A 72089-nucleotide genomic window follows, 5' to 3' on the forward strand; every position below is an offset into this window, starting at 1 on the left:
CATAAAATATACAGCAGCAACATTATACAGGAAAGTCTAAAGATATGGAATACATAAAGTGCACAATAATAGAACGAATTACAAAGCTCAACAAAATAAAATGACCGAGAGTTTGTGCGTCACAAGAAGCGTCATACAATCTGAAAATGGTGCATTCATGACAAATACCAGCACGGAAACACGAAGTTTTATACAAGCAAATGAGCTAATAACGAAAGCGCTGTGTAAAGTTTATATCTCAATAACGCAAGCAAACATAACAGACCCGACCTTACAGACAAACACATCAGCCACATGAAACTGTTCTTTTATTCTCCTTTCCTTATGGGACTCCTGCTTTTTTGTCTAGACTTCGCCTGGTCTCTGCACATATATTTACCAGGCTACTCTTTCGAGCCGTCGATGTCAACTTAATCGCGCAATTACACCTCGTGTTAATCGACCAGATTTAGGGGAAATTCCCAAAGTGGAGTAAGTTTCTGAAAAAGAAAGTTTGATGTCAAACTGTCAATTTAGGTGGATGCCAAACTTTCATTTACAATTACACCTCGTCTTACACATGCGCAAGTCGCCAGCTGTGGCAAAAGTTTCTTCAACCTGTCAAAACCGAAGGGGCTCATGGTTCAAGATGAAGTGGTTCAGCGAAGTGGTTCAATATGCTGGGCTTCGCCAAGTTAGTCCCGGGTGTTATGACTTGGCACCTGATGAAATTTGGCAGCGGAAGCGGTTGTATATAATTTATAGATTGGTGGGTGATTATGTCGAGTTTTTGAATTTTGCTATTTTTGAGAGCCACGTACGGGTTTCCTATGTGGTGCGGCTTATGAGTAGGGCTTCGGAGAGGAGTAAGAGGTCATTTTTTTTCAGCCCTTGTAGGTGACTAGCAAAGCGTCGGTAAGGTGTATGATTTGTAATAGTGTACCATGCAAATAATAGGGGACAGAAAGGAACGTGCCATCCGATAGGATACCGAGTCCAACAACGCGAATTGTAGTCGTGGTAATTATGGGAGCGTCAGGTAGACTTAATCCTGGGTCCGAAAGGGAGTCTCTTTACGGCCATACGTGCGTTTTGGTAGTGCAACAAGGGCAGATCGTTTTTTAGCATTAGAACTGACGCAATCCATCATTTTGTGCACGACAAGCGGAGTTTTTATTGATCTTTGGCTAGTATCTCTACTGGTATGTGTCACCGTGCGTGCGTAGTTTTATTTATTAACTCCAGGTCTTCTAAAGTGGCTTTTTTTCACTGGCACTAAATCACCCCAACGGGTCTAGTGACCAGCTGATCAATACGTTCTTGCCAACATCCGTATTAGTATATGCATCAAGTAGGCATTGCAGGGGCAAGTTTTGTAAATGAACTACAACTCTTTAGGTTTATCTAGTAGCGGTATTTATTTCTAGTTAGATTTGAGGCGAATCGTGGCATTTTGGGTTAATTGATTATCCGCCTTCCATATACTTCATAGCAACCTATGGAATATTTATAAAAATACACAACTGCCGTATTTCCTTATGAAGGAGAGAATGAGTGACTCTAGAGTGATGAAAACAAAACCAAAGTTGATCGTGCAAACACCTCTGTTAAACGTTCAAATCGTAGCCGTAGTCGACCTTTTAGATCAATATCGGTGCACACGTAGCTGAAAAGCATTCCATGTGTTTAATGGTGTGAGGATCAGTGATGGTGTGACTTCAGCTTGCTTCTTTCGGGTAAAGAGGGCCAGTTCGTTGTTTTACCTGAGGGTATGCTCTGTGAGAAGGATTTAAGGGCAGTACATAAGAATTTTAGGATTGCGAATGACAAGTCGGCGGACAAGAAAAAAGATACCTTTGCGCTCCTGTGGGAGTTGAATTTTTCCAAACTTGCGCAGTAAGGCCAGCAATATCTAGCTCGAGGTCTTTTATACGGCGAAAACGCATAAGTCAGATCTTCCCTTCTGTTCCATTGTCACCGAGCATCATTGGTGGCAATACTGTGTGTCTTGCTACCCCTGCAGAAGTGCTTGTCATTCTTGAGCATTGCTGACCCGTACCTTATACCAGGGTCTGATTTGGTTGTCGACTTCTTGCGCAACGGTAACCCTGCAAGTTGTGGGGCCATGAGTGTATATTTGGAAGATCTTGTCTATTTTCTTCCGCATGATCAGCTCATGAATGCTGTCGAAGACTGCGTTACTAAGGACAATGATGAATTCGCCTTCCGTACGCACTGTGGTCTGCCATTAGAGTCGTTCCTTGAGCGGCTGTTTTTTATCTGGGGTCCTTCATTATATCCTACAACAATAAGGTTTATACACAAAACTCTGGAATCTTTATAGGGTCTAAGGTCGCCCCAGTCCTAAGTGACCTCTTCTTGAGCAAAGTTGACCGGGCATTAGAAGTAGTACTCCATCCCCTGACAGTAACAGTGTACCGGTACGTCAATGACTACCTTGTTATCTTTGATACAAATGCCTATGACCCTATTTCTGTTAGTTTCTTGACTCTGTTTGAGCAGAATGGCTTCGGCCTCAAATTCACCGCTGAGAACCTGAAGGAAACATGCATCCAATTCTTCGATTTGAAACTGAAATTCTTGCCTTACCATGTTGGTTGGATGTAAGCTCCAAGGTCGGTCAAACCTTTGCTAAAGTACAGCTTGGGGCATACCAAATTATTGAAAAATGCCCTGGTGTTTTCGTGCTTTCGTTCGGCGGTGTCTAAGTCGTGCTCCCATTTGATGGAAGACAGCTTCAACGGTCAGGCGCGGAAACTAAAAGACGCTGGCTTTCCGCTGGACATGCTCTCTGTGGCATGCCAAAAGCTGGTTCAGAAAATTAACAAAGGTGGTCGAACCGAGCTTGCATCTGCTGAAACAGAACGCAAGAAAATTGCTGTACATGGTTTCACTTACGGCCTAAATAGGTTGCATCTCGCTATGATGTTTAAGTGTTAATTTCTGCGCGCAACCACCGATTGTGCGCAAAAGTACATCCCCGCATAAACAAAAAACAGGCTTCCTCCGTCTATTCAATTCCTCTGCCTTGCAAGCGTGTCTATGTAGGACAGACGGGGCGCTGCCTTAACGTGCGATTAAGATAACATTACAATTCAATCGAAGGGGCTACAAGTTCCCATTTGTCGGCACATAGTAAGCAGTGCGGGTGCACACCCCGTTTTGCCTACACCTCGATTTTGTTCTTCCGTAGGAACCATACGGCCAGGGAGCTACCTGGTCGAGGGAGCGCACCACAGGCCCTAACTCTCTTTTATTCTGATCAAAAATAAAGTTTCACTCCTCCTTCTCCTCCTCCACATTATTAATCGGTGGACGGATTTTGTCAGCCAGCCTTCTGTTCTTTTCCAAGGAAAATATATTTCTGATCTTGGCATAGGTTTAAATGTAATTTTTATATTCTGTACCGCCGGTGTCAGCAGCTAGGGTATTTCTTTCACCCTCTTCTTTTCGCGCATGCTCTGTGAGGATGCGACAAGTGTCTATAATTGTGTGTTTTTTTTTTCAAATCAAGTCATTGAATGTCAGCGCTTGTTTGTGTTCCTGCCTTTTCATGTTTTCTTCCAGTTTTCGCACTGCTACCTGCCACGGGAGGGTTAGAAATACCTTTTGGCGGAGGTAAAAAGGTATGGCTCATCCACTCTGAGGGTCGGCCAAGTCTGATTGTGGTTTCATTTTTGAAGACGCTTATCAATTCAAACTTAAGGCAATTAGATGCGGGATAATAGCGGGTACAGTGATTTTATTTCTCCTCTTCAGTTGCGGCACACATCCCGTTATTCATTGTGCGGTTAACCAACCGCACACCGCCACCCTTGGTCACAGTACATCACCACACACCTAACCCACGATCTTTCATCATCATCGTCAGAGAAAGTTGGCCTTTCTGCGGGCGTTTTCGCTTTCCAGACGCCATCACTGGGAAGACGAAAGCTTCTTTTTAATATATAAACAATTAGCAGCGCTTAAAGGAGCCAAAAATAGCCAATTCAGTATACTAAAATTTCAGCCGCCACGAGGCTGTGAACGTCGCCATTTTGGCGACTAAACAACAAACTTTGCAACTCTGACGATAGGTCGCATTAGTCAAGATGCCCGTGAGCGTAATCTTCAGAAGTAAAGAGTAAGCGAGTTGGAAATACACCGAAAAAAAGCAATGAGGAGGAATAAACATTATTCACGCAAAGTATAGCAGCAAGAAAGCTAAATTGATTCTCTGGAATACAACGCCTTAGTAACAGACCCAGAGCCATGGGAACTAAGCCACACCACCACTAGAGGAACAACAACAAACGTGGACTGAAAAGCACTCAAATTGGCACATTAAAATGAAGGTGCACTATGGAGGCAATGGCTGTGTTTATGTGCAATGCATGCAATGGACTTCTATGTTGAACTGTGGTGTGTTCTTTCGGTACTGAGTCATATTACTGCCTGAGATATCGAGTGATTCAGTCTGTTTGTGCGTATGTGCGTAACTTAGTGTGTATTCGTTCGCGTGTGCCTGCGTGCGCGTGCGTTCGTTTCTATTCCCTCAAGGGGCACCTTGAGTAATCTTAGTGACACACTCGAATACTCGAACAGGGGACACACTCGAAGATAACGCTAACACACTTGCAAAACACTTCCAACACGCTACTAGTTCAGCACACTACACAAACACTTTCATGAAACACAAAACCCCTTGTGAATAAAAGTTCCTCGGTGGCAATAACAAGTCAAAATCCGGTTACAATTCTGAATTTACACTGCATGAGTTAAAAGGCTGCCCGTAGCACATGTAAACCCTGAGCTCCAGGGCAGATAAGATTATATACACCATGATACACCACCTGCACCCAGACACGTTTGAGACACTCCTACACCTATACAACAAAATATGGCTTTCGTGGCACATTTCAGCGCCTTGGGAAGAGGCCATTGTAGTGGCTTTCCTGAAGGAGGGAAAGGACCCTTCCTCTCCGGCACCTATCGACCCATAGCCCTCACAAGCTGCCTGTGAAAGCTTCTGGAGAAGATGATCAACAGGAGGCTCGTGTAGTTTCTTGAGTACAATGGTCCTCTCGAGAGCACCAGGCAGGGTTCCGGGCAGGACGATCCACAAATGGTCAACTTGTTGCATTAGAATCCTACATTAAAGATGCCTATACACCCAAACAGTACTGTATGACCATCTTTTTGACACCGAAAGAGCGCATGATATGGCATGGCGTTACAGCATTTATGCAGACCTAAAGTCCTATGGTGTAACAGGTAACGTGTTGAAAACTCTTGATAGTTACTTGTCCAAACGAATATTTCGTGCCAAATTCGGGTCGGCACTGTCAAGAGTTCACATTCAAGAAAATGGCGTGCTTGAGGCAGAGTTTTGGGCTGCACGCTGTGTACCGTCAAGATTAATGCGCTTCGGAACGCAATGCCTTCATCCATCTCCTTTTGGGTGTGTGTGAGTGATGTACGAATATCTTTTAAATCTTTTTAACATATTCATATGTGAACTAAAGTCCAGCTTGGGGTAAAGACACTTTCTCGCTGGGCAGAAGAAAATGGTTTCTAACTTAATTCTGTAAAAAGTACCTGCATCGTACACTCAAGGAGCCGCGGAGTAAGGCCCAATCTTGAAATATCTCTCAATGGTGTCGCAAATCGTGTTAAAAAGCAACACAAGTTTTGGGTGTGGTGATGGACGAAAAACTCACATTAAATGAATTAATTAATGAATTATTTAAATATTTCATTCGTTATTTTTCCACTTATGTACATCTGTATATACAGATATTTTTATATAAAGTGGCGGGGCCAAGGGAAAAGCTGTACTAGACAGCTTGTCTAGCCCTTGGCCCCCTCGGGTACAGAGCAAAGGCAAGGTGGTCAGCACTTCAGACAACAAGTAAACGAGACAAAAAAATCAACAAAAGAAAAAAAAGGTCCGCATTACTCCACAACCAATAAAAAATTCTAATGAGTATGTAGTCAACTTCTCAGCAAACTAATAATATCTTGTAGATTGGAATACATGCTATCCACATTAAGTTTACAAAACCGGTTTAGCAAAGAGGGTACAATAAAAGACGACATCTGTGAGCCATAATTTGTTCTAAGGCACGTTACAATCCATTTGTCAGGTTGTCGTGTAGGATAAGGTAGATCTCGCTCGGTAAAGTTTGCTGATTGAAGAAAACTGCTTTGCTCATGGGAACGGGAAGCTTTTCTATAGGCCGGGAATAAACGTATTTGGTATAAAGTCAGAATATTGAATTTAAGGTATTCAAGGCCGATTCCATGGATTGGTCTTTTTGAAAATTGGAAATAGCTCTCAAAGCTCTTTTTTGCAAAACAACTATTTCTTGTTAATTTGTCTGGCCTGTCAATCCCCGGACAAGTTGACAACAATTGAGATGAGACAGAAAAAGAGAGTGGTAGACTAGTTTCTTTGCTCCAGTTGGTATTACGAATCTCAGTTTTGATGACGCGCCCACAACGGAAGATTGCTGATTTATCACATGGTTTACGTGAATGTTCCAATTAGGTGAATTAGACAAATGTACTCCTAAAATTTTAAAGTCGCTCAGGACTTGAATAGTTTGTGACTTATAGGAAGAGGTACAGTTGTCCGGTGGTTGCTTATTTTTAGCGAAAAATAACATATACTTTGCTTCTGACCCATTAACTGTTAATTTATTGTTGTCGGACCATTTCTCCAGCGCTAGCAATGTTTGATTCACAATAGTTACTACATTAGCGTAGTTTGGTTCAGAGAATAGAAGGGTGGTGTCGCCGGCATAAATAATAAGCTTGGCCTTTGGGGTGGCAGTAACTATACCATTAATGAAGATATTGAACAAGAACGGTCCCAATATACTTCTTCGCGGTACTCCGGACATGATCGGTTTTATTGCAGAAGTTGAGGAGTTAATTTGAACGTATTAGTGTGACTTTATCAGGAGTAACGCGGGTCCATGAAACCCATATGTCTCTAGCTTTTTAAACGTAATATAATGTGATAGAGAGTCGAAGGCTTTCGTAAAATCTACGAAGAGGGCAAGCGCAACGTTTTCTTTTTTAGTGATTCTAAAAGAAATTCCTTCTGTGTAATTAAGGCTAGTTCAGTAGAGCGCGAGGGTATAAATTCGTACTGCGAGTCTGTGAAGATTATGTGTTTGTTAGCAAAATTGGAGAGTCTTAACAAAATAAGTTTTTCAAATTCTTTTCCAAATACTGGGAAGTGGAGATACGACGGTAATTAGCAAATTCATTTTTTTGCCTTTCTTATGTATAGGAATAACTTTCGAAGTTTGCATTCGTAAAGGGAAAACTGCTTGTTCGATCGCAAGGTTAAAGATACACGAGAGTACTGGGGCAATCTCTATGATAACATGCTTGACAGGTCATTTCTGTATATTATCGCTCTCACAGGCATGGCTGTTATTTAGACTTTGGAAAACGTGCATTACTTCAGTGACATGAACGGGTAGTACGCTAATAGTAGAATTGATACTGGTTTCTATGTTGCCATATGAAACAGGACTTGTGGCGCCCTGAAACATGCTCACAAAATAATCATTGATTCATCTCCCACATCATTCATCTCCAAAATCAAACAACCTAAACAAAAATGTACACAAACAATGAATATTCTGAAAGTCCTATTTCATCAATCATACGGTGCAGATATACAACTCCTGCTGCGCCTTTATACCGCTTTGGTAAGGTGTCGTTTGGATTGCGGAAGTGTTGTCTACGGGTCGGCCACAAAAACAGCGCTCAAAATGCTCGACCCAGTGCTGCACTTTTTTGTAATTGCGATAGTATGCCCTTTGGCATAAGGTCCCACAGGTACAAGTTGGCACCCGTTTCCCGGAGGAAGTCCAGAAGACAGCGGTGGCGGGGCCCTCGCAACCATCGCTGAAGATCGGGGGGTCTCCCAGGATGCAGGCCTGTACTATTCAATGCAAGGCACTTGACTCAAACGACGCAAACTCTTCCCAAAACTATACACACGACATGTTTCACTACACCCGTCATACTTGTTAGGAGACGAGCCCAAGGTTTCAACCAAACGCGTTTTTTTACTTTCTTACCGACATATCATTTTTAGAGCTCACTTATTATCGTGCATCATGACAAGCTGGCCGTTTACACCAGTCATCTTCATTACCCTGTGTTTTACTTCGTTTTTTTTTACTAAAATACTTTACTACTGTCATGTCACTCTCATGAAATTACTTTCGTTTGTCGTTGCCCATAGTTCGCCTTGCGCCATTAAAATCTGAATATAATATTCATCATCATCATCGTCGTCGTCGTCAGCTGTTTCTGTGTGCGTGCGTACGTTCATGTGCACGTGCATGTGTCTGGGTGTCCTTGTGTGTGTGTGTGTGTGTGTACACGCGTTTGTGGGCGTGTGCACGCGTCTGTGTGTGCGGGTTATCTGTGTACGTGCTTTGCATTAGTCCATGCATACGTGTAGGTGTGCGTGTGTCTGTGAGTGCGTGCGAATGCGTGTTGTGCGTCTGTGTGCGTGTTAGTGTGCGTGTCCCATAGAGTTTCATATCAATATATACTAGAGGGAAATCTTACGTTGCAGTCTCAGGCCGTCGTGGGCGGCGCCATTGCCGCTAGCGACGTTCCTCACCTACTTTGCATAGCTAGCCATATGATTTCTTTTTTTTTGTCTGGAAGCCAATAAAGCTGCTACATAATCATCAACAAATTAACCTTTTTGGAGGTTCAATTTTATAATAACAAAGCAAATTTGATGAACCTTCAACAGTAATATTGCCGCTTTTTTTCAGCCAGAGCCAACTTTTCAGTCTGTTCATCAGCCATGCCAAGGACAAGTGGAACGTGCCTGCCCGGTGCATGACGGAACGCTCGCTGATGCGCGATTCCCCTAGACAGTGGCGCCAGATTTTCCTCTAGTATATATTAGTGTGAAACTCTATGGCCTGTCCATGAGAGTGTTCGTGCTATCGCGTGCGGCTGCACAAGTGCGTGCTTACTTCTGCGTTTGCACGCGTTATTACGTGGTCCTTATAAAAGAAACAGAACTGGACGTAAGCAGCACGTAAGGCTATCTTCCGACTACCAATGCAACAGCCATATCGTGATCTATGGGCGCAAAAAAAAATTCACGCATCTCCACGAAGTGAATCATGACGCGTGGGCGAAGCACTAGGGATCGTTCTTACCGTAAATCACCCGTGAGAGTAATTACTGCTGCTAAAAACATTTCCAATCAAATTCAATGCAATACAATTCAATTTAATCCAATTCAATCCAATTTAATGCAATTCAAATCGAAATCCATTTCAATCTAATCCAATCCAATCCAATTCTCTTGGGGAATGCTCAGCATGGCTCTCCAGGAGCACTCTCTCTCCCCCTCATTCTTTCTCTCTCTCTCTGTCTCTCAAACAATTTGCGAATGTTTTATTTTCTTCTTGTTAACCTTTTGGGAACCTTTTGTTCAGAGATCTTCCCATTTACAGGGTGCTTTGTGTGTCTCTCTCTCCCTCTGTCTCTCTCTCTCTCTCACCTTTAGTGAAGCTTTTAGTTTGTTCTTGTTAACCTTATGTGAACCTTTCGTTCACAGATGTTTCGATTTACACGGTGCTGTGCGTCTCTCTATTTCTCTACCTCTACCTCTCTCTATATCTCTCTCTCTCTAAGCATTTTGATGCAAAGCATCTCTTAGTCGACCCTCCGTCGTCCGGCGTTCGCATCTCTCCCCCTACACTATAAAAAAAGAAATAGTTAGCGGCGCCGGTTTCGATCCCACGCCTATCTGGCAGCAACGGCAGGTACGTGGCGCTCTTCCCACTGCGCTAAAAAACCGGGACAGGACCAAGTGCTACGAACGCGCCTTATGTCTTTGGCTCATTTAAACTACGTAAAGAAGCTACTGATACAACGAAGGCACGCGAAGCTGAACGTCAACGGAAACGACGAACTGAAAACTTTAGAGGAGGATGTTGAATTTCCCGTGGGAAAGCTGTGGCGGGAAGCGCGACGCGCCTTGCAGCTCAACCAGAGAAGAGGACGGAGAGGGTGGGCAGCAGGGTAGGAGCGTGAGCACGCAGTAAAGAAAGACGAGAACCAGGAGGTGTTCGATCAGGTAACGCCGGTGTCGGTCTCTTCGCTGTCTCTACATTTCCCTACATTTCTCTGACTCTACATGGGGGTTCACACTACGTTCCCATTCGTGCTCCGATAAATGAAACAACATAACGGCAACACAATGGAACCTACATAGAACCTCTATGATGCTTCGCATCCTCCTCATGGTTCCCCACGAGAAGATGTGCATTTTGTGAACCTTTTATTTTGCTATTGTTAAACATTTTGTGAACCTTTTGTTCACAGATATTTCTATTTACACGGTGCTGTGCCGTGAGCACGGACGCCGGACGCCGGACGGACAAGCCTAGGCCTTAAGGTGCTTGCCCCTAAAAAACGGCTATCCCACAGTTCTGCTGGCTGAGAAGTGAAATGGCGTCATTCTTTAAAGTCATTACGACAGTTGCGGCAACAGCGTGAACCCGGCCTTAGGATAAACTTCAAACATCGTAAGAAGAGGCAGATTGCTTTCGTTCGCTGCACTGAGTCTGACCCATGTCTAAAATGCGCCTTTTCTTGCGCAACATCTTTAAAATCTCTGCGACTTTCGCTGTTGTAGATACTCTACCCCTGTTTTGGAAGAAACTTCCCTAGATACATCCGTCATGCCCAACCCCATCGCTCACGCCAAGGACAAATTTGAACGACGCAGGGAAAGTCGTCATGGAGGAGCGTATTCACGTGTTTAATTCTGATAAGCCCTAAGATCTACGCACGATATATTACGCGATTAATTTGTAAAGTCGAGCAGGCGGAACCCGTTCCGCCAGGTGACATCATTATTATGAAAATTCGGTACAATCACAAGCATGTTTCGTGTGTAAATCAACGCTATCAATTTGAGCTAACTACTTCGTTCAAAGACGGACGCCCTACAATTACGCCCAGCCATCGCGTGACGAGGCTATTAGAACTCAAGGTTTCAACAGAATCCAGCAGGGCCATGAAGCATGGACGCGTTCGTCGCCGGGGAACCGAGGCGGAACGGAAGCTTTCTACCACGCTTGTACATAACCGAGGCTTTGGCTACAACGACTACGACGTCCATGCGACTTACCAGGCCATTCCGCCTCCTTGCGCGCGCGGAAGTCAGAAAATGATCGCGCTTTTTTATCGTTTCGGGGCAAATTGTTATTACAGCTGGCGATATGTGCGTACAGCACGGCACTGAGCCGCCTTCGTCGTCTAAGCTTCGATGCATGTCGTTCTGGTCGAATGGTCTGTAGGACGACGTCGAGGCGTGAGGTTTCTCTCGTTTGCACGGGAAACGATAATCGGCGGGAAAAACCGGAGGAAGAAATCACCCAACCAAGATGTCTGTGAAGGCTTGTACGCGAAGAACACGGCGGGCCGAATGGAAACGAAACAAGACGCATAAATCAGAAGGTCGCTCGCTCCGCGGTGCGCCCGAGATTCGATACTGTGTATATATATCCTGCTCAGTCAGGCTCGGGAGCCAAAGCGGAACGTCCAAAGCAGGAAACGTCGTGGCGCGAGCGAAATGGAAATAGAGCCTTCCGATTCGCATATGGTCTCAGGATATGGGCCTATTTCCTGACGGAGTTGCGAAAACCATCGCTGAAATGCTGCTTAACACGTACAGCAAAGCCGCTCGCTCTGGGCGGCTTGAAACACGATTCTGCTCCTGTTTTGTATCTCCCTCCTTGTTTCGTTGTTGTTTTTTTTCGGAGGCCACGCTTTCTGTTTTTTTGGACGGTGCGATGCGCACCTCGGAGCAGCTGCTGCGGTGCTCGTGGTCGTGGCAGCGCGACGAACCGCTCGTCCGAAACCGAAGTTTTCTGAGCGAGGATGACAGCGCCCATGTGCGGCTGCTCGCTCGAGTACTATTGGCGGTGAGATGTTTGAGTGGCGCCCTCTGGCTCTGACGTCGGCTTAGGGACTCGATTCCGCTGTCGTCTGCTACATTCGCGCCGCTGCTACACCCGCGCCGCGGCGGCCGCGGTCATCCGCTTGTGACTGGCAGCAGTGCCTGTGCTGGAAATCGCCCGCTTTGATGCTTTGGTGCTTTAAAAAGCGTATTTTCAGTCAGATTCTGACAGCTCTGAATAATTTCAAGCTTTATCCCCCACAAGTTTACAACACACGAGGACAGAGAGAACGACTTTCATAGAGCATCGCTCAGACGATCGTGCGTACCTCGTCCTATCTAGCGTATTTGCGAGTTTCAGTGCTCAGAGTTCCTCGAGAAGTATTCAAAATGCGTAGGCTTCCCTAAACTGTTTCTGAGATGCTCTTATGAAGACTCGGTAGTCTAATACTATACGCACCAAGCAGCGGGTCGCACAGCAGGAAATAAAACGGGTGTCTTCTATTTCTGTCGTTGTTGTTGACTTGTGTTAAATGACTGTTTTTTTCTGTGCCCAACTCATTAATTTTTCCGCACCGTCCCAAACGTCCTAGGAGGTTTGGGGATGTTTCCGAGGCTCGCAAAGTTCGTTTGGATATTTTCTTCGGGCTGTAAGGTATACAGCACCTTCTTCAGAAATGGGCTTTCCTTATGGCTGCGCACAAAAGTACATACCCACAGCGTGCGTTGTTTATTCACATGCAAATGCAATGAGAAGGTTTGTGCTATATACGCCACCGCGAAACGGCTCAGATAACGTTGTCCACAGTACTCGTAGGCGGCTTTTGTGCTCCGAATTTCTATCGAACCATCGTTATCCTAACGAACTCAATCTCAACCCGAACAATTATGTCACTATTACGGTGTTGAAGGCTTGATATACTTGCTAACGAACGCAATAAATAGTATACAAGCCGGTTTTCAGTATAACACAATTCGAAACCGATGAATATGTCCAAAGAGCTCTTTATTGTTTTCCAACCCCTTCAGTCGCACAGAACAAATCCTGGCCTACTCGGGATGACGGTCGATGAATTGAAGAAAATTACTCTTACTCTCTCGTCTTGGACTGAGGAGCCTGCCCACTAACCAGCTCGATTTTACTGTTAAAGTTTTCTCCTCCTCCTCGTCCTCCTCCTCTGGAGTGCTGTTTTACTATAACGCCTATCTGGATATTGCGATATGGCCGTGGCAAATGTAACGAAGTATCCCTCCAAATCTGAACAAACATAGTTTTACTGTATTTTTGCCATACAGGCAACTTGTTTTGCTCAATAAGCCCACATACTGGTTAGAAGCCTGGTATAAAACCAGCACCCGCCTATCCACACAGCAGCTTATTTGGAAATCAACCTACATTATTTGTGCCCCATATTGCATGTCGGCACACTTTCATGCCGTGACAACTTAAAGTTACTTGATACAATAGTTTCGAGCGTTAGGTAAGGTTGCCAAATCTGTTTTACCGGTACCTTACATACGATTGGCTGGAATCGTAATGCCTTCTGCCAAAGCCGACAGCCCCGAAGGCCTGGAATTTGTTTTGGTCTTCCATTTTCGCTGTTGTCGGTTGTCAGACTCCGGCTGTTACCTTTGTTCGAAAGATTGCTGAATACAGAAACTGACGCCTAGCGCCGACTCTTAGCGCTCCGCACAGGACCAGCTTCGCAGCAATGCATGGGCAACGCCGGCAATGTTTTTTACGGAGCGGTATCAAAAAACTATACTTAAAATCACGCCTTGAGATAGTTTATGCGATTTTAAGTTTTTTGTTACCAAAAGAAGTTGCGCATACGCGAGATCTGCTACTGACAAGCACAAAAAGTCAACCGCGCGCAAAGAAACAGCAGAGAGAGCGAGCCCGAGTGAAGCAGACGACAAATGCGAGAATCCCTAAGCCGACGTCACAGAGTCGCGCTCCGCAGCGCCGCCCGTGGTCGCGCTCACCGCCAATAGCCTGCCGATCAGCGCTCGGGCTGCGGCGGTGATGTCATTACGCGCTGCTCTTGAATCGCACTTGCGTGTTTGTTCTGTGCAAGGCGTGGAATTGAACAGGAGGCGTTTTTGGAAGTTCCAAAGCTTTTAGCGTTGCTTTGTACGAATTCGGGCTCACTCACGAAATAGTAGCACCCTACCAGAAAACAGGGTGTGTGATATGATACCATACGCTTACAGGAAAACGAAACGTTTTCATAATGGCCGCCGTAGTTGTCAATTCAAAATTGTAAAGCAACTTGGTTGTGGCATAGCTCTTCTGCACTGAACTAATCGATCTTTCTTTGTTTCTTTTTTGGTGCCCCATTTGGTTGCGCGCTATGAAGTAACAACCGCAGTACATACAAGCCTTATACTGCTCACTGTTGTATAAACACTAAACTTCTAATTTTGCTCATCGGATTGCCCAAGAGAACAAAATGCCATCGCAGGGAAGCCTGACATGGCTAATGGTATCATCAACCAAATAGCCCAGAGTGAAAAATGCAAGGCTTCCTGCTTCGGTGGCGATTGTAATGGGTTCCATCTATGCAGCCGTGTTGACGACGCGGACAGGCTGGAATGGCAAGAGCTACTTTATCTGTTTTTCTCACGAACGGAAGGAAGAGCAATGGACGAGATCAGTTTTTGAGCGTTTTGCGCACGCACACGGCGTTGACGACGACACAACACGCCTACCATTTTCCGCGAGAAAGCAGCGGCTTTCCTCGCACTTATATGCTTTCGGGTGTAGCAGTGAACGCTGTTACGATGAGCATTCGTTTTTCGGTGCCGGAAGCTGCATGCGTATTATGGAGGTGCGACCAGCGATTGAGGTCTAAGAGTGCGTTGATTATGATGGCGGCGAGGCTATTCATGACGATGGAGACATGGTGGCACAGTGACTGCCTTCGCTTTTTTTCAGAATTTTGTTGTTACCGGCGCATTGCGTGAGCAGACTCGTCGGTTTCTCTTCTCTTGCCGTGAGCGTGAGAGCTCGCGATTGGCACGAGAATTACGGAGAATCGAGGAGGGCGATATCCTGTGAGAAACAACCGGGGATAACAAGCACCTGCTCGTGTTTGCTGGAATTGACACTCTTCTATATCTCCCTTTAATTGCTCCTTATCAGTCTTTTTCCCTTTATATACCACCGACTCTTTTGTATTATCCGTATCATCTCCCCCTTCTACGTCTCTTATGTCGTCTCTGTTTTGTAGTTTTGTCCTACATTTTAAATTGCAGTGAAGTTGTGAAAACGCAAAAAAAATCCGTCCTCTCTACCCCCTTCAAAATATAAGGGCTGATATTTCCCTTTGACTTATAAGGAAGGAATATGCTCACCGAAGACGACGAAATCAGTCGGTTTGGCCAGGCCAAATTCATCTCATTCACTAACAAATGTAATTAGGATGGCCATTTCAAGGCTCGTTAAACACCTTCGCCACTTCCGCAGCCGTTCTCAGCTGCACGAAAATTAGGAAAATAGACTCGGAAATTGTTGCAACGCGGGTTTCCGTGCAGAGTTTGGGCATATACTGGTACTCTACAATAAAACTAAACACCGAGTTCGCTGCTGGGCACACTACGTCTTTCAAAACCTCAGATAGCTGTTAAAGCTTTTGCACCTTCTCGAGTATCGTCTCTGGCATGATCGCGGCAGACTCGCTGATTTTCTAGCAGTTAAAACGAACGTTTGTACGCAGTCGATTTTATCACCTGAAAATCTGTGGGCACGCGATGTCAGTTGGAGGGTTTCCGTTTTCGTGACTTGTAGCCTGCGTGATGTGCGCGTAACGGTTTGCCCAGGTCGTGTAGTTGATTTCCGCAGGAAAACATACCCGCGTGGTAGCGCGTACACACGCGGAAGATTGGTCACTACCTTGAAACCGCCAATAAAAGATGCAACCTCAATGAATGAATCATGGTGATTCTATTTCATTCAATAATGAATGAATCAATCAATCAGTAAGGAATTAATCTGCCAATGAATAAAAATATCAATTTAAGCCGTACAACAATTCGAATCAACATCGAAAAGCGGCTAATTGACTGCATGGTGGTTTGAAAGAATCAAGTAAGAGTATTCAACAAATTTACTAGCGCAATGGAATAATTAATGAGTCAGTTTTAATCTGCTATCATTTGAAGTACTAATCGCTGAGACACGCAACTTCTCTAAGTGATGCTCGCTGCCTTTTAAGGCGAAAGCCTTAAATCTCTGTGTTTCAAGCGCGCGCATTGTGAGGGACAGAAAATAGAAGATACAAAAATTTTGAAGTTGCTCGAAACTTGGAGTGGGAGCCGGGCACCGCGCGCGCACCAACAAAAGGCAAGAGCAGTGCGGAAGCCGTGTCGGAAGTGGGTTCTGAGAAAGGCCGACGTGCGCACGCCGGGACAGAGAACAAACCGCACAAACCTAGGATAGGCCGCTGGTGCACGTGCAATGCCAGCCACCTTGACCGGTCAAGGTGCAAACGGAGACAAACATCCTGGCGACGGCTAGGTAGTGGAACGAGCTTCGGGTGGTGCTGTGCAGAAAGATGGTCAAGTGGGGAATGGCGCGCGCATATTTCAACAAAATGTACCACAGCACATTAACAGATGGCACAAGTAGGCTTTTATTTCCCACTCTTATAAAGTTGGAAGCATCACCCGAAATTATTCATCTTTTCCCAATGTATGTTCTTCCGCGTTCTCTTTTGTTCCCAAAAATACTTTCCGTGCTTTCTTTACTTAAAAGCCTGTTTTCTCCTTACGTGATTTATTTCCATCTCATCTTGGGAATTATCCACGCCACTTGAGTTGGGGAGTGCTTTAATTTTGCGCCAATTGCTGCTGTTCTTGTAATATGTTGTTGAGACGGCATTTTTAGAAGCTCAACTTCACACTCTTAATAAACTTCGGAACGTTATTCTGTAGTACCTGGCAAAATAGTTACGTTGGAAGTGTAAAATGAATCACCGGTAAACTAACTACGGAACCGGTAAATGGAGCTAGCCGGTAAAATAACAACCCTGCATTTCGTTCCTCCTCGTAGCCATGCCTTTAAGAGTTTGTCCTCGCAGAACATTCGCCTGCATTCACCTCTCTCATTTTCTCGCTCCTTTAAAGTGTCGCAACTGATTCCACAATGCCTTCACATTCCAAGAGCAAGTTCGATTATTTGCGCAGGGGCAGCCTTGTTCGCCTGGCCGCTTCCAAGTAACCCCGTCTGAGTTCGTGACGGCTAATGGCTTCTTTGAATCCCGCCCATTTCAAGAATCGCATTTGCTGCTGTGAATCTCGCGAACATCCTGAGTCAGGGTTTTACCGGAAGCAACAGCATCGGATGGTTCTGATACTGAAAACCGGCCCATTGCTTCCTTCAGGGAATAGTACAAAAACGGACCCCCAGTCACCGTTAAACAACCCCAGTTCCTTCGATCTGGACATTATCCTTATTTTTAAAATGGGACTTTTTTTTTCATTTCATACCTCCGGCAACATGAAGGAATGAAAATACAGCCGACGTAGACGTCCCACAAATGTGAGCGAAGACGCGCTTGTTGCACCATACAGACGCACACGCACAGTGAAGCACATCAACATCATCAGTATCATCATCACCTTCTTTAATAGCTACTTCCACTGCAGGACGAAGTCCTTTTTCATTGACGTCCATTCGCTCCTACCAATAACAAAATCCTCGCCCTCTTACAAACACGTTTACTATCTCTCCACTCTGTATAGAAGGACGACCAGCGAAGCTGGGCTAAGTGAAAAAAGTGCACGAAACAAAACAAGTTTGTTCGTTATTTGTGATTGAGGACAATGTTAGCTAATTAGCTGAATGAGACTTGAAAGGATCACAGTTTTATTCTAGCGGACGAATATAAAGCTGTCCTCCACTCAGCCACGGGGTACAGTAGTCTGGTCACATCTGCCCACGAGGCATCCACGTTCACATCTCTCTCCAGCAGAACGGGTAAACAGTGAGCGTGCGAAGCCTGCTTGCGCAGCCACCACCCTCCCTTCCCATTCCCAAAAATACACACATAAGAATGGCAGGGAGAGAGGGGGAAGACGCCGCGTGGCCACCAGTCACAACTCGGGAAAGAGGCGGCGTCGGGGGAGAAAGGCACAACGTGGGGTTTTAACCATACCCTCCTAGTAGATGGCCTTGCTTCACTGCTCAACCAACAGTGCAAGAAAGCCAGCTGACAAAAGCCAGTCTTACAATGAGCTCCCTAAAAGGGCTTCCCCTTTAAACACAGGTGCATTGCTGGGAAGACACTTCCTCTGAATGAGGGCCTTTTGATTTAGTTTTTTTATCATTTTTTCACACGCTAAACACAAGTCCTCCACTTTTCGTTCCACACTGGTGAAACTGGGGTAGTCATACATATACAGCATCGCAATAATACGCATGCACGCTCACGTATAAGCGTACGCAAACTACCATTACCCAGCACTTTTATCTCTCACCCAGACGTGGAAAAACTTAAACTAAGAGCGGTAAGACAGCTAAGTTATGGAAAACCCTGTTGCGCGCAAGGCAATGCAAAAAATTAGACGAACTTTCTTCGTTCAAGCCGAGAAAACGCCCAAATGCCTATTCTTTTACGGACTTTTGTCATTGAAAGTTATCGTTTAATGAGAATGCAGAAAAGGAATGCTTGGTGTAAAATTCAGTGGACTACCTCGATCTCGTTGTTCCGGCATATGTAAGATATTATGATACAGCAAAACCATAACGACAACGAATGTAACTACAGTATAACCCAGTTATAGCGAACCCGGTTTCAACGAAATAGCGGCTATAACGAACAGATCTTCGTTTCCAGTTAGCATTTGTATACATGGATTTTGTGTCCAGATATAGCGAAAAGCGGATATAGCAAACTCATTTCAGTTTCCCGATGTGTCCGTTATAAGCGGGCTCGACTGTATTGAAATTGGCTTTCTTGCAATGAACGCTCTCTAAAATGAAAGCAAATTTGTAACTACCGTTCTTTGAGAACTAGGCTCGGAGCAGGAAAGCCTACAGAAAGAACGTTTTAAACGTTTTAAAATACAGAAAGAACGTTTTAAACATTTAAAATATATGTTACTGTTTCAAAGTAAATACCTGGATACCCACACATCACAATAACAAATACTCACTTATGTCGAATTAGGAAAACACAAAAATCGTAATCATTGAAACGCATTGATGGAACAATTAGGAGCACATTGGTGTTTCCACACGTTACGTAATCAAATCATTGAAACTGGGGGCATCGGGCGGGTCTGTCGAAGTTTGTACATTAGTGTAATATGTATTTGTAAAACACTGACAAAAACAGCACTTTGTATTGTATAATGTATTGGCCACCTTATAGTATTGCCCGAGAACACATTGCATTTTTAAGTCATAGAGGTGGAATCGCTGTCATTCGTTGTAGTTGAGTTACCATTGTTAATAACGACAAAGGTTGTTGTCAATGTTCTATTGTGACTGTGAAAATCTCTGCAAGAACATGCACAAGCCTTTCTGTGTGTAAAAGGCACAGCAAAACTGTAGACAAAAAATTGCCGACGTTCCATACAATACACACAGCGAAATCTTGTTCTTTTTTATTGATATCTGATATATGTAACTATATACTTGCAAAACGTTGCTACACTAGCATAAAAATACGGCCTCTTTCTGAAAGAATTCGCCGCTATGGCAATGCGTTGCACTGCATTCCCCACACGAATCAAAGACATTTGAAAAATATAATCTACTCCTCCTAATTTTGGCAGCCATATGACATAATACACTACGCCGTGGTTGTTTAACACATCTCCACAATACTTTCCCCCCATGTCCCTTATTGATCTGGATTTGTATACTACCCTGCTTGCATTGTTGCCACTTCATATGAATTGAACGTACACCATTTTGTTTATTCTTGTTATTTCTGCAAATGAATGTGCATTGTTGCCTTTTTAAGTGTATTTAGAGGAGTGTGTGGTTCAAAAACAGCAGATATGTCACTCCCCTTCTGGGTCTGGGGGCGAGCGGGGTTAAGTTTGTTTGCCGATATCGCAAACTCTGCAGGATAGTTGCGTTATTCCACGTTGCGTTCACAAAACTGCGACTACAAACTGCTGGCGCATTACTCTACACTCCAGAACTAATATTCATATATTTTCTTTGTTCGCTTTCTTTTATGCTCTTCTATTTGACGATAATCGCCTATTGGCAACATTGTGTTCCCTAAGTTTCCGGTGAATTCTGGTTCTACAGGTTAGTTCACATGCACACATCCACTACCACAGCGACAGCTGTCTAACCAGTCACGTTTAACAGAATGGCAAGTTGGGCGAGTTGCTGTTGATTCATCTTGAAAACAGGAGCGTAAAGACGTTGACTAAGAAGAGAAATACACAGGACGACGCGCTACTAGCAACTGTTACATTGAAACTGTTGCACTCCTACAATGTAACTGTTACCAGTTACATTGAATGAAAGGCTTTTTTGCTGCGTATACGTACGTCGCACAAGAGGCCTGCACGAATGGCATCGTCAGCGCAATGAACGCAAGAAAAAGAAAATTTTCGATAGCCACGGGCCTCGCAAAACAAGATCTCTCGTCGAGCCATGAGAGTGGTATAACCCAAAGAGTGGTGAGTCACGTCTGTTCATCCAGCCGTCGTCCGCATTTCCGAGAACTCCTTGCTTACGGAAAATCAGAGACAGATAGCAATTTCCCCGGCGTCGAAAGAAGATTCTCGGAAAGCTCTCCCCCTCATTTTCTCTTTTGTATTTCTGCTTTCGGGCCCAGTGCTGTGATCCTAAATTTGCCCCGCCCAGTGCTGCAGCTATGCAGGGAGCTTTCAACACTGAAGCAAAATGGAGAGACGAGCTAGTTGGTTCGCAATTTCCATGAGTGAAACTTAAGCGCAAAAATTTATCACAGGGACGAGAAAGGGAACGACACAGGCTTTGTCAACAGTGACAATGCCACAGGCAGGAAAATGGTCTCCTTGAAAGCGAGCCGAAGAAGTGCCTCAAAACACTTTCTCAGGTTAAGGCAGTAAACGGTTTTTAAAAACGCGCCAGTGCCTGAAGTTTGTTTGGAGAACCTTAATACATTCCTGGCGCGATTACTAAGCAAAGAAGAAGGCGAACGACTTTGCAAAGGCTGTTGCAATCATCCAGGGTGAAATACGATATGCACACTCCGGCGTCGGGAGGGAGACTGAGAATGCCAAAACGGGTGCGCCAATAGAAATATTTCGCAGCAATAACAGCTTAAGAAGCTCGGGAGCATATAAATTATGTGTTTCAGCAAAAAAAAAGCCTGCCTTTTTTAGTAGGTAGCAGTATACGTAGCAATTCTGCGATATTAACAGGGCTTCCGGAGGAGACACAGAACCTGGTTAGTGTTTTGCTCTGCTTGCCTGCTCTGTTTCTTTACTTTGCACTAGGGTAAGATAAGTTGTGACCAAATCACCCAGTTTAACGGCCTACAACAAATGATTTAGAAGAAGGCTTGTCTTGTCGTCCTCTGTGGGCCACCTGTGCGAGCGTCCTCACTGCTGTAACTTGTGGCTTAAAACTGATACAAAATTACTTGTTTGAACAAACTCGCAAGTATACAGAATTGCAAGAGAATTTCATTTTCCCGCACTCAGGCACACACACAATCCGCTCTTTGCCTAAGCTGAGGAGCGGTTGATCGTCGTTCAAAACGGTTCTAAGATATCGGCAGCGGCGCGTCGAACATAAATACGGAAATTGGCTTCTGATCTAGGTATAATTGTCATTGGGAAATAAAATGAGTGCCCTAGCGGATTATTCGACATTTGCAAAACACTCTCCACTCACTCGTGAGTGTTCCCTTGCACAAAACTTCGCCGAGTTCTATTTTCTCTCCGCTCCACCTCGTAATCACATCCATACACAATACTTTGACAACCATCGAAGCTTTTGGAACAATTCCCTAAAGAAAGTAGGGGGAAGGAATAGGTGGGGGAAAATCCACATTTATAGTTGCGGGAAAACTTTGCATGCGTTTGAGCATGCCAAACACATCGTAATTATAAAGTCTTCAGTTAATGGTTCACCTTGCTTTCGCCAGTACCTGTTTTTAAAAGATGCATACAGGCGCTGCTTAGCCTTGAGAAAAACAGTGCCACCTTATCCCCTAATGAACTTTGAACACACAGCACACCTTCTATCCCACACGAAACATATCTTCGCAATCTGTCGCAGGTTTTGGGTGTCATAATATGGCGTCACATTTCTGGAGCCGTTTTCAGCTCCTTAGGGACCGCATACCACTGAAGGAATATTGTTTCATAACAATGCACAGTGGTGATAGCGGGAAAAATATAGATTTTTCGTAGAGCCCGAAAGTTGTATTGCACGCTGAAACCCTTATACGGGAGTTAAAACCATTTACAGAGACTGCTCGTAGGACACAGCCACATAAGACAGCAACGTACAATTGGCTAAACCACTGAGCTAATCTTTGACATAACCGTTGACACCACTAAACATCTCTAGAGATCATGTGACCGTTCGTATAACGAAGACGATGGTCGAAAGTGAAGTTTCTAAAAGGTTCCTTGATTGTCGTCTGAGTTTGGACTTTGACTCGAACGCAGTTTGGACTTCTGAATGCCGCGACTGGGACTTTGACCCATCGCCATTTGATTTCGCACGAAGAAAGCTGCGGGTGCAACCATCGTCGTCGTTTGACGGAGGGGTGCATGTCTGTTCGAATTGCACACGTCATGCACCCCTTTCAAAATCCGAACTGCTTCGGCTGCGTGTGAATGGCGCAATCGGATAGACGTCGGCTTCATAGCGCGAGACACTCCGGTTTGATCCCGACCCCGGGAAGTGTATTTTTCTTTCATTTTCCATCATCATCATCAAACAAGGTTGGTTTTCCTGCAGTGCATTTTCGCCGAGACATACGTCGTCAGTGTTACAAAGAAAGCTTCGCCTTAAGAAATTTTCGCAGTAAGAACAAACTTATATTGCGTGCACACCCAAACTTATATTGCCCATGAAATTGACACACACATTGGTTTGTGACGCCGTTGGAATAGTGTAACCCAACCATTTCCATACATCAGCTGTATCATGGCGAATCCGGAGAGATGTAGAAGAGCAGGCATGCTTGCATGGGTTCCAAAGAAGTGCTCAATGGAGGCCGCTTCTACACAACCGCTTCGCTATCCGATGACGCTCCCAATTTTGACAGTTAGGTCACGCGCCGTGCTGATGGCGATTGGCGTGGCCGCGAGTTTGCATGGACCACGCGCCCCGGTATGAGAACTGCATGCGTGTGTGTACGCGGAGCGGAAAGACATGTTTCCTGAGTGACAGCGATTGCACTCATTGGCGAGCCTTGCTCAATCGGGTGTGAACAACCTTCGCGGGCACCCTTCCGGCGAGTATGCCACGCTCGCCTTGATCGGGGACTGGTCATCCCACGCTCCTTTTTACTTAGAAGGAAGAGCGTAACTTTTTTCTCTCCAGACAAAACGTAGAGGCGACAGAAGTGCTACAGACGCCAATACAGACGCCTAAGTACGTTTTGGTACACCTGAGGTGACTGCGAAGGGGTACGTCAAGAAATGATACGAAAGGACTCAAAATGTAATGTTTCCCACTACTTGCATCAAGCAGCTAAAAATAGTATGTTCAAAAGTAATGCCAACCTCCCTTCCACCACCTTAATTGTGGCCGTCGTCATCATCATCATTGTCATCATCATCCTTATCATAATCAGCAGCAGTAGCATCCTTCTTACGTCCACTGTAGGACGCAAGCCTGTGTCGTGTTACTTCAGCCGTTCCGGTCTTGCGGCGCCTTATTTACTCTTTCGCCTCCGAATTTTCTACCTTAAACCTTTTAAATCACAGTGTTCCCCGAGAAGAACGCTAAAAAAAATTAGTCAAAAGGAACACCTGCTGCAGCTTGCTTGGGCAGGTTTTCAGACAGTAAAAATAGAAAAAGGAAGGTGAGCCAGTAAACATGTTTTTGTTCGAAGATAACTTATGGTGGAATACAAACAAAACCATAATCGCGTAACCCTTTTGCACACCGGTATCAATCACGTGCACAAAAAGAGGTCCGTTTGTTTACAATGACGGAATGATGAATGTTAGGTGAGTATGCTCAAGAGCACAACCATTCTATTCCAAAAGCTGCCGGATCAGTCGGAGCAGCACATAACAAAAACACTCCATCAGTACACAGCAATTGATACTGGGGACGTGGTTGCTGCTGTCGCGATTACTCTTTACAACAACCACATGCACGGTACACTGCAAAATGGGCTCATATTGTGACTGCCTGCATAGTGCCAGATACTTTTCGTTGATTGACCTGAGATCTGGCTACTGGCAGATAGCCATTGATGAGCAAGACCACGAAAAGACTGCATTCGTGACCCCTGATGGCCTATACCAATTCCGGGTTATGCCATTTGGTCTGTGCAATGCTTCGGCCACATTCGAGAGAATGATGGACTCCCTTTTGCGCGGTTTTAGGTGGACCACGTGCTTATGTTATTTAGACGACGTCCTCATCTTCTCACCAACAGTTGAGACACACCTGGAGCGCCTGTCGGATGTCCTTGAAATATTTCGACGCGCTGGTCTCCAACTAAATTCCAAGAAGTGTCGCTTTGGCCACCGCCAGATAACAATTCTTGGGCACCTGATCGACACCTCTGGAGTTCAGCCCGACCCCGACAAAGTTCGAGCCGTCCCCGATTTCCCCGTGCCACGCTCGACTCACGATGTCCGCAGCTTTGTCGGGCTTTGCTCCTATTTTCGCCGTTTTATAGAAAATTTTGCCCCCGTCGCTCGTTATCTCACGGACATTTTGAAGAACGGTGCCACTTTTACATGGGGTCCCGATCAAGCCCAAGCATTCAGCACTTTGATTTCCCTCCTAACGTCTCCGCCAATTTTGGGTCACTTCGACGCTTCCGCTCCCACCGAAGTGCGTACCGACGCAAGCGGCCACGGGATCGGCGCCGTATTGGCCCAATTGCAAGCCGGCCAAAACCGCGTGATTGCGTACGCCAGTCGTTTGCTGTCAAAGTCCGAGCGCAATTATTCCATTACAGAGCGCGAGTGCCTTGCTCTTGTCTGGGCCCTCGCAAAATTTGTACGGCAGACATTTTGTACGGCAGACATTTTGTACGGCAGACATTTGTACGGCAGACATTTGCACTTGTACGGCAGACATTTTAAAGTCATCGCTGATCACCATGCGCTGTGCTGGCTTACCAACTTGTAAGACCCCACCGGAAGGCTTGGTCGCTGGGCATTACGTCTGCAGGAGTAAACTTTTTCCGTCACCTATAAGTCGTGTCGCTTGCATAAAGACGCTGACAGCCTCCCACGTCACCCTGTTGAGCCCCCTGAGGCCACCCCACCTACTGATGTCGCTTGCGTGTTTGCCATATCTGACTTTTTCCACATCGGTGACGAGCAGCGCCGTGACCCGTCGCTACGTTCCCTCATTTAACGACTTACCTCTTCATCATCCGATTCTTCCACGCGCAACTTCACCCTACGAAATGGCGTCTTATACCGCCATAACTTCCGTGCTGACGGTCCGGACCTCCTCCTCGTTGTGCCCAGCCACCTGCGTTCGACCGTCCTGTACCAGCTACACGACGTACCCACCGCAGGCCACCTAGAACTTATGATCGAGTGCGGCGTAGGTTCTTCTGGCCTGGCCTTTACCGATCTGTACGCCGCTACGTTGCCTCGTGTGACAGCTGCCAGCGTCGGAAAAAGCCTTCCAAACTTCCTTCTGGAGAACTTCAACCCATCGACATTCCCCATGAGCCGTTCTTCCGCGTGGGTCTTGATTTACTTGGTCCCTTCCCACTGTCGTCAGTGGGAAACCGGTGGGTCGCCATTGCGACAGATTACACGACGCGGTACGTCATCACCCGCGCCCGTAAAACAAGCTGCGCGACTGACGTCACTGACTTTCTTCTCTACGACGTCCTTCCGCACCACGGCGCTCCCCGCCAGCTTCTAACTGACCGCGGGAAAAACTTTCTGTCCAAAGTTATCGACAACATCCTCCGCTCTTGCTCGACGAAACACAAGCTTGCCACGGCCTATCACCCGCAAACTAATGGCCTCACCGAACGCTTGAACCGGACGCTGACTGACATGCTGTCTATGTACGTGTCTTCTGACAACCGAGACTGGGACCTTGCATTACCATTCGTAAATTTCGCGTACAACACCTCCCGCCATGACACGTCCGGTTTCTCCGCATTTTATCTACTGTTTGGCCGTGAACCGGCTTTGCCTTTGGACTCGCTCCTTCCTGCCTGCTCCTCTGAATACGCTCGCGATGCTATTACTCGCACTCGCGCCCATCAAGCTCGTCAACTGGTTCGCGACCAGCTTCTTGCTTCGCAAGTCTCACAAAAGACACGGTACGATGAACGTCACCGCGCGGTCCACTTTCCTCCGGGATCCCTCGTCCTGCTCTGGTCCCCTGCACGTCGTGTTGGCCTGTCCGAAAAACTGCTCCAACCCTATTCTGGTCCATACAAAGTGTTGCGTCGCGTCACAGATGTGACGTATGAGGTTGCTCCCAGCGCCTCTACTTGGGTCTCGTCCTCTACTGTCCCGCCTACCAGTGTTGTCCATGTCGCCAGCCTCAAGCCATATCAGCCCCCGCCGACCGATTCTCCTTAGACAGCACCGAGACGGTGCCTCTTCCGCCGGGGGCCATGTGACGGGGCAATCCCCGTTCGCGCCAAACATGCAGTGGGCACTGCGCCGCTGATAGAAGACGACGAGAACGACAACGCTTGGCCCCGCACTCACTAGGCTGATTTTTACTATAGTTTTCCTATTCTTCTCTCTGTGTTTTTTTCTCGTGTTTCCTCTCTCTCTCTTTCATTAACCTAGACCACATTCTTTCTTCTGCTCCATTATTTTGCCTCGCTTGATTTATTGTAATGAAAACATAACTCTTCTTGGCCAATCCCCCTAAGTGGGTATGCTCCATTTTTCGGGCCACCACCACCATCACCTAATCCATTGCTTCCCAGCTTATTCTGACTTATGAATAGCTCCAACTTACGCGTCTTTGCCAAGTAACAATATGACTGGTTTGAAGTGAAGACGATTGTACGTACAAATGAGAGCACCTTACTGCTTCACAACACAGGAAAAAGAATCTAGGCATTTTACAGCTGATCGCGTCATTACACAGCCCAGAAACACACTCAGAAACGCCGCCCCACTGAACACTGCAGGAGAGTGCACACCAGTACACCTATGGTAGAGCTTGCGGCATTCCTTCCTTTAAAGTGGCCATGAAGACAAAATACAACTGTTCTGTTTGAAACAACTACCTTATGGTAACTCCCTCAGCTTCATTGCAGCCACAGAAGACGTTGTATAATCGAAAGGACGCAAGAAATGTTGGACAACTTTCAAATTTCATGCTACGGCGATGTAAGATATGCAGGAGTAACGTAATATGGACCACCACGCTTCATTAGGGCGCTGCCTGCACGTTGGCATTCAAGTGAAACGTTCAAACGGAACCAGAGAACCCCACTACAATCGCCCAGTCATGTCTCTTGGCAGTGGCTTATGCCGGCGGCCGCCAATCGCACAAACAAGGTTACGTGACGTCATAAAGAAATCGCCAGAAATGACTCGGCAGTCACCACTGCCTCACGTGTTTTCTTTAAAAAGACCCCGCAACACTTTCCTTTACTATACTACAAATTCTAAACGCCTTCATGAAGTTGTCCTCAAACACATCTACTACTTAGAATAGGAGGTCACAAAGTACGTCGTCCAAATATAACTGCACTATATTCGTATCAGAAAACTTATACACTTGCTCAAGAATAATTTCTCTCTTTCCCAGTATTAGCTTGCTTCGACCGCTCAAATTATGTCATTACATCGGTGTAGCGGATATTAGCCAGCTTCATTTGAGTTGCAGGAACAAATACATTCGATAGCCACCTAAAAAAAGCCGCAAAAGCAAAGCAGAAACGGAGGCGGGTCTGCTGCGCCGAGAAAATCATGCACTGCCACACCAGCTTTTCAATTCAATTCAATCCAATTCTTATTTTTTTTTGTGGAGGAGAGGGATGGAGCTAAAAGCTGAAGATACATCTTGTCAGAGGCTTTAGCTCCGTATACAATGGCATCAGTGTCGGCTGTGCGAAACTCGTCAAAAGCATATGTAAAAGATAAGTGAAACAATAACTACAGCTTCCACCCGGCTTCCACGGGCAAAGGAAAGCGCGAAATGCTGTATCGGAAATGTTGCAGAGCCCCTGAGATATCTCGTATATTTGTTTTCGATTTGCGATAGAATCAGCGCCATTTTTATCTGGACAAAGCCGTCTTTTTAATAAACACAACTTGTGTTTTGTATTCATCACCCCTGTAAATGTTGTTTTTTTGCAGATCTCGTAGTGATATTTGCAGCAGGTCTTTCCCTTTCTCCCGTGCCCTAGGCAAATTGAACTTGACCACGTCTGTATTTGATCCCCAAGCAATATAAATTATTGTTCAGGAGTGTAAATTCAAACGCCGTTTCACTTACTTAGAGTGTTTCTGATATGCAATGACCATTAAAATATTACCGGCGACCTTGAACGTGGAAATGTGCGACAGTTTTTTCTAATGTGAGCTTCCCAGTGCAGCTTAACATTTCTGAACTCATCAATTGCGTGAAATATGGAGCGCTTCCTCTTTCTAACATTAAGCTGTCTTACGTAATCGAAATTACAACAGCAAAACACACGCGCGAAATATTTAATGGTTCAGCGTGCGTGTTTCTGCACTATGTGGATAACTGCTTAGAGATTGCTTCAAGTTTACCGCGTTTTCGGTCGCAAAAGCAAACTCGCATTTTTCCCACCAGGTGCCGACGGCCAGCTGAGGGAAAAATCGATTTCTGGAACGTGTAGGACTAGCTCTTATTTAACCCGGCGGCAATATTGCAAAGGTTTCCGTCTTTCCCGTACAAGTTTTTTGTTGTTGTCGTTGATGTTGTGGTTATTGTTGTTGTCGTTGTCGTTGTACATGACAGGAAGGTCATTGCCGAAAATTGTTAAAGGGCTAAGAACATGCCCAAACTTCGAAATACGGTTTTGGGCGCTTAATTGCTGGGAGGGCCGGTGGGAGTTATATTTCTGAGTTCGCCGAGCTGAATTTGGCGCTGCTTTGAGAATTTTGTTACTCAACGCAGAGCGCTCGCGCTTATGCAATTTCCTCTCAGTTCACATCGTTTTTAGTTTTTAAGCGCTAGTGCCAAATAACCAGGTTACAACATATCTTACACATCCTATTAAGTACATCATTTAGGTTGCCAATCACGAGCACTTGCAGTGTGTTTGTATTCTGCTGTGTAATAATGGGAGTAATACCAATAACTTTCGCTATTGATCTCAGATATGCGAAACAACTGCATGGTTTGTAGGCCTGTTGTTTATTTCGCTGTAAAAAAGCGCTCGGTCTATTTTCGAAGTGGTGCGTAGACAGCTTTGGAGCTTGAGCGAGGCGTGTGGCATTGAGTAGATGGCAGGGCACAGCGCCAGACCATTGTTCCATACTTGGTCGTGACCACGGAGTCTCTTCTCATGAATGAGATTGATGTGAGAATTAGTGGAACAACAAGCGTGATCTCTACAATGTAGAGGAATTATGACCTGTCATTTGCTCTTCAGATTCGTATGTGAAAGTGTAGGGGGGTTTGGAATTGTAAAAGAGTATGTAGGTGTTTCTGCTTCCTTGGTTGCCCTGTTCCCCCGATATGGTTCGATTTTCTAATCAATTCCTCGAATTCACTCGACTGAAAACATTCCGATTGTGCGCTTAAATTGCTACCATCCGTACCCCCTTCCACAAAATCTAGCCCACATCTCTCAGATTATTCGCCCACTTCCCTTCGTTCATTCGTGCAGCCATCAACACGATACTCGTCCAAGTTTACATTTTTTCGCCCTCTCTCAATGCCCCCATTAAACATCCCGGCGAAGCCGTTAGAGTAACTCAGAGGAAAACGAAGGTGCGGCCATCGAGGCACGTGCGCGCTTCCGCTATCGAAGCTCCCGCAGCAGCCCATGCTCGAAGGCTTATTATTATCGCCATCGCAGCTGGCCGCGTATTTCAATCACGCACCCGACGCCAGGCCTCCCATTCGATCAGGTGGCCGGCCACTGCAATTGGATCAAGGCTCGCATGCGTATCGAAGGCATGATAGAGGCGCCTGCCATTCTTTTGTTACGCTTCCGCGGCGTTACCAAGCAATTTCGCCCCCGCGATGTGCCGCTGCTGGAAAAGTATGCGTGTGCCGTTAGAAACAAGCATCGCATTCGCGTGACTCTAAGCGGCATGCTTCGTGCATAGGGCCGTCCAGGAAGAACTCCAGAACGCACTTTGACTGCATTTGGGATAATCAATGCCACGAACAGTGTGGAGTAGAATGTGCCTCTCCTTTCGATTAGTTTATGTTGACGTAAGAAATTTTCATTCGTCGTCCTAACACTGCACCCGCACAAAAAGAAGGGAAATCGACAAATATTTCATGAAGCTGCCGCGTAGGACACAAGGAAACACCGGGGAATTCGCGATGGTGACCCGGCTTGCGATTTCAATTCTCCAAGTGGGATGAACTCGTTTTCGCGTCTGAGGCCTTAAAGGGGCCATGGAGAGAAAATACCAGTTTGTTTTATTCGAAGGGTGTTTTGCTTTATATTGTCCCCCAGTGCTTGTTAGGCAGAAAACTATGCGTAGTCAATGAGAAATTGAGCAATTTATGTTAAAATTTTGATTCTCCCACCAAATCATTCATTAGAAGAGGGTGTTCTCCCAGAGGACTGGAAGGTGGGAAAGGTGGTTCCCTTGTTTAAATCAGGAAACACTCATAGCCCCGGGAATTATCGCCCAATTGCACTCACCAGTGTACCATGCAAACTTCTCGAACATGTAATTTACACTCACGTCGTGAGTTTTCTTGAAAGTAACGCCTTCTTTAGCATTCACCAACACGGGTTTAGGAAATCCTATTCATGTGAGACACAGCTCTTGGCCTTCACTAACGATTTATTCTCTGCCGCTGATCGTTCATCTACTGTTGATTGTGTCTTCATAGATTTTTCAAAAGCCTTTGATACCGTCTGCCACAAGTTACTTCTTCTGAAACTAAACACGCTAAATATCGATGCTAATGTCTTAAAGTGGATTGAATGTTTCTTATCTAACCGCACCCAGTTCGTAACTGCTAACGACCACTGTTCCCCGACTAGCTCTGTAACGTCCGGCGTTCCGTAAGGTTCAGTTCTTGGTCCCTTACTATTTCTTATTTTAATCAACGATTTACCTAATGACATTTCATCATCTATCAAACTATTTCCCGATGACTGTGTAATTTACCGTGAAATCCGGACTAACGCAGATAAACTTGCCCTTCAGACAGACCTGGATCACATTTCATCATGGTGTGACACATGGTTAATGAAACTAAACGTTACTAAATGCAAGGCTATGTGAATTTCCCGTTGTATTTCTCATAATGTACCGTGCGACTACACACTTAACCAAAGCAATCTCGATCTGGTTTCGTCCTACAAGTACCTTGGCGTGTATATTTCTAACAATCTCTCTTGGAACACACATGTCGACTACATTACAAATAACGCGAATCGCACGTTAGGTTATCTGCGCAGAAACTTTTCTTTGGCTCCGACTAACCTTAAACTTTTGCTTTATCAAACATTAGTCCGACCCAAACTCGAGTACGCGTCATCAGTCTGGGACCCACATACTAACTGCCTAGTTGACAGCATCGAGGCGATTCAAAATCGCTCTGCCCGTTTTATCATGTCAAACTTCCATCGCACGTCCAGTGTTACCTCGATGAAAGCCAATCTTCACCTACCCACTCTCTCACTGCGGCGTAAAGTATCTCGCCTTTGCCTGTTCCATAAGATTTTTCATTCTATCCCGTCTCTTAGCAACATTCTTTTCCAGCCGCCATCGTACGTTTCCTCACGCAACGACCATCAGTTTAAAGTGGGTGTTCCTAGCGCCCGCACGAATTTGTACTTTGAATCATTCATCCCGAAAACTGCAAATGAGTGGAACCACCTTCCAGCCCCTATCGCTGCTATCACTGACGTCACTTTGTTTAAAAACTCCCTCTCTAACCATTTCGCGTAAATTCGCCATTTCAGTTACGCTGTGTTTTCTCTTGTTAGCTTTTTTTTGTGTGTGTGCGCGTCATTCAAAGACTCAACCATGTTGAACATTGTTCTTACAACCACCCTGCCTCTTTTTTACATCACGCAGTCTTTCTTTTTATGGTTTTCAGACTGCCATTGTGTGCATACAATTTTGATCTGCTGTATTTCTTGACTTTTTGTACGATGTATACCTGCTCCTCTCTGTAATGCTTCGGCCTTGAGAGTAAATAAATAAATAAATAAACAAATAAATAGCGCGTTTTCGTGACATCTGCCACGAAGTCGATGATGATGGTTGGTGCTTAATGGCGCAAGGCCAAGAAGGGCAAAGAGGGCCAAAGAAGATGTTACTGAATTTTTGATGAGACCGCAAATAATAAAGCATGCGAGTTCTGCCATGAAGTCATGGAAGCGAGCATTCAAACGAACTTCCAGTGCGTCATTAGGCTCTGCAGCCTTACTTACCGTCAGTCCTCCCCGATGGCGCTACCATAGTCAGCCGCGGACCGCTGTCCGCCGTTGCTCTGTTTTTGGCCGTATTTGTCCCTGGCTTGTTTTTGTTACGGTAAAAAGTAGTCGTTTCGGGAAACATGGGGTATGCTCGTCCAATAGGGTCACGTAAGACAATGTCACTTACGCAACTCGGCCAGTGACGTGTAAGACCACTCAAAGGCGGCAGACTGCTGTGCAGCTAAAACAAGCCTTGTTTGATCGTGGGGTTTGACGCGCCGACGCAACGCAGGCGATGAGGCGCGCCGTAGTGGAGGGCTCCGGATTAATTTTGACCACCTGGGGATCTTTATCGTGCGCCGAAATCTCGTACACACGGGCGTTTTTGCTTTTCGCCTCCATCAGAAAAGCGGCCGCCGCGGCCGGGAATCGAACCCGCGACCTCGTGCTCAGCAGCGCAACGCCTTAGCCACTGAGCCACCGTGGCGGGTAGCTAAAACAAGCCTAGTGCGCCCACTACCAGCAGCAGTGCGAATGGGTACTTCTATGTTTGCGTGTATTTTAGGAACTTTCATTGTCTACCCAACCATTGTTACTGCTTTAAAATGAATATGCATTACAGTTAGGCGCAAATAGCTCGTTCGGCAAGCTTATACGCTCGAGTAACTCGCGTTTTCTTTTGCCGGCCTCAGCCAATCACACAGCTAGGCATGTGACATCATAGGTTCTGTTGCCGGAAAAGAACTAGTGGGTCGCATGGTCGTTCCCTTTTTTCCCTGCTTATGTAGATTATTAGTGTCAAGTGCACGTTAAAAGTGGCATAAGTATAATTCTAACGAGGCAATCTTCCGAATGAACCACACTCAGACGTGGCTGTTTCCCTGTCAAACATTCAGACGTGGCTGTTTCCCTGTCGTTGAAGGGTTTGTTGTTTAAAAATAGGGATATCAAACCACAAGTTTTAAGAAAGGGGTCCCGGGAAGTCTATTTCAAAAACATGCGTCATGTACACAGCGGTCAGCGCAGATGCCAATATTAATGATTTGCTCGTACGATGGTCGTTTTCTAAGCATGGTCAAAATGAAAGTTCGACCAAGTTTTCTTGAAAGCAACCAACTTTATTGCTCAGCATAGTTTCTGTTCAGTACTGGGCACTAACGCACTGGGTTCATCCAGCTCGCATTTTTTATCCCTGCCACAAAAGCAGGAACTGTCCAATGCGGAAAACAGGCATTGACGGCGGGGATGGTATCTTTAATAACAAGAAAAATTTCTCACGCAGAGGCAGATTTGCGGGTTTGCCTACGTAATCAGAAGGCGCTACATCAGTCAAACATGGAAGCGTGAGGAATCAATTGGGCGGGAATGAAATGCAGTTTCGCCATTGGTTTGATTGTAGGGTTTACCGTGCCCACACAACGCAGGCGACGAAGCGAGGCGTAGTGGACGGTCCGGGAGAATTTTGACCACCTGGGCATCTTTAAAGTGCGCCGAAATCTTGTACATACGGCTGTTTTTGCTTTCCGCCGCAATCAGAAAAGCGGCCGCCGCGGCCGGGAACCGAACTCGCGTCCTCGTGCTCAGCAGCACAGCACCTTAGCCACTGAGTCACCGCGGTGAGTAGTCTTGCTATGGCTACTGGTGATTTGTTTTCTCATTTTTCTTGAACATTTAGGGCTTCATCGCTGGGCATACCTGTCTTCTCCAATTTTTCTTCATTCTTCGCTTTCTCTTTTTTGCCTATTTTCTTTTTCCCACGTGCAGGATAGCAAACTAGGCTCTAGCGAGTTTATCGTTTCCGCCTTTCTTCTACATCCTTCCTTCCTGCTTTGGTAAAGCTGTGTATTCTTTCTACTGTTGATTTTGCTCGATCGTCTTTCACACTAATCTTATCAGATCGTATAATAATCGCGTTTATGTTATAGTGTTGCTATTCTGCAGTAGTACCTACCGATTATTCCGTTGGTGTCCAGAAAAACAGCGACCATTGCCTCCACAACCGACAAAATGGCCTCTGCTTTCTTAGAGGGAATTCACTGGCGCTGTCTCATGGTATGACTGCTACTTTGACTTGGGGATGTGAAGGTGAATCGATGTTTCGCCTGCGATCGCGAATTGACGCCTGTGGGTTGCTCGTAATCATCACCCGACAATGCAATATCGTGAACTTTTTGTCCTTAATCAGCAATTCTGGCATTCATGCCAAGCTTTTATCCCAAGTTTTATTTCAAGATTTCGTGGACTTTTTGAGTTGCGATGGCTGCGGCACCAGAAAAAGAGCGCTCTCATTCAGCAGTTCAGCATGATAATTCCAAGATTTTGTTTCCCGAAATCCGAAAGGGAGAACCTCAACCCAAAGTCGAGCACATGTTTCTTCCTGAGCCAATATCGCGTCATGTTTAATTTATCTACCCAGACATAAACACGCTTCAACGCTGGGGCTATACCCCCCTAACTTAATCTATGCAGTCTATGATTTTGTCAGCCGCTTGTTTCTTCTGAAATGTTTTATCTCTGCACGAAACCCGCCTGTTTCGATTTTCGTGACAAGTGCTGGCAAACTCGCTTCAAAGTTGTGAAAACAAATAATTCTACGGTTACGAACAAAACCTCGCCTTAGCTAAATTGAGGAGCGATACTTGTCATCCATGACATCACAAAAATTACGCTCACCTCCCCTCGCGGGAACCCTGGTGTGATGCGACGCTGAGGGGGGTTCAAGCGCAAGCGGAGAGCAACCGTCGACCGAAAGGCCGCCGGAGAGCGGCACACCGGTTATATGCGCAGCGCGCCCGAAGGAGAGGAGACCGCGGAGAGAGAGAGTACTCTCTCTCGCGCTGGGCCGCACACCCGCAGATGTTGAGAGAGTGTGTTCGCTCTCACCTGGGCACGCGCCGGCGCCAGTGCGTCTTCCGCGGCTATGACGCAACACAATCCAACACAATCCACTTTAATCCAATCCAAATCCAATCCAATCCAATCCAAGTCAAGCCAAGCCAAACCAAGCCAATCCAATCCAATCCAATGCCCATCGCGAGAGAGTGTTCGCTATCGGAGAGGAGAGGGGGAGAGTGGAAAGGCTGCGGACAACAACGGACGCACGCAGGAAGGACAGGGCCGCCGACAAGAAAAGCTCTGAGCGTCGCATCTAAAAAATCTCGGGCCATCTCCACTAACGTCAAACCTGGGGAGGGGCGAAGAATGCAGTGTATGACGGTATTCTCGGCGCATTGGCGTTTTTGTCAACGGAGATGAAACCGTTGGAGTGTACAGGTATACAGCTTCGCTGTAAAAGTCTCTTTTTTTTTTGAAGCACGAAGCCCTCTAGCGCGATGCGTAAACTAGTGTCCCGGTGTTTTTTAGTAGATGGTGCGTTATAGCTCGAGGCGTAAACGAGTTTCCGGGTGTTTTAATACCATGACTCCATAAGATTAACGAGGATTACGACGACGACGACGACGACAGGAGACGCCAACAGTCCGAGCCCCTAAGGGGCTTCGCCTTTAAAAAAACTGTGGAGCAGGGTTCTAGGCATTTACTAAAATACTCAAACGACCCTCTTAATACTGTGTGCTCATAAAAGAATGAATTCCTTACTCAAGCTTCCCCTTAGCCTTCTTGCTCAGGCTGATCCAGCATCGTACTGGCCGCGAATCAAACTACCAAACTCTCCACATGCACTCCCGAGGCTTCACGAAGCACCCCTGTCCCCTTTGAAGGAACGAAACCGGTATCACGCTTCCCCTTTTCAAGAAGTACGCTCACGACACCCGTTCTTGAAAAATGGCCTGCTTATGAACGCCCTCCTCTTCAATTTAATTCCACCTCTTACAAAGGCGCACAAAATCAGGGCGTGTAAAAATTTGTGCCTGTAGACGCGAGCTGTCTGGGACAGATGTTGTTATGCACGCACAAGATGGGATCTGTCGTCAGTGTGCAGTTCCAAACATTTGTGTAGCCCTCTTCTGCAGCTCGTTTTTTTTTTCCTCAAAAATGTGCGAACTCAGTTTCACCACTTGGCATTGCTTTTATCCGTTACCCTATTTTTCTTGCATGAGTTTACTGCCAGCAAGGGGTTAATTATGACTGTTTGTTGTTACCAAGGGCCAGCAAAAAGCGAACATCTGAATGAAGCGGGGCCTATTATTGATTTTCTCTCGTCCAACGCACATTTTAAAAGATGGGCACTCAATCATAAGGGACTCGGTCATGATAAATTCGTTACATGAGGGTACTTTTAAATCCAAATTGGTTTTCAAGGAGAGATAATACCGGGCATTGTTGGCGACGGCTTGAGAGGGATGTGTCCTTTGTTCGGGCAAGCGTAAAATATCCTACATCAATTCCTACGTATGTTACATGGATTTAGAATTATCACGCGCCCCTGTTAGTCTAGACAACACATGAAGGGCGTTGCACAAATGTATTTGCAAAGTAATGTCATTTGGCTCCTTATAAAGATCCGATTACACAAAGGAGACCTCCAAACGTAGACATTGGGCAGCCATAGTGAGTAGAGGCGAAGAAGTATTTAAATGATCCCGCCCGTGGTAAGGTCGCCTTTTACAGTGGCTAGCACGTTGCCAGTTTTTCTTGCTGGCATGGTTTATATAGTGGCTCAAGCTTTACGTTTCATTCGAGGCTCACAGGTGTGCCTTAATCAATGTTCTCTCCAGGAGGGGAACGCCTTCCGGTGGTTCCCCGCCTTTATAATGCAGCGCGAAAACCGATGGTCACTTATTGTGTGCTATCCCTGGAACGCGCGACTCACGGGCGAACACATTGCGGCAGCAGTAAAACACACTTCACAGCGGGTTCGTGAACCGAAACGAGTTATCGTTAGTGGAGATATGTTCGTGCGAGTCGCTGAGCACGCTGAAGTCGCATCCATGTGGTAGACATGCGGTATTGATGTCATGCAAGCCATAAAATCAGAGAGGAAAGCAATGTTCAGTTCGCTGAAAGGTTGCGAGTCATTTCTCACTGTTCAGATCTTTTTTAGAAATGCGCAAAGAGAGCTCCCATATGATGTGTTTAAAAAACAACTTTTATTTAATTTTATGCGCTGTACACTTACTGTGGGTTGAATGTAGTTTCTTCCTAAATATTCAAAATATTTTGCAACAAGAGGGGACTTATTTCCCTTCCTGTAGATTGGGGAAACCGCTGTGCTTGCTTAAATAGTTTTACGGCGAATTAGCGGTACTGCCAACCTGTTACGACGAAAACGTATTTTTGCAAGATTAAAAGCCGTGAAAACATAACAGTTTCTTATTAGCACAAACCCACAGGTCTCTCTTTAACGGTCACTCAATTCTAACGACTTGATCAACGTGCGCAGTACCATTTTCTGAGTTTCCTGACAGACTCAGCTACCAGGTGCTGAAGATAGATCACAACATAAAGTTTTCGCTTTAAAAAATTCCTGTTGGAGAATACGCAGCTGTCGGTTTAATTATTTCAATGATCTCGTTGTTCTCACGGTTACCTGTGGCATTTTGGCGGATCGGCTTACTGATCCAAACAATAGATGTTCTCAACGTATTGTCTCAAGCTGCACAAATCCCTTCCTGCTTAAAATTGGACAAACTTCCACCGAAAAGGCTCAGTTCCGTAGACGTTGCGCATTGTTTAAGATGTGTGTCCTCATTATACAATTTCAATACTGGCCAGGACGGTATTTTTGCGCATGCGCTAAGACATCACGCTAGGAGACCTTGGTCCGTGAACATCTCCTGATATAGCGTCACGCGGAGCGAAAGCCGTTTTAACGCTAAAGCGTTACTCCGCGCGTTGAGCGATTTCAAAGCACATAACATTACACGAAACTACACGACATTACACACCCTTAAAGTCAACATTAAACAACATAGTAACATAACCTGACATAAATGAAACAAACGCGAGCAAAATATAGCGCCTGTCCGTAAGTGTTTCATAAGGAATGTAACGACAAAGTCACAAAATTATTGAAGGCTGTGACTCAGTGCTTTTAAAACAAATTTTGCGTGTTTCTTAAAAATATTTAGGAAATATCCCTACCCCGCCTTTCTGCTGCGCACAGCTTTATTTCCCTTCTATTCGCAGTTAATTGGCTCTATGGTAATTAGCCTCCCGCCCGCGTCGTTCAACCCCCCCCCCCCCTCTGCATTTGCACATTCCGTTCTTAGGCATAGCCAGCAATGCAACACGCGTATGCCTTTACTTGAGTAGCAGTCCCCCTTGGTTCCACAAAACGTACTTCTGTAGCCCGTATCCTAGTGTTTATACCGTTATGTTTCACGGAACACCGAGAGTTCATTAAAAAAATCGAAACAGGGATTGAAATATTGTGTCACCTTATTTTAACAATTATAGTAAAAACTGAAGGCCGTTATGAAAGAATGTAGGGTATCCAGAACTGTCTCAACACTGGTTCCGAACTGATGTAGCTTCCTCGCCGCGTGATTGACTATCCCGTTCCCACAGCTGGTTTCAGTCACAAATAAATCCGCCTTGGGCTATAATGAACCCTTTTGTTCCTTTGTCGCAGCCGCACACACCTGCAAATCTCCTCCTTATCGGTGAATTTTGCTTTAGGAACGTGTTCTTATGCGCGCACGTACGGTGTTATCGCATCGAAAGGGATACAAAAGCAACATACTCGACTACGACCATATTAAAACCAGTGCTCTTTAGCCATCAGCCCGTACGTTGCACAGGTCATTCAAGCAGCGCCGTCTCTCGAAACGTGCCCTATTAGTTTTATAGGACTCGGAAATCTCTGTAGCTGTAGAGCTCTCTCAACCATGTAGAAAAAAACATATTCGGTGATCACTCCACCAGCAAGGTAGCAGCTCAATGAGAAAAAAATAACAATAAGGAATAAAGGAAGTAACTTTCCTTTCCGGTGAGGCAGGAACTAAGCGGGCCGTGAACCGGAAACAAGGGAACAACAGCGCATCGTTGCAAGAACAACCCGGACTGCAGATCTGGAGGCTCACGTCAGATTGGATATCGTTCTTTATGCACGACATCCGCCTGACCAATTCATTCGCAACGCCTTCCAGATAAAATACCTCGGTGACCTGCAAAACCCCGCCACGCTTTTTACTATAGGCCATTTCGCGAAGCACTCAATTGGCGCTGACGTTTTGCAAGTCGCGCAAATTCGATAGGCTCAATTACGTATAGTAACCTCCTTGCGATCTCGTAACACTAAAGCGACCCCCTTTTTTTCTTAGGCGTCGTTCCCAATTCCCTCTCCCCCTCGTTCGGCCCGCTTGCTTCTCCCCTTTTTTTTCTCATTGGCGCAGTGCAGCGTCGCTACCAAGACACATAAGCTCTGCCTATCCGGTTCAACAATTTTTGGTTGCGCAGCCCGAGTGGCCGCTCCCAACTTAATGGGCATGCGTTAGCGCAGACTTGATCACAGTCGCACGCATGACACCCTGCGCTATTGCTTTAGCCGTTTGGAAAGCTGCTTGCAAGCTTCATCCGGCTGGATGGTAATGAATGGATGAAGTGCTGCTGCAGTCGCCTGCGCGCCTTCGCCCTGGAAAGACAGCCAGCCAATCCTTTCTTGCCACTCGATTTAGTTTCTTTTTCCTCTGAACAGCATAACTGAGTACCATTCGTCTTTCAATTATTTAGTGCGGAGCCGGCAAAGTTGGACGGGGAGAGACATTTTCTTTTTTTGTCCCATCGTCGTCGTTAGACGGAGGGGTGCACGATTTTTCTGTCTAGTTCGGCACTTCCATGCACCCCTCCCCAGGTCCAACCTGCTTTGACCGTTTCGCAATGGCGCTATCCGATAGACGTCGGCTTCATAAGGCGAGAGAGTCGTGTTCGATTCCGACCACGGGATGGCCTCTTGTTTTCACTTCACTCGCGATCATCATCACCGTCAGAGAAAGTTGGCTTTAATGCTGTGTGGTTTCGACGTGACATACGGCATCAATTACACATAGAAAGCTTCGCCTGAATGATAGCCTGTCTTTACGCCTAAAAAGGGTAGGGTAGAAGTACAGCAATTTTTCGGTACTTCCGAAGGAGCAGAATCGTTTTTGCTTCTGAATCTCGTTGATAGAAAACAGATTAACGTTAGGAGACAGTGTATAACAACGTTAGATAAGAATTGCAAATACAGAAATCATGTATTACGAATAAGATGGTAAGGTGACAGGAGCAACCATGTTGCTGCTAATTAATTAAATTAAAAATGTGGGTCCAGCGATTCACCATGAATGCAAGATAGCTTATCAATGACACCAAGTAAGTGCATCACTTCCTGGCACAGGAAAGGGATGCCATAAGAAGAATAATGGTGTAGATGGACAAAACACGCACAAAATTATGTGATGGCCTAAGGACACGAATCCAATTGCGTACGTTGAGAGAATAGATGTGGAAGGAATTCATTCGGCGAGATCTTCATACGGCAGGGTACAATTAACGGGTGGTGAAAATGATCATGAGAGTTCTCACTCGTGGTGAATTAGAGGTCTCTCCTGAATAGAAGTTAGTGCTGAAAACAGTGCGACCAATCGACGCAACATCCCGTGCATCGCATAGCCCCTTTAAATACAAAAACACACTTAATAATAATAATAATAATCTTTATTACAGGAAAAGTACACATTATACATTCCAGCCCACATAAGCAGTGATGCTTGTGAGCGGGCTGGGCAGCCCAACTTCGTGCACGGGGCACATGCCTATGCCCTTTACAAAATATACAAAGGTAAATAAGAGGAGGGAATTTCCTCTGGCCGGACAACAATTACTGTTCGATAACACAGACAAAACAAAAGAAATTTCAACTAACGCAATGTAACGGAAGAACATATACGATGCAAACTTAAATACACACCTTATATGAAACCTATACAATACGAGCATGAGCATGCCAAGTGTGCGGGTGTATAGCTAAGAAATCAAGAAGTTTCGGTTAGCCATAAGCGCAGGAACAATTTGATTTTTTGTAACTATGAAGGGCAGCATCTACTTCAAGTTTATTAAAAAGAGAAGGTACATAGTAGGGTCGTGTTCTTTTCCCGTAATTGGTATAAACGCGAGGAATTACATACGTTTCAATATGGCGCAAAGGTCTTTGTTTTTTGTTGTCTACTTTAAAGGTATTTGAAAAATAATGTTTGCAAAGTGCATCAAAGGCAAACTGTTTGTCAACAGACAGCATTTCTAGTTGATGCATTGTTAAATCTCTGTCCTCTCCTTGAAGGAGTGTTCCATAAGAAATGCTGCGAGATATTCGTTTTATTATACGGTTTAATATGTTTAGCCGGTATTGTGAGGCATGACCATAGGTAGTTAGCCCGTAACGTACTATTGACTCTCCCAATGATTTGTACACCATTTTTCTGATTAATATATCTGATGTAAATTGTAGGGAATAAAGGTAACTGCACATTACCCGCAAGCGCTTCGCCACTTCTTGAATGTGCGTGTCCCAAGCTAGTGTCTCATGAATGTTAAACCGAAGTACTTAACAGTACTTGATCATGGCACAGTTGGGCAGAAGCACTGACGGCAGCCGCTATCGTGTAGATAAATAGGCCTAGATATTGTGAGCCGCTTATGTGGGCTATGAAAGCAAAGTAGGGTCGTTTTTGATTTATTTATGAAAATACGATTAGAAACAAACCAATCGAGCAAATGGCATATGTCAGTCTGAAAAATTCTTGCAGCTTCATCATACGAGTTACTCGGAAAGGCTAAGACCGTGTCGTCAGCGTACATATAAAGTTTAGATTTTAGTGGTACATTGGAAAGGTCGTTAACATAAATATTAAACAAAAGAGGCCCTAGCACAGAACCCTGTGGAATACCAAAATTCACTGCCCTGTATTTACTTAAAGAAGTACCTATTTTTACACGTTGCACCCGATTGAAAAAATAATTTTTAAAGAACGACAAATATGGGCCTCTGAATCCAATATCGTACAATTTGTGCAATAATAATTGATGGTCAACAGTATCGAATGCCTTTTGCAAATCAACGAACAACGAAAGAACAACATTATTATTATCCAGTTCATGGCAAATAAAGTCGTTAAAGTCCTCTAATAGTGTGATCGTGCTTATTCCACTGCGGAAACCGAACTGGGCAGGATTTAGTAAGTTATATTTTGTACAGAAAGAATTCATGTTGTTATACACAATTTTTTCCATTATGCATGTTATACATGAAAGTATTGTAACTGGCCGGTAATTACAGTAATCCTTTTTTGTTCCTTTTTTGTGCAGTGGCCTCAACATGCTTACTTTCATCGGATCCGGTATTTTACCAGTTAAAAAGATTTCGTTGATAATGAAGAGTAGTAACTTTTTCAGTTTTTCAAAATTATGAATAATATGTCTTATTCTGATCTTATCGATTCCTGGCGATTTCGTTATGCGCATCGTTTTAATTACATCCAGAAGCTCAACTTCATTAGTACTGGGCATGAAAGCTGAATGTACATTGTGGGCAGAACTGTGGGTATGAGATACTTGCGACCTATACTGATTGTGAAGCTTATTCACACTTTCCGCAAAATCGTCATTAAAATTTTCGGCTAATTCTGGATCTGAAACTTTTGGAAATGCTTCGTTTATTGTGGAGTCAATGTTCCTCGTTGGAGCCCTTCCCAAAATGTTATTAACTATGCCATAAGTTTTTTTTACATTATTTTGACAGGCTGAAAACTGATTAAGATAGTATCTTTTTCTTGGTAGTCTTATCTTGGCTGTGAGTTTGTTCCTCAGCTGCTTAAATTCGGCTTTCAGAAGAGTGTTGTCGGGTTTTTTTCGACATTGTTTAAACAAGAAGCCTTTTTGATAGCTTAGTTCCATTATCTCCTTATCTATCCAAGGGCTGGCTACATTTCTGCGCCGAAGCTTTATTTTCTTTTTTGATTTATTGTAAATGTCCTCAAATTTTTTTGCCATTAGATCATAAGCCACCAAGTGATTACTTTCTAAGAGTGCATCCCAGTTAAAAGATTTAATTTGTCGGTCAACTTCTTTGTCATGTAACACTAATTTTTCTAGCTCTGGCTCTACGGGTGGCAATCGGTTATCTCCTGAAATTACTAATACAGTAAAATAGTGGTCTGCCACTTTTTCCTTAACGACCCAACCAAATGCATCGAGTTTCCGCGTTCTGGTACTGATATGGTCAATACATGTCTGCGTCAACCGATCACTTAAAATTTCAAGGGATTTCTGTGGTATATAACCATTTGTACACAACGCCTTGAATCTAAGAAATGCATGCAACCGGAGCCAGAGAGCTACGGACGTGCGTACCATCATGACAATGAAAGCAGAAATTAAAGTTGGTACATACATTCCGCTCTGGGTTTTCTTTCACTTCGGTGGGTTCGGCCTCCGGCAGGGTAACAGCACTGGAAACACACAATAAGGAACGCGAAGAAGGAGGCAGGGGTTCTCGCAGAAAAAAATGTCCGAGCCGCAGCGTCCACCCCGGAATAGAGTCGCATCTCCAGCCGGGGCCCGCGGGTAATTTGTACGACGCTTCTTTCCAACAAAAGACCCGGCACCAATTTCATTTAAAACGGGTTCGTAGTAAACAGCCACCGAAAAAATAGTATGGACAACACAAATCAACAGGATAGGGTGGACAGAGAGTGCATGTAGGGAAGAATGCTGGTTCCCGAAAGAGTGTTTGCAATGGCAGAGAAAGCCGGGGTCTCTCAAGGCCTGCCTGTGCACCCTGCAGTATCTACCTTTTCTATTTTATTTCTATCCGTTTTTTGTTCATTCGTCTTCTCTATCTTTATGTCCCATATTTTAAACCCACTACACGTTTTTCGCTCAGCGTCTGTAAGGGAAAACGGAAAAACTGTTGATTATCACCAGTGCAACGTGCTTGATAGATGAACAGCGCCCCCGTGTCCTCTTCTTACATTGGCTATGGAAAGCCGTCGCGTCTTATTTATTTACTTACAGACCTCAGCGGCATTATACCGAGAGTGGAGGCGAGACCTCATGTTTAAACAACGTTCGTCTCGGCCAAAAGTCATATCTGCTTCTTTTTTATGTTTGTGCACTGTTTCGTCTCTTTCATCAAGCGCTTCTGTGCACACGGGGGCCGCGTGAATCTGCGCTTCGGAAGAGGAACGTTTCTTCCCCTGAGGGCCGAGCTCGCGTAGGGAAACACATTTATTATACCGGACCACCGTACCATTTGGCAGTTTTGGTTAGTCTCAGTCAGGAAACACGACTAACGACATGCTACTGCTGGTGGGCTACATAGCTGGCGGGTCAGGCGAATGCAGTACGTAGTTTCATTTCTCATCGTCAATGTTTGCACGAAAACAAAAGTGCGCCCCTGCCTTTTCACTCTCTCGATCACTTTACCGAGACTTTGCGGCGGCTGCGACGCGAGCGCGGTGCGGACAAGCGACCCTGCAAACTTGAATATACTACGACGAAGAACTTTTTCAAAGGATAAACTTACGCACAAAGAGCGAAGTAATATGTATAAAAAACCGGCATCAAACCAAAATAACAAAAAGCCAAAGACAAAAAGAAGTATCCCGCAGGGAACAGCGCTGTTTCCGCTGCTCTTCACGCATCATGGTAAACAAGAATGCTGGTCGGAGGATGTAGGGTGGGGGGAGAGGTTTCGGGAGGAGAGGACGAGGGGTCGACATAGAGCTTCAACTCTGTGGCGCGGGCCGGTTCTGCCGGCGAAGTCGTCGTCATCCCATTCCGCGAAAACGTATCGGCTTCTTGTTTACAACAGGGTCGAAGGACAGCTCGGAACGTCGTCATTCCTTCTGTGACATGCTTCCTGGTTTCTCTTATTTCTCTTTGTACTTTTTTACACTGGCTCTGGTCCCTCTATTATAGAGATTTCGTGGAAGAAGAACAGTAATAAGAAAGCCGCGCTTTGCACGACAAACTCGTTCTCTCGCCTGCGTTCCTCTGCCTCGTTTGCGTGGCTCGCACTGTGTCCTCAATCTCGGCGCATCTTTCTGTTTGCCGTACTCTTTCACCCCGTGGCTCGCGCAACAGCAACCGCTATTTTAATTTCTGGGGGACCTAGCAAAACAAAGTGAGGTTAGCGAAAAAAAAAGGTAATTACGGCGAAGGAGATGTCGCAAAGTTCTACCCCCTACTCTCCAGCACCCTCCGCACCGAGTTAGCAATGGCGTAGGCGTGGGCATTTAATGCAACCCCTGCGGCACATACCCACACGTGAGCGATGATGCTTGCCCCGAGTTCGGAAAGCTGGGACGGCCGCCCAGCAAGAGCTAAAAACCACGCGAGGTGGGTTACGCGAGGGGCGGGAAAAGGGGAGGTAGGCGGCGGGCCACCGACGTTGGTCTGATAGGAAGACAGCCGGGGCTGCAATACGGAGGAGAGAGAGAGAGAGAAGTGGTTGACGCGCTATTGTACTGACAAGTTCTTCGGCCAAAGCCATGGCCCAGGCGTATTTGTCACGGCTCCGTGAAGTGGAACGTAATTTAGATGAAATCCCGAGTTGAATCACTTCTCAACAGCTTGCCAGGGAGAGAGGGGGAGAAATGGGGAGAGATGGGTAGAGAGAGAAATACCGACGCACGTAGGGGAGAAAGGTAGCTAAGGAGGGGAATGAGGGATCGGATGGCAGGCGAAGTCCCTTCACTTCAGGGCGTTTCACTCGGAAGATGCCCTTCTATAGAGCGAGCTCCTCCTGCCCTTTGCCAAATCTCTCCTTTTCGTTCTTTGCGTATCTTTCTCGGCATACTTTCTTTCTTCGTAGGCTGCTACTGCGGCAGAAGGAGATAAGACTGCTCCGCCGAGAAGCCGAGCAACGAAATCACAGGGGCAAGAGGGTAAAAACCAAAAAGGAAAACGAGCCAGAATCCAGCCAGGCAAGCAAGAACAGTTGCGGGAAAGAGACTATACCGCCTGGATGAACTTGACGACCAAGAAATGGAATTAGAAACAATTTGAAATTCCGGACAAAAAGAACAGTGTGGGGGAGAGAAGGAGAGAAGGAGAGAGAGCTGTGCAAGGACCCTCAGTCCGTGACTTCAACAAAACGGTTTTTGGCTCGCCTTCGTCTTGTTTCTGTCGTGCCCTTACAGTTCTGCCTACTCGCCTTCTTTGATTTTATTTCCAGGTCTCTGGTCTTTGCAGCACTCTATTTTACGTCGCCTACTCTTCTGTTCGGCTCGAAAGTGGTTCGGGCGTTTCAGGGCGGCTGTGAAGGGAGAGGAGTTAGCGCTCGGGATCTTTCGGAAGCCGAGAATGCGAAGAACTGCTTCTTGTACCCTGTACCCTATCTTTTAGGGAAGTTTTTCAGGCGTCTGGTAACGGAAATATCTTCACTTCAAACAGAACTAAATGAAAATGAGGAAGAAGTGTCGAAGACGTAGCAAAGTCATTCTCCAGAAAACAGGCAGAGGGCCAAGTGGAGTTCGAAGCACCCTAAGTGCAAAAAAAGCACAAAAAAGGCGAAAAGCAATCGCTAACGCACATTTCTCCCGACGCCACCGTTGCGACGCGTACGTCGTTCAGTTTTGATCCCTGGCTAATCGCGCACAAAGAAGCGGAGGGGGGCATAAGAACTGAGCTGCGCGGCCGTGCTCTTTTTCAGCTCATTCTAGCTATTGTCTCTTTCATCCTCCCGCGTTTCCTTTTGCTCAGCCTCTTCCCATCCCAACGGCGGAGATAGACAGTCCGAGGAGGAGGATAAGGATAAGGGAACGTACGCGGGGTCTGGATTTTGTTGGATGCGCGCAATCGGGGAACTGCCGCGCAAAGGAATGTCTGCCACTGCGACTGCTAGACGTGCTCTTCCGAGACGGAGCACGCCGCACGAGCTTAGGCCGTAACGGGAGATTTTTTTCTACTCCCTCCCGAAATCCCGGGTAAAAAGACGGCTTTGGATAAAGGCTTCAAGGAAACAGGGCTTCGGAAACGGGCCGCGGCGAGATGGTGCAAACACAGAGAACTGAGCCCCGGAGACAGGGAAGAACACAGCGGATGAAACGTGAAAGCGCAAGAAACAGACCTTTGGCGCAGGGTAGAAAGGGTGGCGGGAAGAAATTGAACGAGGGAGGTCGGTAAACAAGACGCGGTGGTGGCAGAGGCAGCACGGCACGGAGCGACGGAGTTGGATTTAAATGCGGATCGGCACGTGAAACAGGGAAGGAATGGCGGGGGGTGCGAAGGAAAATAGGGACAGGGGGAAGTGAAAGCATTGAAATTGAGAAAAACGGAAAGTGCGTCGCTTTGCTAAGGGTGAATGGGACGCGGACACCTAATTAGTGGGTACAGGATATCAGCAGAAGTGGCGGCAAAGGCAAAATTGGAGAGCATAAGAGGTGGGATGAGTTTCCGCAGATGATGGTTGCTCGGAATGTCGGTTTAGAAGCCTCGGGCGGACCCTACCAGTCTTCTCCATCTGTTAACTTTCTGAGCTGAAGCGGCACAGTTTCCGGCAAATTCATTGAAAACCAATGTCGTCGGCAGCGTAATTTAAACCCATAAGAGTTTCTCGTGTCAGTATGTGCATTGGGACGTAGATGGCACTTGTTACACAAACGTTTGAGTGAAACAAACGTATGAACATAACGTCTGCGTCTGTCGGATGATGTGAGCAGGCCAGCCGCATAAAGAAAAGATTTCTTAGGAGATATAGTGCATCCCACTCTACTTTTTTACGAACTTAAGCACACATTGAAAGTGATTATGACTTTTAATAATTTTTTCGCCCTATTTCCTAATACCCCCCTTTTTTCCTCAACCAAAACGTCTTCCGCTTTCTCAATAACAGTCAATAAATCAGTCGATAAATCTGGTTTATTTCACTTCACAAAAATAATTACTGGGTTCGACGCAACGTGTTTTTGCTTAACTTTGTATTCAAACGCTAGCCCCCTGCTACTTTTTCTAGGCCTCACTTTTGGAAAGCGTCGATGTCGCTTTCCCTGATGTCAGCGTCCATCTCGTCACTGTGAGAAAACCATGCATCGGTTTTTCAAAGTCCCATATCGGTGCTCAGGCATGAAAGGGAAAATCAATCCGTCTCAGAAAATTATCTACCTCCAGTTGGTGTCCGCAGCGTTCGTCCGTTGTATCATACCACTTTGCAGCCAAGGGTATTTGAGATATCGTGATTTTAAACATTTCCCCTATAACGGTCTCATCATCCGCAAGGATGAAATGAGAGGATGCCTGTTCCGAAGCGTTGTCTACGTTTGACCTCTATGGCTTTAAAAGGCCATGACTACAGAACACGAATTTGCTTTATTCAAAAGATACAGTGTTCCACAACGGCCACAGCGCTTGTGCGGTTGCAAACGATGCTTTATTCACTGAGAATGTAACATTTTGGGCCAAATATTTTGATTCCCCTGAAATCGTGCCTTTCATAGCGTCAGTAATCACGTGTTAAGGGTACGCACTAAAAACGAACGTTGGTATGTTGATTCCGGCTGCTGCGAACGGCGAAACGTCAAAATTGTTGTCTCATTTGCTGTCAGCCTTCATAAATGGCCCGACGATACCCCTAAAAAACCGCTGTCCGCCCTCGCTCTGTTTATAATGGTATTTGTGACCGGCTTACTTTTGTTACCGTTGACAGTAGTCGTTTCGTGAAAAAATAAGTATGCCTGCCAAACGGGGTCACTTAGTTGGGGATGTCGCTTGTGCCAGTTGGCCAGTGTCGTGTCGGACAAGCCCAACGGCCCGAAGGCTGTGCCGCTTCGGCCGTCATAGTGCGCGTGAAGAATTGGTGCTTATAGGCTTACATCTTTCTTAACTTTCATTGTTCCACCTACCTTTCCTACTGGTACAAAAATAATTTCCAACGCAAATAGCTCGTACTGCAGAGGTATAATCCCTGTTTAAATTAGGTTGGATTGTGCCTGACTCAGCCAGTGGCAACGATCTGCGCACACTAGGTCATAACTTTGTGGCAAAAAAGTAGCTGCGGTGTCTGTAGCTACTTTTGTCTGTCTGTCTGTTTCCTTATTTTACAGCTTACTAGCAGTAGTACCCGGCGGTGCCCGGGTGGGCCAATATTATGACAGCAATGGGTATAACAGGTGTTCATTCATTTGGTAGTTGTCATACTTGGCTAGTTCATCGTGAAGTGGTACACACTCAGAAGCTCCTGCCTGCTGTCAATACAGGAGCTCCAACCGCAGGCTCCTCGTGGTAATGTGAATACACTGGCGCTCGTGTTTTACTGAAACTCTCGCTAAACAAATTGCACAAAGATGATGCGCTCGATCGCGTGAGTCAGTGAGTAAAAACCGTTTTATCGAGCCGGTGGATTGGGAGTGGTTGCCTATTCCAGGAAACCATCTGATAAGCGGGCAGCCTTCGCTCTGGAGGAACAATTGTCAATACATCCAGATCGCTGGTAGGCACCAGGTTCTCCCAAAGCTCATGGCTGGGAAGAGTGTGTGGAAGAAGGGGGAGGTTGTTTTGCTTGCACTCTTAATATGATATAAGAAAGAGTGCCAGGTTGTAAACAAAACCTAAATGCGGCAGGAGATTGCTCTTGGAACACACGATGGAGGCCGACTGGGTGAGGGGTATTCTTCCTCATGCCTAATGCTATCTCAGCAGATATTAACGATGATCTTCGGTAGTTTTATGATAAGTTACATGGGCTCCCTACGGGAGGCGCGAGGTGGCAGGAAGCCCCAAAAGATGGCTAAGAGCTAACCTTTGGGCTTTTTACCTTTGCGCTGTCTTCACTTTCACATTTATGATAAATGATAGGGCTCCGATGGGAGGCTCGTGGTTAAAGAAAGTGCCAACAGATGGCGAGCGTTACGCGAACGCGGAAAAATTCAACTGAATTCTACGTCCAGAGGGGTGCGAAAAAAAAAACTGGCTTGCCTCCTTATCCGCATGTTAGGACAAAACCCACAAATTGATTTTTCGTCAATTGTATGGGCACCATTTTCAAGCAAAAACGAATGCGATACATCAACTGGCTGTGTGCTTATTGATAAATGTGTAAAAACACCGTGTTTTCCTGAAATCCTCCTGGCTTCTATTTGGTGGGTGTCATGGAATAATGTTGTAGAAGAATGTTTAGAGACCTGAGTAAGTTACCTATATCAACAAAAACCAGTTCAGCATCTCAAATGGCGTGCGATAAAAAAATTAATATCTGAAAAGTAATTTTACCGCTTTTCACTCTCCCCGTGGTGGAATTTTTAAAATTTTCACCAATATTCACCTCCAACACCGTCATTACAATGTGCTCATGAAATCTGAAGCCATTTGAAAGAACAGTTTTGCTAGGCGTGGACATCACCTTCTAGGCCTTTTTGGCTCGGCAGGCGTGTCTGGCCATGTCATTTGTAAAAAACAATGTGGCCCCTTTAGCCGCATCGCAGCACGAAATCCTTAAAAATGGTTCTCTGCATTTGTATGAGTAACATATGCTAGCAAAAATCACGTGGATTAATGAATTGGTGAAAGATTTATTTGATAATCTTTAGGTACACCAATTTTTTTCCGAAATGCAAAATCACCTCGGTGGTGTTGGTTCGGGCGAAATCCAAAAACTACTTTTTAGATATTCTCAAGCGCTACATGTACCGAGAAAAAGCACTTAAAAATATAAACGGAGGAAGGAGGTAATCACGTATATAAGAAAACACAATTTCCCCCTTTCCTTTGGTTAGGAGTACCATTTCCAAAATTCCCCCTTAGTGAGCCTCTACGCAATGTCGCAAATGTATTCCCGAAATTTTAAGTCTCAAGATGCAGCAGTTTTCGCTGGGCGTTCATGACTCAGTCAGTCAGTCAGTCAGTCAGTCAGTCAGTCAGTCGGGCACTTCATTTTATACGTATAGATTTCAGTGAGGTTTGCATAAAAGTGCTGTCATTGTGATACTAACAAGGCAAGTTTCGGACTGAACATAACTTGCATCTAGTCTCCATGTCCCTTTTAAGGGAATCATTCCTGTCCGAAATTGATGTCTTTCAGCATCTGCATGCAATACCACCCTCGTATGCCTAGTATAATCAAGAAGTGTCGATGGTAGGTGGAGGAAAAGCGTCAGCTTCCAAGGAGAAAGAACGGACCGAAAGACTGGTGATGGCATTAATATTTCAATCAGCGAAGAGAACATACGCGTGTAGATAACTGTTCGAAGTTTAGCAAAGCTATACAGCAGGAAGAGAATATAAGGCCACAAGGATACTGTACCGTTCCCACAAAGACTGCTCAATCCACCTGACTGCCCCGACCTTAGCTCTTCCGCCATCTACTTCGGAAACGACGGCGCCTGTCCAACTTCGCCTTTGGGGTTTGAAAGTTCCGTTCCGCCTCTATCAATTTTCATCTTCACAGTAGTATACACCTCATAGACAGAAAAATTTTGTACGGCCAGGCGAACATCTCTTTCCGCTACGTCGGCGGAAAGACAACGGGAGCTTTTCTATAAGTCACCTTAACAGTGAGCAACCCTGCTGTCAATGTTAGGTATTTCCAGTACGAATGTGTTCTCCCAACTGCAACGTCAGCAAAAAAAGTGCTTCCCCACCAGCCGGCCGCCTTCCTACGAGACCCGCCGTCCATGGCAACCGAACTAGCTCGGTGTTTCGCAAGGAAGTTCCACATTTTCCCTGCTTGAGATGCGACTTGTGTCGCAATGCCGGAAAACACCAAAGAGCAAAATAAAGCGGTGTTCCCCTAACCAACCGTGCTCGCAACTCGACCAAACCAAACGCGCTGCCGCGGCATTGCCCAATACCTTAAGTTTCCGGATTCCCAGAGGCGTCCGGCACAGCCTTTGTCGAGAATACTTGTATACACTGCAGCGGTAGTGGTGGCCCTCTGTTTTCACAGAAAGCCAAAGCGTGGCAACATGCTTTCTGCAAGTGCCGCTGGCTCTTATCTGATTTTTTTAGCTTCTTCTCTTTACTCACACAGGGGAAAAACGTTAGAAAGCCGACAGGGGAATGGAGGCAATAGAGTTGCTATGGCCGATAAGTTTGTTGTAGCGTAAGGACTCATTGTAGTAAAATATATATTTTCAAAAGCCCAGTCTGCATGTTTTGTAAGGGTTTAATGTAATGTCTTTGAATGAAGTCGATAACACTTCCGTAATCTCGTGCGGTTTTTGCTTCCCAGAACTGTAAACGCTGGATCGAGCAACTTTATTAACAATTAAACTTCCGTAGCAGTGGAGGAAACATTACACTTTATACTATTTTTATGGAATTACGTTTGGAAGTCACTCCAAGAGCAGGGCAGCGTGGGGGGTAGTGAAAAAAATGATATCGCTTACGCTGTACGAGGTTTCGGTTCAGCTGAATCGCTTTACATTAGCTCTTTTTTGCCTTCTCGTCTCAATTCCTGCACTACCAGTTGAGCGACAGAGTGCCTGTGAGTGAGTGAGTGAGTGAGTGAGTGAGTGAGTGAGTGAGTGAGTGAGTGAGTGAGTGAGTGAGTGAGTGAGTGAGTGAGTGAGTGAGTGAGTGAGTGAGTGAGTGAGTGAGTGAGTGAGTGAGTGAGTGAGTGAGTGAGTGAGTGAGTGAGTGAGTGATGAATGAGTGAATCAATCAATCAAGCAATCGTCAGTCAATCAATCAAGACAGCCAGCCAACCAGTTAGCCTGTTCACCAGCATGTCAGTCAATCGATCAATACGTCTATTATCTTCGGAATTTTCTTTCTGTCAAGCACCACCGATAACCACTCAACTCCACTCCATACTCGTGTTACCACCCGTGTTGACCAGTAGGGTTTACTTTACGTTGCGTTTGTGCATTAGTCACTACTGATGGCTGTAGCTGCGAAGTCGTTCGATTTTCGTGGCCATTAGACACACTGCCCCGCTTGACTTAAGTTGCGCCAGGACGGAGGCACACTTACTTTCTCGGAATTCCAGGTTGATCTTCCGTGCAGCACAGCCGTCAAAAGCAGTGTTACTGTTTTTTTATGTATCGAATCGTAGTAACGAATCGTAGTGGACGACATTGTCATTTCCTCACCTACCGCCCGCTTCCTACTCGCTCTCTAACGGTGCGCCAGAGGGACTCTCATTTAGGTGTTTCCCTATCCCGATTTTGAGACGGTGAACATTAAATCTTTATACTTTTAATGTTGGGTTGAAGCTAGTGCTGTTGGAGACTGCTAAGCAATTACATAATCTTGTGCGCCATTTTTACTGAATTTGCACACCGGGAACCGAACATTTCGACACCCCAATGAAGGGCACTCGACACAAGGTATTCCAAGGGTGCCCATTATTTGCCCGAAACCCTTATTCTGGTGCAAACATTTGTTTTTGTTATTTTTTTGGCCCCGATGCGCGTGCGCAGCGCCTCACTTTTAGGTACTCGGCTTCGCGGAAGATTCGCCCTTAACATAGGCCAGCTGCTTTCTGCCGTCAACAAAATTGGTGTATAGAACCCAGAACGTAAGTTGTAAACTGCTTGTTCTTGAAAGCGTTTGATTATAATTGAGGAAAGATTAAGCGCTCATAGGGCTCAAATAGAGATATGCACAAAAGAGTGGATGCCATGGGGAGTCCTTGTGATAGCATGTCCTCCTTCAAATTCTTAAGCATTAAATATTAAAGGTGCTAGAACTGCCGCAATAATTGCAAGCATGTCGGCCGCTGTATTTTTCTATTAGCTATGCTCACGTCACGTCGAGAAGAACAAGAGGTTGACATACTAGTACGGTATGGGCAGGACATTTACACTTCATTGTTTGGCGTCTATGCCGTCAGTCATTTTTTTTAAATAGATATAAATGACACCGAGATCGGTAATAACCAAGCTAAACAATTGGTACTCTCGACACAGAAATGTAATAATCAAAGCATTTCCGGAAACATGAATAGAGTGATCTCAATAACTTGGTGCTAGTAAAACAAAGTAGGAGGTATTTTCGGTCCTGACGAAAAAAGCAGGACACACATAGTATATTCATTGAATATGAAATATCTGAAATTATTCAAGGAAGCTTTGAGGAAACTAAGTCAGGTACGCTGGAATGTGGTAGATCAGCACCTGGCGAACCAAAGCAGCAACGAAAAGAATGCACCCAGAAATTTACTTCTTTGATACAGCTGTGGCCAGAAGAATTCCTAGTCCGTGGCGTTTTATTAAATTTTGTTCAGCCTACTCTCATGAGGAATTGGAACACGTAGGAATATTCACCGGGGTATTATTTTCTGCAAGGCACCTAGCAATTTTACTTCAAGACTCCACACAAGACATTCCTTTCGTGAGAATTGGGGATTTGAGGCACGGCGAAGGAAGACGACGAGAGGCACTGGTGCCCACAAAATTTTCGTGCTTCTCTTAGGAGACGGTGTAGGCGCTCACTGTGATTCGCGAATCGCAGACAACCAGAGTAGGGCTTATTGCAATATTCCTTTAAGGTAAAGGCTAGACATGGGCGCCTACTCAGATGAGGCTATCGTACCGACATCGCGCTACACTGGTGATTAAAGCGGAAAGTTGGGCGAGTTAGTTACTGACTAATGAAGTCGCACTTCTAGCGACTTTAAACACAGGACGAAGAAGGAAAAGATGAAACGCATGCTAGTTGCTGGTGACTAGTTGTGTTGTCATTTTATGCTTAGCGAGCACAAATTAGGGACGCCGACGGACGGACGGAGGATCTCACAGATGGACAGATAGACAGACAGAGCTCCCTTGATAAGGTTCAGTAAGCTTAATAAAATTACTATAATTTCCGAACAAGAATGAGGTGCTAAAATGTTAAGACAGAACGCACGAACGCCGCACACAGAACTTTTACTTCTGCTCGAGAGGGTTCGTACGGCCGGGTTGCCCAGGGTTTCACGGCAGTCCACTAGCAAACCACGTGGTTGCAGCGCATAATGCGCCCGCAATAGAATTGGTCCTCCACGAAATTATCCCGCCGGATAGTGGCAAAAGGCCCAACGTCATGTTATGAAATAAAAAGAGGAGTACCTGAAGGAGCTGTATTAATTCCTTTGCTGTTTAATCTGGCGCTCATACACCTGAAGCATGTACTCCCCCGTAACGTCAAGATCACTCTATACAAGGATAACACCTGCGTTTGTAGTGCATCAAGATCACCTAGGGTAACGTAAAACAAACTTTAGACGGTGCTCGCAAAGATACCTGCGTAGCTAGTTCCTAAAAGACTCCAGCTTTCTCCGGAAAAAAAGTATCGCATGGCATTTACCTGCAAATGCCTAGATAAATCTCCTTTATTCCTCGGCTGGCGGCCTCTCCACTACTTACGGACCCAAAGATATCTTGCTTTCCCTTAGACCGAAACGTCTCGTGGACGCCTGACGTGAAGAAGCGGCGGATGCAAGTTTCAGGAACATCGAAAATTATTGGGTATCTTGCTGGCAGCCACGGAAGAACCTATTGTATCTCTATGGCTTTGATCATTAAGGCGTACTTTGATGGGGTGTCGCGCTTTAGCCTGCCTGTCCTGCAACAGCTATCACCTACAAATAAAAGACAGCTGGATGCGGCGAGGAATAACTGACTTGGAAAGTGCCTCAGACTTGCTTAAGGCTCGTCGTATTCTACGACGAGCCTTAAGCAAGCCTAACACACTACGGCATCAAAAAACGCTCTCAATACACTTGAGGCACAGACTACATGCAAAACCCATGACTTGTCCCATATTTCTCTTCAAAACACAAATTATAGCGTTGGGCAAGCCATTAAAAGTAATAATGTCTCAATTACAATTTAAGTCCCGCAGACCATGCCACGCAACTTCCCGCCCTGGGCTCGACCCCCTGCGCGTAAAATAATACATACCTGAAATTGATCCAAAAAAGCATATGCCTTAAATAGGCCTTCTCCAGTTGACGCTTTCCCACGTTAATGGGCTATATTCGGCAAAGACTCACGTTTATACAGATGGATCGACAACTCCTGAGTGCAGTTGCTCTGGAATTTTTTTCCATCAGCTGACAAGGCGTGTCGGCGTGAGCGAAGAACTTTACCCGCTTCGGCAGAGCTATAGAGGATTAGAGAAGCCATTCCATACATTCTACGACAGGCGCTGACATACTGGACCGTCTTGCGCAATTGAATAGCAGCGCATAAAAGCCTGCAACGTGCTAGCAGTTTTAGCTTTCACGAACATGCCTCGCGCAAAGTAATTGCATCATCTCTCATACGTCGCTGGGGACCAGTGGATTCCAGGGCATAGTAGTATCATGGGAACTCAGTGTTTAGAGAGACGTCCGAGAACATTCGAATATTTAAGACTAAGCTAGCCCCGATAAACCGTCTGTTGTTATAGTGTAGAGGATCCGTCTTGGCTTCTCGATCACAGTGACGGTGGTTCGAGACCGGCTGGTACCTCGGTTATTTTTTGTTGAGCTATATTTTTATGGCATAGGTTGCTTTTAGTGCTTTAAATGATTACTTTGTGCGCGTTAGGTGATGTAATCCCTTTCAGTCACTGTGTCTCCAAATGGAGACGCGACTTTCTTTGTCGTTTTCCTGTGAAAAGGAAAATACTTCATGCTGCAGAGCGGTGCGCCTGATGTTCGAAACCTACGAAAGTGAAAGGTAGCACCTTGTGATGTGGAATGGTGGAACCGCACTCATAAGCGTCGTTTCAAAATGGACGCCACCAAGTTTTACTGGAGCTCCGGTGTGTTGCCGTCCTAAGTTCTCTTTTAATGAGGCGTAAATCATTTATAAAGGCTAAAAACACCTCTTTCATGTGCAGAAATTATTATTTCACCTCGTTGTTTGTAAACTGCCTGAGGTTATTTATTATTTTTAAAAGGAAAAGCAGAATTGAGTAATGGTGCCTCCGCATGAGGAGGTGGCGCCATTTGGGTAATAAGTATTCTAGACAGACAGAACTTTTCTTTCTTACCTCTAGACACTTGACATTGCTAAACCTCCAAATATGGAATTTTTCTGCAGTGAATATAATAACTCGTTACTGAAAGTGTTATGTTTTGTTTAGGTTAGGTTGCCTAGCTTTAGGTTATCTAGAGCGATCTGGCGCTAGACGAGGCAATTTTGTTACAAAACGCCGGTGGACATCAATATAGCGGAGTGCTCATAATATCATCGGACAGCACTCTAGGCACAGCCTCATGGGAAATGAGAAAGTAGACAAGGCTGCCAGCAGGGGCCTTCAAATGAGGAACAACAAAAAGATCTTCACGAAACGCGATGCCTCAACAATACGAATACACAGCTTTGACGGAAAGGAACCGTTTATGGTGGCTACCGGAGTACCTTCATGGTTTTTACCTTGAAATAGATCCATATATTAGAATGAGGCTGACAGAACGTCTATCCAGCCGACTGGAGACTTTACCGCATAGGCTCCATCCCAACGCGGCATTAACAAACTCGTACCTACACCGGATAGGCCAGACACCAACCCCATATTGTAACACTTGTGCCTCAAGTGAAAAAGTCGAACATACATTACTGGAGTGCTCTGCTTATACAGAATCACAATGCGGTTTACAGCATAAAATTCGCTGTCCCCACGCTTGACCAATGACACTGAGACTATTCCTTGGACCATGGCCTTCTCCCTCTGCTAAACGCAAAGCCCTTTTTGCACTACTAGGCCTTACATGCAATTTATCCATCTGTATTTCCCTCTCCCCGATGTCACAACTGTGGAGCCCACTAAACAGTTGCTTATATAATTTGGCAATGCCCTCAAACTCCTTCCCTCTCATCTCTTGCGTGGAGCACTGGGAGGCGGCGTTAGGCAGCTCGGATCTGCGGGTCCAGCAAGGACTGGCTGTACGAGCAGCCGAGGTCACAGGCGCCTTCCAAGCGCTGGTCACCACTCGTCGTTGACCCAATGGTTCCAGAATCACGTTCTTTCTCTCTCTCTCTCTCTCCAGGACATTGGTGTGTCTGGGGCGTTGTAGTGTTCCCGTGATTTCCCGAAACTTTTTACTCAATGCCCTGAAGCAGGACTGTATTTTTTGCCTTCTGATAATCTTCCTAATTACACCTAATACCGTTTTTCCCTATCCTCTTTTTCGTGCAGAGTAGCATGTCGGCGAATGTATGTTTGCAAACCTCTCTGGGTTTTCCTCTTTAATAAAGAGTTTATCTCTCTTTCGCTCTATCTCTGTGTTTTTCTTCTTGGTTTTAACACTACCTGTGCGTGTTTTGTTCAAACCAGTGCCGGTCCGAGCCTCTTATTCGGCGTCGAACAGCGGTGTTCCCGCAAGCATGCGTTGCAGTCAACCGATCCATCTCGGTATTGGAATTAATAAACGAATCAAGGGACAGCGAGCCACGCGTGCCACGCGCTCGCTTTTGATGACGTTGTTTGCACCGCGTCGCGGGAACGAGGAGACTAATGACAGCGACGCATGCGTTGCAGATAGGAAGGTCGATATCGTCTTTAATAAATGACAGCCCGCCACATTTGTCGTGCAGAGCCCGTACGCCAAGCGTTTTTTTTTTTTTTTACGAGAAGGAAAGGGTAATGTGCGATGAGAGCTACGCGACGGTTTATTTCAGTGGTCTGTTTCCTTCAGACGCGAAAAAAGAATACCCACCTTTTCTTTCTCTGCACGAGGGTCCTTGACGTGCGGGCATTTTGTTTCCCGAATCCGCCATTATCAGTGATTCTATGTGTCCGTCGGTAATATGCGGGGCGACAAGGTAGTGGCCCGTCTTGCGCAGCGTTGCTTCATAACGCCGGGACTCTTCTAACAGCAGCGCGCTTTAAATTACTATTTCGGCCGTCGACCGTTAACAGAAAAATCACCATGAAAAAATGCCGAACGTACGTGGGCGCACATCGTGGGGAGCGCCCGACATCGGCCAGCTCGATATTCAAGAAAACTCTGCCCAGCGTTCTTGGCGGATCTCTCACGTGCTGTTTTTCTTCCAATTCACGAGCGTTCCCGCCTGAAGTGGGGAGTGCAGACCAGCTCGCGCTACAGACTCAAGTTCGCAAAGCCGGTTGCCGCGGGTTCTAGCGCGTGCTAATACAGTCCACTCAGTGCGAGATGTCAAACGAAGCGGATAAAACAATCCCGGCCTACCAGGCATGGACAACGTTCACGGGGAAGTTCGGAAATTCATGTGGGGTTCAACAGCCGGGTCTCCACCGCAAAGAGAAGGGACGCTAGGTCTGCTGTTTCTCCTTGCTTGAAACACTATTGCAAGCTCCGCAATTTTTTTGTCTCCACCTTTCAACGATAAGCTGTCATTTTTCGCACCATCGTAGAGGGTACGACAAAGTACAGTCGGCAAAAGGCTTGTCTGTAACGAGCGAGCAGCGTGCTCTGGACTGCGCGAGAGACGCGGTGTGATAACGCCTGTTTGGAGACCGGAAGAATGTGAGCATGCGCGACCCGCATCAGCGCGATGGCTGTTTGCTTTGTCGATGTGCCCGTCGCCTTAACTTCTGTATGTTCTTTCGCTATGAGAAGCGCTGCCTGCACTGCCAGGCCGGAAAACAATAGCGGAAATGAGAGATTGGTAGTACAGCGTTTGCTGCGTTTAACTACGTGCAACGTTCAATTTTCGCGGCGTCCTTCGCAATTTAGACAGGAGTTTTTTTTTATGCGAGAAAACGAACATCAATCGCCGCAAACGCATCGCTTCCGGTGTTTTATAATGATTAGATATCGGTGCGTGATCGCTTGCACAGTGCATTAATTATAGTGGCGTTAGCCCGTCCGCAGTGGCATGCACAGTAGAGCCCAGAAACCAGGTAATGCTGCACACAGGGACCTATGCAGCTATTGGCGGAACGATAACGCAATGCACAGCTGGCACCGTAGCTAATGCAGACGACAAAAATCGCACCAATCCACTCCGTGAATGTGGTTCGAAAGCAAAGCTGTAAACGGCACCCATAACGATACCCTAGCGACGTCATTTAAATTCACTCACATCGCTCCACAAATAGCAAATCCAGAGAGAATTGAAATGAACTTAACCACACCATTTATTACTTCAAAGAGGTATTCTTGTTAAGGTTAAAGCAATGCATGAAGCATGAACGGTGTTTGGTTGAGTTGTATTGGTGTAGCACAAGGGTGGAAACTTTTTTTATAAAATTAAAGTAAGCTCCAACCCGGTGTTAGACGATCTTTCTTCTCCGTCTCTGCGCCGCGGACGGAGGCGACGAGATTTGCGGCAGAGAAGGAGAAGGAAGAAGAAATACTTCTGTTCAGATTTCTGAACGGCCCAGAGTGCAGCCCTCGGGAGTGATTCCTTCTTTGGGGCCCATATCCAGTACGCACGGCCTGTGTTCTGTCCACCCGCTGAAGCTGGGTAGGTAGAGAGGGCCTGGACAGCAGCATCTCCCATTGCTCTTGTTGGGTAGTTGACACAAAGAGAGGAGAGTGCTCAGGGGTAAAGTCGCACACCCCGATTACAGGGTGGAGTGTTCCTACTTCTGAGCAAAATTTACATTCACCGTCGTAGCGATTCGGGTACATTAAGGGAAGACGTGTAGGCTGGGGGAAGGAGCCAGGATTGTATGAGCAGTAGGGTAGTTGTTCTCTGGAAAGGTCAGGGTAAGGTTAAGGCATGGGTCTGTCTCAGAAGGCGATAATGCTGGGTTATCTCCCTGAACGTCACAAGCGGGTGACTGTCATCGTGCAGCTCCATAGCACGGGAGGTAAAAGCGCAGGCTTGTTGGAAGGGCGTATTTGTTGCCCTCCATTGAAGAGTGAGGGGGTGTCCAGATGGGCTGAATGGAACCGTTTGGGGAGTGGTTTTTTAGCACGCGCAGTGCAGGGCAGGACACCCAACCCTATTGTTAATTCCAGTAGGCTTGCTGGAAATCAATGACTACCCTCCGAACGCCTGGTTGATCGACAGCCAAGGTAATGGCTGCCTCTTCTGCTGCCGTCATTTCTTGGGTCCTAAGCGTGGTACACGCAAAAAGGTTGGTTCTGGAGGTAGCCACGATGATGGCGTATTGCTGCCCTCGATGTTTGGAGGCGTCTGTGTAGATAACTGCATGATCCCCACCAAGGGTGGTGTTTAGCGCTTGAGCCCGTGCTTTTCGGTGAACCTCGTCATGTGAGGGGTTCATATTTCTAAGCAAAGGGAGCATTTTTAGTTTTAGTCGCTAAGAGTCTGGGAGTACGTCAAGCAGAATGACATTCTGGGCTGCCCAGCCAATCTGGTGAAGCATGCGGTTACCCATCGCAGTTCTGAGTTGGACCTTCTGGTTAGAAAGATGGCCTTCTATCAGCTCTTCCACCGTGTTGTGGAGCCCCGTGCTAAACAGCCTCTCTGTGGACGCACTCATGAGAGGACCAATGGCCTGCTCGACCGCCTTTCTAATCATTCTATAAAGCATCTCTATGTCTTCCTTGTCGAGAAGAAGACAGGGGGTTGACGTAAGTGACTCTTGAGAGGACAAAATCTTCAATTAATCGAAAGGTACCGGATTCCTTTAGGCCTCGCTTCTTGGTGGCAACTCGCCTGATCATGTGTATGATTTGATTAATGCTGTTTTTGAGGCGCTGCAAGGAGACGTCACTCTTGGTGTTTGCCTCGCGATGTAGGCCCAGGATCTTGATGCTGGAGCTTTGATTGATGGCCTGGCCATCAAGGAGTATTTGAATGTATTCCTTGTTTTGGCGTGAGGGCGGACAAAGCGGAGCTGTGATTGTTTACGTGAACACTGGAGGCCACAGGCTTAGCACATTGGCGTACTAGAAGTGAGATGCCATGCATTGGTGTCAGCTTCCTTTACTTTTTGTAACTCTTAGCACATCAGCAAGGTGCGCACAGGGCCGCTAGACGGGCTTGAGGGGTCCCGTGACGCTTTCAAGTGGCATTCAGCGAGAACGCAGGGGGTAAACCCGTAGATGTGCTTGGTGAGTGCACCACCTGTCTTCCCAGTCACCGCGTGGGCTCGTAGCTAAATCGGTAAGACAACGGGCTCTCCCTTTGTTAGTCTATTAGTTCCAGGCTCGATTCCCGGCGGTGCCAGTAAATTATTTTATTTGTTAGCTGGAGTTTTCTGGTGACACCAATGGTCGCGAAAAAACCCTTGGGGGGTAGAGGTAAAAAGCTTTGCTTTAAAACTCGCACAGCGCGCGCTAAGGCCGGTAATCTCCGTTTCTCGCCCGGCAGCGCGGGCATGCAGCGCTTATTACGGTCAAAGAAGGTGTGGAAGCCAAGGGGACGGGCGCAGCGAGGAGGGACACAGCCATCGCGCTGATAGGGTCCGCGCATGCTCACATTCTACCTATCTCAAACCAGGCTTTATCACTAGGTGTCACCCGCGAAATTCGGAGAACGCCGCTCGCGCGTTATAGACAAGCCTTTCGCCGACTGTACATGCTGTCTTTAGTTCAGTGCAGTATCCAATGAAAGGTATGTAGTACAGTAGTTAATACCAGTTACCCCTCCTCCCTTAGCATCTAGCTCGATTGGCATATGTCAAATGTGACCTTGCCTTGTCTCCTTATCTGAAGGTTGAAGGGAACAAAATTGAATGGCAGAAATTATTACATGAGCGAAATATCTTTTGTAGCAGGGCCTTGGTGCGACCTCATATTAGCTCTCTCTACAACGAGTGTATCATTTTTTCGAATCAGTTCATTCCGGACAAACACATGCACGTAGTTATGTCCAAGAGGCGTGGCAAACGGAGACTGGTACATCTCCTCACGAGGCCACTGCCCCCGGATATTAGCAGAACTGGATGCTTCTGGATGCTTCGTGAGGCTATCAGAACTGTTGAAATCATGTTGTTACTCCAGTTTTATATGTAAATGCTGTATCGTCACCACAAATTTGAGCAACGTATCTGTCTCTCTGTTGGCGCGCCTCATCAGCGATGAGGCGCGCCGACAAAAAATGGTCTGAAAACCTGCCCTTTCTTTTGAATAAATTTTTGTCAAAGGGTGTAACTCCAGAAACATGTTCACTAGTTGCCCTTGGAAGTGCATTATATATCTAACCTTTTAATTTGCAAAGTTGTGTTTCCCTATTTTCCTTTCTTTCTCTCTCGTTAAGGATGCTGCATTAACCCTTTTCCCTGTTAGTTTTATGCTGTGTCGTTCCTGCTTTTTTTAAGCTTTTTATGCTTTGTTCGCTAACTCACGTGAGATGTTGTTGTTCTTGTGATATTCGAGATCAGTATGTCATATACGCTCTGTGCGTTTTCGCTATATGCCTTGTTCAGGGGGCTCGGGCGTCCCTCAAGTGATTTTTTTTCACGCTTTGCCCGAGCCTACCCGCATCGTTCTTTTTGGTGATGTAAATAATACTCACTTTTAATTTACCACTATGCTACCGGCGGAGATGTTTCCCCGCCACTTTCTCGGGTATTTTATTTTAAGGTGTGTTTGTTTCCTGAGCTCGGGTGTGGTAGCCAGTGCCACTCGGACTACTCGGGGTGAAGGGGACCTTCTTTCTAACCTCCGGGCCATGCTCTAGTGTCTACGACATGTCGAGAGTGGTCGATCAGCATTGACCCGTGTTAAGCTACCCATGACACCAAGACTGCCAGAACAGAGGCCCGTGTTATGCACGTAGCGAATCAGAATGGGAAATGTGGGACTCGTTGAATTACGAAAGAAATTAGGGTTGACAGTCAAAAATGCCTCGGAAAGCAAAGGGGAGAATGTGGTAGCTCATAGCTCATTGAAACACATCAAGAAAGTGTATGTATGTATGTATGTATGTATGTATGTATGTATGTATGTATGTATGTATGTATGTATGTATGTATGTATGTATGTATGTATGTATGTATGTATGTATGTATGTATGCATGCATGCATGCACGCATGTATGTATGTAAAAAAAGAAAACTTTGAACAAAGTAGCGACCACGATTGTTGCCAATGTTTCAACAAAGATGCTTGCCTTCTTCAGAACAAACACGGTATACTTAAAACCACACTTTTAGAAAACCAGCAGACAGGCAGCAGTATCTATATTATAGGAGCCAGGACCCGAGACACTGCAAACAAGGGTTCTTTGTAGGACAAGCCACCAGACTTAGAAGAGTATGCATTGATCACATGGGCTACGTAAAGCATCTGGATGAACACAAGTCCACCCTTCTCAACAGGAAACACCAGAAACGGAAGCGCCAGGCCGCCTGCGCTAATAAGAAAATGTTCAAGCGCCCCCCTTACGATACAACATCCACCGGAAATACCACCCCATTTTAGGCAGTAACGACCGACTTAAAAAGCCGTTCCCTAAGCAGCAAGTGTTAGCTACCTAATAAATAGCAATCTACAAGGTATTTTAGTGCATGTTAAAACAGGGCCTTCAGAGCAACGAGCCATAGCCAGCTGTTTCCGTTCCAGATGCAAGACTTGCAGGCACCTGCTGACAGACTGCATTGTAAAAATCGCGGCAAGCAATGACGTTCACACGATTAATTCAAGTTTTACGTGCACTTTATCGAACATTGTGTATATGTTAGAATGCTCAATCTGTCACAAACAGCATATAGGAGAAACGACTCAACCTTTCAGCTTAGGTCGTAGCGGTCACCGATTAACGGTAACTCTTAGCAAATCCTTCATAACTGTAGCGCAGTAATTCAAACAACCAGGCGTAAAGTTGTATATACTTGAGGAAAAACGTCTCGTAGGGACAGAAAATACTCGGAATCCTATTTATTTCCCAAATTAAACTCCATGGAGCCTCCTGGAATTAAGGCGTCTAGGGGCAACAAGGAATCTTTGCTATATTCACAGGGAATACATCATTAGAAACTGTCTTGCTCGTACCTTATCCAAACAGCCCCGACGAAGGCAAGTCTCTTTGCTAAAACGTTGGCAACAATCATGGTCGCTAAATCGTTCGAAGTTTTCTTTTCTTGTGTTCTCAACCATCCTCCAAGTATTATTGCTCCCTGTATGTATGTATGTATGTATGTATGTATGTATGTATGTATGTATGTATGTATGTATGTATGTATGTATGTATGTATGTATGTATGTATGTATGTATGTATGTATGTATGTATGCATGTATGTATGTATGTATGTATGTATGTTTTTATGATATGTGTGTACGTACTTACACACGTACGCATGTATGCATGTGTTTGCATCTATATGTGCGCGCGTGCGTGTGTTCCAAGTTGGCTATTCAAAACCAAGGTAACCGATAAGGTTGAAATAACTACTTGCAAGTGCCAACTTCATCCAGTTTTCGCCTTTCTCAGCCTCAAGTAGCAGCTGCGGCGGGGCCAGGTAATTAGACAAACTAATTTACGACCAACAATAACGTGAGCAGCAGTCACGTTTCTCTTTGGCCAGCGCAACGAGTAAGTGAGTGCGACGACCATCCTTCAAAATACTATGTACTACTATAACGCCTAAAAATACTTCTGGGATACTCTGCCTACGCAGCCGCGACGCCTACGCTCAATGAAGCAGAAGTTGTCATTACCAAAGCTCACGTTGATACGCTTAATAGGATTCCGGTCTGAACAATGTACAGCAACAATTGTAATAGGATGGAAAAAATGCCTGCAATACTCATCCCATTTGCGAGCCTCGGTAGCTATTTCATAATTTGCATACGTAATGAAAGAAAGGGGCCAATGACCATCACAGCTTCTAGAAGCAAAGTTAGAAGGGCCAGAGCTCATTCGCGTCTGCCACGTGCTTTTTGGCACATGAATTATCTATTACTTGCTCAGCTAAGTTGGTTAGAATGTAGTTTTTGCATTTGTTTGGAATTTTCTCGCAGTCTTGCCGACAGAAGACGTGTGATCCTGCCAGGGACGCAGACACCGGGAAATGAGGGGGAGGCACCGTATTGATTTTTGGCCTTATTGGGTCAACCTGCACCTTAACACCTGAAATGAAGCCACGTATAACGCTGAGTCGTGCTATATCGTGTCAGTTGAGAGCCACCTGACCAGAGGGCTCGCTGTTGAGTTGGCGGTTGTAGCAGTTCTTTGTCTGCTTGCTACGCAAAAATCATCGTTTAAACGACAAAAACCGCAGAACAAAAAACCCCACACTTTCTTGAGCGAAGGTTCTCGTTCGGCAAATGGTGCTCTAAAGTAAACTGAATAGTCGTCTTGGAAACAAGGGTGTACGCAATATACAACTGCTGGGCAAGACGTGACGCACTAGTTCTCTTTTTTTTTTCTCAGTGCGTACTGTCGTTGATTATATTTGGGACGATTGTTTCAGGCGCCCTGCTTGCTCCCCACCTGGCAATGGGTTTGCTTCTTCTCGACCATCATGTTGTCCAAAACATTCACTTATGTGAGTATTACTAGACAAAGACGGACGGCCCTGAAATGTCCTTATTATCTGCGTACGATGACAAAGCACTCATTGCTAATAAAAAATAAGTCTGTTTGTCACAGGCTAGAGGCACCTCTTGGATTTCTAGCGTAACCTGTATGCCCCACGTGAATCGGAAGTCTATAGCTGGCCTGAAAAACATAAGATTGCCAACGGACCCTGCGTGTCTCTTGAAACACTGCGTACTACGGCTGGATTACAAGGCAGAGAAAAAGGAAATTCCGCAATGAAGCAAAGGTACCGGTTGACAACAGCCGTAGCACACAGAACAGCAATCTTTATAGAGATAAATCATATTTCTCGCAGAAACTACATTTCCGCACGCTTTGATTTACCCCTCACGAGGGGTTGCGGGCTTGACCATCCAGGTAGTCCAGTAGCGGCAGTCATTGTCGGGTGTGCAAGCCAAAACGATCGGGTTTTGCTTTCCTGTGCCGCTCAACACCATCTTCGCGCACCCTATTGGGCTAAAGCTCTTTAGGGAAGTGTCCAGGAAATTTGAGTGGACGCAGAACGGCAATGCAGTTGCGCGCTAAGCAGAAAAATCATTCGGATCATATATCAAGCATGTATGCTTAACATGACGTAACCTGCGTCATTAGTTCTCTTGCAGAATTCGTTTTTTTTTTCCTTTCCCGTTTCTTTAAAATGGAACGGGTATAACTACCCTTTTCCCACCAACGCAGTCTGACCGATTGCTTGTACTCAACCAGAGTAAGCAAATGTTCATAATGCTCTTTAACATATAATCTGCCGTAAACAAGGCCGGTCAGCGCACTCAAGTTTTAGCAGGCTCTACGATATATTTTGAAGACATGTTTCTGACGGAAACATGGGATCCTCATAATAATGACACTCTGCGCATATCGGGCTATGATTTCTTTTATATCAACCGCACAACCAAATGGAGGCAGGCGTTGTCATACTGGCGAAAGCCAATTAGGCTGCTATGTGTCATCTCACCACTGCGTTTGCTGTCACGTTATGGAAATGCTCACTGTGAAATTTGCCAGGGAAGTGATTCCGTACAGTTACCGGTCCGTCACAGGAACTTAGCAAGTTTTTTCGATACTTTTGAGTGTAAGGTATTCTTTTTTACTTCCGAAAACTTTTTTTCTTGTATAGCGGGAGATTCAAATATCCACATGAGCGGAACCTGTTCTGCGCAACTGCTGCTATTCTTATTACTTCAGACAGCAGGTTTTCAAATGTTGTTGATAACCCAACACGCATAACAGCTACCTGCTCTTGTGTTGGATCTGATGTGTTACGAACAGAGAAAATTCTGTTGCTGGGGCCATATTGCTGTGGACATCAGTGATCCGTTGTCTGTTTTCTCGTGTCTGGAAAACGAACACATTTGAAAGCAAAAGACAGGGTTTGACAGCAATTAATTTCTCAATATACGTTTGACCTGTTTAGAAAGCACATCGATTTGGGAGAATTGGATCCCATCTACAAGGAAACTACAGTCAATGGTGCTGATCGCAAGTTTATGCAAATGTTTCTTTCTATATACGATAACTGTTTTCCTATCGTACACATAACATGTGAAAACACACGTAAACCTTGTATGACGCGTCGCCTTACGAGACTTGTGTAAAAGAAATCCTAGATGCTGGCAAAATTCATTAAAATAATGATGCAGCGTAATAATACAGCACAACTCACTTTACAACAGTCTGAATAAAGAAATCACGTCGGCTAGGAGAGCTTATTACAATAACTCATTCAACAGACAATCTTTTAGCAATGCCGGGGGAAAACAGAGACGATTAAACTTAGTTTTAAATCGAAAAACCTAGAACAGAGATATCACAAGTTTACTCAGTGATGGTGAACAAATACTAGGTTCACATCTGGCGCACAATTTCAATCAATTCTTCCCCGAAGTAGGTTAAAGCCAAATAAATACTGACATGTTTGACTTTCTGGACAATAGATTAGCTGAATTTTTCTTTTTTTGACCAACAAATGAAAAGTAAATTTTCGCGATAAGAAGAAATTTAAGAGAAACGTGTAATCTCCGTGCACAAAATGTTCAAAGACGGCAAGTGAAGTGTGTTTTTGACATAATTACGCCATATCTAACGTGTATATACAACGCCGCACTTATGAGAGAGCTCCATCCGGTATGCAACTAGCCAGGGTAGCTGAGATATATAAGAAATGAGATCTAGGGAGATTTAGGGAGGTAAGGAGATAAAGTTTATGGAATTGCTCCACGACATCTGTACTTGCATACTTTTCTAAAAGCTTAGAGTAATTAATTCGCATTCGCCTTTGAAAGTTTCTTATTAACCACTGCGTAATAACTGACTGTCAGTATGGCTTCAGACTAAACAAGTTTACGGAATGTTGCTTATCCAAAAAGAATATATACAAAAATTTCTAAACTCAGCTTCTAACCCTGCGGTTTTTTGTTGACTTTAGCAAAGCCTTTTATAGGGTCAGTAATCACATCGTTCTTTTTGCGACGTTACAACACTATGGTATAGGCGGACACTCCCTCGAAACTGGCGTACCTGGCGGCACGATCCCACTCTGTTGTGATTGATCACTGTCCCTCACAAACTTTCAACATTTCAAATGGCATCCCTCAAGGTAGATTTTTAGAGCCACTCCTTTTTAATGTATACATAAATGATATTCGAAAATCAGTTGCAGTGCAAATTACATAATATCCGCAGATAAGACCAGCCTATTTCTCTCCTCCAGTGACGTAGAAGACTTGACTGAGACAGCAAACCACGCGCTTTCATTACTCGCCAGATGGTCATTATCGAACTCATTAAAAATTTACTCGGAAAAAACTAAGTCTACTTTTCAAGCCTAAAAGAAAACAAGTGCTAAACCCTCCCTCTCTATACCTCACCGGCAGTGTAATTGAATTCGTGGACTCTTCAAAATCACTCGGTGTCACTTTCAGTAATACTATGTCATGGGAAGCACATGTGAGCAACATTTTTACAACGCTTGCTAAGATTGTAAGAATTGCTTCTCGAAACCGGCACATTTTACCTACGAAAACTAAGGTTGCACTTTATTACGCTTTATTTTTTTCCCATTTAAGCTGTTGCTTTCTCGTATGGGGCAACAGCACAGTTACCACTGTTTTGTAGATACTAAGTTTGCAGAAGAAAATGCTGCGTGCAATTGTCAATGAATCGCATGATTCTCACATTAGGCATGGCTATTTGCTATGCAATATTGTTCCGGTCAACAGCCTCTTTGACTACACGTTTGCATGTTTGTATGAAACATTAACGTCAAGGAATGACCATTTTCTTTCTTCAGGTGTCTCGCTTATCTATCGACAATCGTTATATGATGTGAGAAAACCTTACAATTTTCTGTTACCGAAGTGCCGAGATAATTACGGCTTTTCTATGCTAAAATGCGTTGTTCCGAAGTTCTTGAATACTACACTCCATGATCAACTAAGCACTTTGTCAGGACCTACCATCTGCAAGATGTTTGTTCGATAATCTACTCACCCATGATGCGGTGTACGGTCATGTTCACCTGTGCTGCGCAAGCGCACACGTATCTGTACGCATCTTCTTAGTGCTTTCACACTGTACCCACTGCTGCCTTGTAAGGGCGGAGAGGCGCCATCAAGCAATGTGAAGTGGCTGCTTTTTTCACTTCACCGCGAGTTTATAAGTTCAAACTGAAAACAAAGTGATGATGCTGACATGCAGCGCCTTTCGCGCCCGATGACAGTCTAGGGAAAACGCCGGGACTTCCCCACCTCACTGATTAGCACGTTTTTACCAAGAATATGTGTATACCTAATAAACGATCCAAAAGACCACACTGAACGTGATAACACACGGCAGCCGGCTCGCAGCGCCAATGTTCTTCGCACACGCCTGAAGCAGTCACTCTTGCTAGTGAGTCTACTAACCCCACCATCCCCTCCGCTTGCTTTCACTCCCGTAGTTATGTTTGTGCGGCTTCGACAGCGCTCTTGTTGTATCTATAAGATCCTGTGGCACCGCCACTTGGTCCTCGCCTATTTCGACTTTACAAACGCTTTATTAAAATCATCTCTTTTCCGGAATCTCATTGCTAACAAAGTGGACAGCTGAAACCCGCAAGTGGAGGCCGAAGACAGAATGTCCAGTCACCAAACAAACTCACATGTAAAGCCCCTTGAAATAGGCATCTTCAACTCCCCATCGTAGTACACATGGCTAACAAGCTATCGGCTCATAAAATAGGCCTCTTTCAGTCTGCGTCCATTTTCGACGCTCCTCTCCCTTACACACGTCGGCTCACTAAGGACGTAAACGTTGAGCATCCCTGGGCCCTATTCTCGACTGCACAAATTGCCGGCAATTCTGGCAATTTGTCGGAAGTCTTTTCTGATTGGCTTTCAATTTGGTCACGTGCGTCCGGTTGACAAAATGGTTGTGCGTGCGGTCGTCATTTTGACGTTTCATGTCGTTTACCGGCACCAGTTCTAAAGTTTCCCTTATTTCTCGTTACTAAAGGCGCATAATTCTTGGCGGGCAATTAAAAACCAGACTAAATGCAGCGGACATGAAAACGTAAGCCTGTCTTTGCTATATAACAACAATGCTGCTTGCAATACACACCCCTTCTGTGATTGGCTGAGAAGGCGTGACGTAATTTAAACAGTTGGCGGGAACAACTACGTCATGCATTGGCAACTTCCGCCTGCGTAAAAGTGACGTAATGCTACGTAACACCATAAAAATGGCGGTTGTTTTTGCCGCAAAATACAAGCAAAATGGGGCAAAAAATTGCCCCGGCTTACGGCGCCGCGAAAGTGCGGCAATTTGCAGCAGGCGCAGTTTCGCATGCCCGCTGTTCAAAGCATGTTTTGTACCGAAACAAATTATAGTTTCAACTGCTTCCAAGTCAGCGATCATAGAGCATACAAATAACGGCCAGTATTTTGCTTTTATGTTTGGCAATAAAATAAGAATTATTTGTTTGGTGTAACCACACCATAAGAGGGCAGTACAAGCCTCTCCATGACAAAGAGAACCCAATGCTTGGCATTTGTTCATACTCGTCTTAGTAAGCTGTTGGGTCACAAGATCGAACTCAACAGAAAAAATAACAAAGAAAAGTGACTATTTGGTTCATTACAGCGCTGATTGAAGTCCAGCTTGAAGAATGAGTGAATCGGCGACATCAGTGCGCTCCCTGATTATCAGGCGTAGTGCTTCGCTGCTCTTATGTGTCATAG

The sequence above is a fragment of the Haemaphysalis longicornis genome, unplaced genomic scaffold, assembly GCF_048455015.1.
Source record: "Haemaphysalis longicornis isolate Haplotype H1 unplaced genomic scaffold, Haemaphysalis longicornis Haplotype H1 scaffold_8, whole genome shotgun sequence".
NCBI lineage: Eukaryota > Metazoa > Arthropoda > Arachnida > Ixodida > Ixodidae > Haemaphysalis > Haemaphysalis longicornis.